The 72,089-nt window shown below is 45.9% G+C and overlaps 1 protein-coding gene across 13 annotated transcripts; it reads left to right on the top strand.

Annotated features, from left to right (window-relative positions):
• Positions 1-9,850: 9,850 nt before the first annotated feature.
• LOC125512342 lies at positions 9,851-17,641 on the top strand. Of its 13 annotated transcripts, none has more exons than XR_007285310.1 (6): positions 9,853-10,096; positions 10,880-11,301; positions 11,516-11,767; positions 12,906-16,795; positions 16,972-17,136; positions 17,275-17,641. XR_007285310.1 is itself a non-coding variant. In XM_048677431.1 (4 exons), the coding sequence occupies exons 2-4, from the start codon at positions 10,903-10,905 to the stop codon at positions 12,951-12,953; spliced, it is 699 nt and encodes a 232-aa protein (XP_048533388.1). In that variant the 5' UTR covers positions 9,853-10,096; positions 10,880-10,902; the 3' UTR covers positions 12,954-17,641. The 13 variants fall into 13 exon arrangements, 2 of the variants coding, with proteins under 2 accessions (XP_048533387.1, XP_048533388.1); XR_007285308.1 differs by having other exon boundaries at positions 12,906-16,565; positions 16,637-16,795; positions 16,972-17,641; XR_007285311.1 differs by having other exon boundaries at positions 12,906-16,565; positions 16,637-16,735; positions 16,972-17,641.
• Positions 17,642-72,089: the final 54,448 nt, after the last annotated feature.

Consider the following 72,089-nt stretch of genomic DNA (forward strand, 5'->3'; position numbering starts at 1 on the left):
CCACGGGTGATTTATGGCCCATGGTGATAAACCGCCATGAGGGCGTGACTTGTATTGTAAGGTAGAAGTAACTAGTCACCGAGCCAGACACTGTTAATGAGCCGGCCGGGACTCTGTAAGCCGTAGGGCGTCGACCCGTGTATATAAGGGGACGACCCACTAGCGGCTTAGGGCAAGAGACAACAAATCGAGAACCGGACATAGCGTATCTCGCTCCCTGGTCATCGAAACATCAAGCAATTCCAACCCAACTAGACGTAGGCCTTCCTTCACCGTAAGGGGCTGAACTAGTATAAACCTCGCGTGTCCTTTGTCCCGATTAACCCCTTCAAGCTTCCTAGCTGCGATGGCTCCATGATTAAGTCCTTGCAAGAGGACAACTGCCGTGACAATTCCACGACAGGTATCGACAGCTATGTTCTCTTTGGTTCGAATACGACCTATGTTTGAACAGGAAGCCCCCAAATGACCTTGAGAGTTGTTTAACGACGCTGATTCGAATACGATCCACGTCGATTCCTAAAGGGGTTGAGCTATGATTCGGATACGATCAAGAAGCCCCCAAGTAGGTTCGGCAGTTTGCCAATCAAAAGGGTATCGACAGCTATGTTCTCTTTGGTTCGAATACGACCTATGTTTGAACAGGAAGCCCCCAAGTGACCATATAAATTTTGGCATTGCGCCGATCAAGAGGGTATTGATAGCTATGCTCGATGAGCAGGAAGCCCCCAAGTGATCATAATAAGATAAGCCGTAAGGCAGGATATCCAAGTTCGAACCGCGCATCATGGCAGCAAGTTCTTTTGGCAACCTTTAATTTTTCTGAGAACTCGAACTTGCGAGAGATTTAAATCTTTTTGAATTCAGAACTTTAAACCGGATTTGAGAGCTTCAAGCTTTGTGGGAAACAGGTTTACCTTGAACCGGATTTTGAACCGGAATCCTTTCTTTTAAGCCGGAAATTTCCTGACGGCCTTTAAATATTCGTCAAAAAGACAGTAGCCTCCGGGGCCGGGCTATTTTTTCTTCCAATGACCCGGAGTTCTTGAATCTGCTTTAAACTGGCAATCATTTACTGAGTCATGTCATCATAGCCCCCGAGTCTCGAGGCGACTTGAGGAGTTGGCTTGAGATTCTTCATAATTAACCGTAATATAGACCGGTTTGAATCCTGCATGGGACAACTTGCAAACCAGAGTATTTTCTCTTCCATAGAAAAAGCAATATATAATATAAAAATATATTGGATGGATTTCACCTGGTGCGTTAGGTCAGCAATTATGACCGCGGAGTTGATGATCACCATGGTGAAACTGGAATCAATTACGGTCGAGTCGGCCGCGGGTGCTGACAGATCTGTCGGTCGCGGCGTTTTAAACCGGTGTGGACGGGAGAGTCGACCGCGGCGTTGTAAACCAGTGCGGTCGTGAGAGACAGCCACGACGTTGTAAGCCGGTGCGGCCGTGGGAGACGACCACGATGTTGTAAGCCGGTGCGGGAGTCCGTTGAGTAACGACGACCACCTGTGCCAAAAAATGTTGGCGTGCCTCCATCTCCGCGGTATAATATCACTTTTTGTCATAAGTAATTGCCCTGCATAAACAATATTGCAGACCAAGGCAAAGATAAACTTGTTCTTTGACAAAACAATATGTGCTAATAAATCAAACTTGGCTGGATAGCACCTGATTTGTTTGGACGATGGATAATCCGTTTATCGCGACAGAGGTGGCTCAGGCAGATCAGCGACTCATTATAGTTCCGATGGCTCAGGCAAACCGGTGACTTAATATAACCCCAGCGGCTCAAAGTGGCAAGGGCGGCTCAACGTGGCTCCGGCGAGTTGACGCGGCAGCGAGACGGAGGCATCACCAGGGCGGCGGCTCATAAACTGCAGTGGCAGCGCGGTTGAGGCGGTGGAGGCGGCAACTTTGAATCGCTTGAAACGGCCGCGAGTCGACCCGAGGGCAGGCGGCGGTTCAACGTGTGACGTTTTAACGCGGGACGGCTCAACGAAACTTCTTCAGTTCCGGTGACACGGGTCGCAGGGTCCCGGCGACTCAAAGAGGCTATACAGGTCATGGCAGAGGCAGCTCACACCGCAACGGCGGGTTGATGTAGGTTAAGCTGCACGGGCGGCGACTTGCGCACACCTGTTCCATCAGTAAGCGGGCGCAGACGCCGGTGCGTGATGGCGCTGACATACACTTCATAGGCACAACATGGCACCACCTTTGCTACACATAAAAATATACAGACCAAAGCAATTGTTCTTTGATGAAAACAATATGTTTAATAAAATAAACTTAGATGAATATCACCTAATTCGCCCGAACAACAGATGAGTCGGTCGTGGTGTTTTAAACCAGTGAGGATGAGAGAGTCGGCGGCGGTACTTGTAAGCCGGTGCGGACTAGCAAGTTGCCCTCCTCGCTTGTAAGCCGGCGCGGACGCGAGAGACGGCCACGGCGTCGTAAACCGGTGTGAGCCTTATTTCCATGGCATGACGTCACTTTTGTAGTGGACTATATCCTAAAATTTTCCTCGGGCGTCTCAACCAGTGAAAAATTACTATAAGAAAAAACCGGACGTGGCATTATAAACCGGCGCGGTCGGGCGAGTCAACCGCGGTGTTATAAGCCGGCGCAGACGGGCGACTCAGCCGCGGCGTTTGTACGCCGGTGTAAACGGGTGAATCGACTGCAGCGTTTTGCTTGGGCAGCGTGCCTTGGACGAACGCTAGTGTAGGATCATGCTGGCGAGCTCCGTATCCGAGTTTTGACGCCACTTTTGTAATGAATAATTACCCTACACAAAAAATATTACCTACTGGAGTAACCTAAAGTATATTAAAAATAACTAAGAAGGGTAGCACCTGGTATTTTTGTCAGACGAACGCCGATACTAATGTTGGACGTAGTAAGACAAAAAAGATAGCAGATGCTTGGTTGATCTGATTATGTGCGCTCCCTTCCGTCCTTTTTCATTCTGGGGACTTGATCTTTTTTTTTATTTTCTTTCCTCTCGTGAATTTGGTCATGTAGTTGCTTGCACAGACAGTAGTAAGGAATAGTAGAAGTACGTGCTGCTGCGTGAAACGGATGGTTGACCCGGCCTGAGAAGGCAGCTCCGGTTCCGCTGGGGCAGCAACTCGTAGGCACGGCCGCCGTAGGGGCGTACGAGCAGACTATAGGAAAAGGAAAAGGGCGGCTCAAGGCTTGAAGACTCGGAAGCGGAGGCGAGGCTGCTGAAGTCGTAACCGGCTCGGAGACGAGGCTGCGCAAGCAACAGCAGAATCCAGGTTGTGGCCATTTCTGTTTCTTGGTCGTCCATCTTTTCCCCTATCATTATTTTTTCCTTTGGCCTCGAGAACCGGGCACTCATCATTAGCTCATGTCAGATGGTAGTACATCACCATATAGCTTTTGGACTCGTACTACTAGTTGAGAAATCTTTCACGTGAAATAACTTGGGAATCCATCAGGCTTTGGGTTTTGAGTCGATCGGCAGATACTTGATTCATGTAGATTGATCTGACGAACTCGTGGCCGCAAGCAGCTATCCTAATCGCCGCTTGTACTAGCAGATGACACATATGACGCCTGTTGACGGAACATGCCAGCTTTAACAGCCCACATGACGCGGCAATTTATCTCGGCGAGACCGATTTCCTGCCTGTCTCGGCGGCTTGAGGGCGTGGCACAGCTAAAAATATCTCCCGCTGGCTTTCGGCAACCCTAAATTTTCTCGATCTTATACACACTGCGGGAAACTTCTTCAATCTTGACCGATGAACTCGCAGTTGTTGTAGATCCTTCTAAATCGGTTCTTCTTCATCCGGAAAATTACGAACTTCTCAATCCCTAAAAGATATCCCTCCAAGAACTCAACACCACCGTGCACGAGCCCCACGGTGGGCGCCAACTGTCGTGGAACTGTCACGGCAGATGTCCTAGTGTAAGGACTTAGTCGCGAGGCCAACGCATCTATGTGGTAGCTTGAAGGGGTTGAGCGGAATCGAGAGACGCAACGCACAAGACGAAGATTTAGACAGTTGTTTGTGGCTAGGTCTCATTATGATTATGAGGAAGTCGTCCTAAGCCGGCTCTCCTCTTGGTGTCTAGCCCTAGATCTTGTTTCTTGTTACTTCTTCCTCTTTGGGGAGCTCTGCCCCTCCTTATATAAGTTAAAGGGGCGGGTTACATGTGGAGTCTTAGTAGGACTAGGATTAGTCTACCTTCTCTTACAAGTTGATTACAAGTCCGGGTCTTGCTTCCTCGTAAAGGAGATATTCCTCACGCCTTTCCTCTTAAGCCAGCCTACCATAACGTAGCCGGCCTTCTGGGCCTTGAGCCTCTTGGGCGCCCGGGTCTTGTCGCTCCTTTGATCCGCTTGCCAGGTCACCCATAAGTCGCCAGGCTCGGGCGGGTCACTTAGTGAGTCGTCCAGTCAGGGCGGGTCATTAGTGAGTCGTCAAGTCCGGTCGGGTTATACATCTGGCCGAGTCATACCGCGGGGTATATCCCCGACAACTACAGTTTGGATATTTGATCCGAGGGGCCTCTGGCCTGATAGCACTAACCATCATGTGGGCATAGTATGGGCGGTCTGCGTCATATACATCAGCCGAAACTTAATAGACGTCAGCCACTGAGCGACGCGCGCCGGGTTGGACTGCGTAAGCTCCTGCCTTGTTGAAGGAGGTAGCTAGGTCTGCTCACCGGCCGCGTACGCAACGTGCAGGAGTTCCCGGGGAGATGGCCCATGACCCCTGGGGGCATAGGTTTAGTCCGGCGTGCTGGCCTCTCTATTAAGCCTAGGTCGGGTTGCAGCGTATTGTTTGGTCGAGGCCGGGCATGACCTAGGAAAGTGTGTCCGGCCGGAGTTAATTGAGCGTGATGGGTAAGTTGGTGCACCCCTGCAGGGAAGAAAACATTTATCGATAGCCTGTCCTATGGTAACAGACACTTGGAGTTGTATCCCGATCGATACAACTAGAACTGGATACTTGTGATGAGAATTGGATTGTGATGAGAAATGGATAGTATGGCTCTGGGATTGCTTTCTCGCAGGGAGTCGAGAAAGGATCTCTGGCCGAGGTTGATAACACTACTGCTTTACATTATGTTGATCTGTACTCTTCTATATGCTGCAAGATGCTTGAAGATGCTAGTCTTCGGTAGGCTAGGCTTTCCCCTTCTCTTTTGGCATTCTACAGTTTAGTCCACAGGTACAGCCCTTTCCTTTGATACAGATGCATACTTAGTTTAGATCTGATGTAAGTCTTGCGAGTATTTTGGATGAGTACTCACGGTTGCTTTGCTACCTCTTTTTCCCCCGTACCCGATTGTTGCGACCAGATGAAGGATCCTAGGAGCCAGACAACACCACTGAAGACTACTGCTACCCCGAGGGTGCCTACTACTATGTGACGGCCGCTGATGACTTGGAGTAGTTAGGAGGCTCCCAGGCAGGAGGCCTTGCCTTTTCGATCGATGTTGTTTTTTGTTCTAGCCTTCTTAAGGCAAACAAGTCTAACTTATGTCTGTACTCAGATATTGTTGCTTCCGTTGACTCTTGTGTATTCGAGCTTATGTATTCGAGCCCTCGAGGCCCCTGACTTGTAATATAAAGCTTGTATTATTTTAATTTGTGTCTAGAGTTGTGTTGTGATATCTTCCTGTGAGTCCTTGATCTTGATCGTACACATTTGCGTGTATGATTAGTGTACGGTCAAACCGAGGGCATCACAGCATGCTTGGTTTGGTTAACTGTCTGATCTTCTATTAGGAGTATGTTATATTGTTCAATTGATGTTTAGTTAACTGCTTGGTTCATTTGTTATGGCTCGGTTCACTTGTTATGGTGTTTAGTTAACTTCTTGGTTCAATTCTGCAATACAATGTTCAATTGTTGTGGCTGCATTCTGTTATTGTATACCATGTGAGGAATAAATCAAATTTGGTTGTACTAAATACATGAGAAACAAATACAATTGCTATATTTCCAAGTTGTTAAGCATGCTTGGTTTGGTTAACTGTCTGATCTTCTATTAGGAGTATGTTATATTGTGCAATGTGGTGCTCAGTTAACGTTTGGTTCATTTGTTGTGGTGTTTAGTTAACTACTTGGTTCAATTCTGCAATGCGATGTTCAATTGTTGTGCCTGTATTCTGTTATTGTATACCATGTGAGGAATAAATCGAATTTGGCTGCACTTAATACATGAGAAACATATACAAGTGCTATATTTCCTAATTCTTAATCATGCTTGGTTTGGATAAATAGGTTTTCCATGTGGCTTGAATTAATCTGATGAATCTGCAATGTACTTATTTATCATCAACATATTTTACTGATAGCATGCGAACCCTTACTTAACTTGATGACTAACTACCTTATATGTGTTGCAGGGAAACAATGAGAAGCACTAAGATTTACAAGATGGTAATAACTATTACACCTTGCCTTTTTGTATTCCTTTGCCCCATTTCCAATATAGAGAAGATATTTATGCACATCCTTGTTTTCAGGCTTCACTAATGATTACCTCTCAAACCACCTCTATGGTCAGGAGGCGAGGAAAGTTTTCATACAACAACCACGGTTCAATATTGAAGTGTTCTTGAAGAGGTCGAAGGATGGACGTCAATCATCCACAGGCACTGACCTAAAGTTGCAAAGACCTTCAACATGAATGAAGGATCTTCCGCTTCAGCAGTTTTCCAGATGAGATGCATCTCTCTATGTACCGTCTATGATGCTAATTTCGAAAGGTTCTAGATATTGCATGTGAAATTTGCTGCTGGTGTAGTTGTGTAATGGGGTAGCTGAGTGCTGAAGCTATATTATGTTGTACTCTGATGTATTTCAATTATAAAATCCTGCTTCCTTAATATGGAAATGGAATATATTATGTGCTTAATATGAATGTCAATTAGATTAGTAAATAGACTATTAATAATAGGGCAATTAGCCCGCTAATTGGCCAATTAGCTTGCTAATTGGGGTTTTCCTATTGCAAACGGTTAATGAGAAATCACTGTGTGCGATGGCCTCAAGCAACGCACACAGTTTCTAGGAATAAACCGTGTTGGATCAATGAACAATCACACACGACATTCTCTTCAAAACTGTTTGCGTTACGTCACCTTGCGCAAATGTTTTCCTTGTAGTGACTGTGTGGGATGTATATACAAATGAAACGTTTAGTGGTGACTTACTGTGTGGGATGTACTTACGACCGGAAATGATTTTGCCTGTATAATTGTATTTTTTTGAGCACTACTGTATGTATTTCTGTATTTGAGTGCTCGCCGGTCGCACACGACCTTATTTTGCCGAGCGTGTGTGCCAGGAGGGCATATCCCCAATGGTTTCTGGGTCGTGTGGGAAGGACCCCCCTATCACCCACACTCACTTGGCGACGGTTCCGATTGCCATCGTGGAAAGGGGTTAAAAACCGTTTGTTTAGGACCGACGCGCACCAGTGTACGTAGAGTCGTATCAGTGGTAGATAGGACTTGAAAGAATATTAATCTTACCTTTTAGCTCCTTGTGGGTTCGACACTCCATACTTATCACTTTCATCTTTGAAAATTTCTACGATGATTCCTTGCACTTGGGGATTATCAACGAACTTGAGAGAAACCCAAGTGGGGAAAAACTCAATCACCCAAAGCCAAAGTGATTGAGCATCACTGAAGAGATTGTCATGTGTGATCTGATGCTTATTACTTTTGAAGACTGTCATTCTTCCAGACGGTTAGGCGTCATATTTTGAGCACCCAAGAAGAATTTGTGGAGTGCCATAGAACGAGCCCGTGAAGGTTTCGGAAGTCTTCCTTGAAGACTTGCCACGAGTGATTAGTCAGGTTTAAGTGACCTTAGCACAAGAGGAATAAGGTGAGGACTAAGTGTCCTCTAAGTTCAATCTAGCCTCCCTAACCAGATGTATAATTGGTACAACAACTGGAATTGGTCAAAAAAATCACTGTGTCATCACCGAGCCATCCTGGTTTCAAATTCCTCAATCCTTTACTTTCAGTACTTCTGCATTTTGAAGAATCTGTGTCTTGCATATTGAAGACGTTGAATTGAAGACATTCATCACTATGTGTTTCATTCCTTCAGTTCTTCATGTTTACATTTATGTGTATGTATGATTGCATGTTCTTCATCTGTATCTATTATGTGTGCCCATCTTGCTTCACTGTGTTGATTTAGTTTCCCTTCTGTTACTATTTCATGACTCTGATATTTGTCAAAATCTTTCAAATTTGTAAAAATCTCCCATTCATCCCCGAGAGATATCCCGCGCTTTCATAACTGTGCATGGATGTAACAAAAACTTCGTCGGTCGTAGCAAAACCCAAAGATAGTTGCAACAAAAATGTCATCGCCGCCAGTGTGTGTGGAAGCACCGCCATGAATGGATGTAGCAAAATTCAACGATGGTTGCAGGCAAAACGTCGTCGCCACCAACGCACGTCGCAGCTAAGCCATGAAGTATGTAGCAAAGAACGACGCCAGTCGTAGCAAACCTGACAACGGTTGTAGCAAGCATTGTCACCATCGTCATGTCTCGTAGCTAATCCATGCATACTTGTAGCAAAAAAGTCTCCGGTGGTAGCTTTCGCCATAGCCGGTTGCAACAAAAAACATCGTCGCCGTCGTAGGGGTTGCATCAACATCGTGAATGATGTAGCAAATGCCGATGCCGGTGGTAGCAAAAGCAGACAATGATAGTAGAAAAAACTGATGCGGGTTGCAACAAAAACTTTGTCACCGCCTTTGTGGGTCATGTCCTCGCCGTAATTGGTTCTAGCTAATTCCGCTGTGGGTCGCAGCTCCTCTGTTGCCTATTTCCAACATCTCGCATCAACGGCCATAACATCCCCCACGACGCTAGTTGTAGCAACTCTCGTGCTAGCCGCACACTGGTGACCCCCGAGCTCACTGTTTATAGCGATGGTGGTTGTGGCCAGCTGTTTCCCTGAGCAGCACCGGAAACGATGGTGGCGCAGGGTGTAGGTGGCTTGGGGAGAGGCGGCGTTGGTAAGGCAGCCTAGGGGCTAGGGGTGGGCGAAGCTGGGGCCGACAAGGGCCATGTCGGAAGAGCATGTGTTGCTCTGCTCGAGGGCAGCACGAGGTAGAAGAAGCCATGGTAGGGAGGGCCAGAGAAAGAAGGAGATAAAGAATAGGAAAAGGGCGAACGAATCTGTATGTGTGGACCAGAAGTAGTTAAATTGAGGCGTTGGATCTAGTGTGAGCCTGCGGCGCGCAAGCGACTGCCGGCCAAGGGAAACCTATCCCTACTGAAAACATAAAAAAGATAACCATAAATCACACACAATTATTAAGTATAACTATCTGTTACCCGAAATTTACAAACAGTTTTCACTTCATCCCATATTCTAGCTCTGGCAGCAGCTATCATGGGGCCAGCATTTTCCCCGTCCAAACTTTGACATGCATCTGATCCATATGTTTACATATCCTTGACAAAAACCGCGCACGATCCAAAATATGTTTGTGCATTTCAAACGTTGTTCTTCTTCTTCGACGCCACATGGCGGCCAGCCACGCACACCATACGCACCGTAACGGACAGCCCAAGAAAGGGTTGATAATTTTCATCTTATCTTAAATAAAAATAAGTAAAAGAAAGGGTTGGTAATTTACCACGGAAGGGCGCGACCCATCCGAGCCGCCCGATCCGCATCGGACGGAAAGGCCCGGGCGCCGAGGCTGTGGACCGAGAGCACAGTGGATGGCAGTTCCAATCCGACGGCCGAGATGCGGCTTCAGTTGTCGCCTTGCTCTGGAAAGCGCCACCACGCAACGCAACCTCCCCCCCTCCTCGATACACACGTATAAAATCCGCAACCCTCCCAGGTTAATTAATTAAAGAAAATTAATTTCCGGATTCCCTTTTTTCTTCCGCTTCACGATTTCTCTCCGGTTTTCTCCTTCGTCTAATCTCTCCTCTCGCGGGGCGGAGAATCAGGGCGGAGTTCTGGGCGCGCGGCGGAGCCTTTCCTCGGATTTTCTCTCCGTGCTTCTTCCCGGCCGCGGCCGCAGTCGGCATCGCAAGGTTTGCGCCCCCTTCCTCCTGTTCCGTCTTTGAATTTTTTGTCGTTCTTTCTAGAGTCTGGGGCGGGCGTTGTTCTTGATGCGGGGATGGAGGCGGCGGCGAGAGTAATCGCATTGATTGATTAGCTGGTTGACTAAGCGCCATAGTTTCCTGGTCCCCAGTTCGAAGGTGCTTGTTCGGGAACTCACTAGAATAGACAGATCGTTCTGCTGCGCGGATTTACTAGTTTATTCGATCTGTTTCTCGTCGATGTACGAGCCCGTAATTCCTCTAGGAGTATTTCTGGCCTGGTAATCCAGATTGCGAGTCTGCTTGAACTGTCCGCCATGGATTATTGTTGATCTGGTGGGCGATACGTCGGGTAATCTCTTCCTTGATTACTTGCTGCAGAGGATAGTTGTGCCCGTAGCAATTTCTCATGCCAAGTATTCTCGTCCGACTATTCTAGTCTAGTAATTAAACCAGTCAGTTCGTCTATCTGTTGTCCTATGGATTGGTGATTCGATGCATCCGATTGCACTGAATCTGCACGTGCAACCGTTGCAGTTTACTGTAAGGTTCTGATGTGCAAGATAACATAAAAAATTGGTTGCAGCACAATACACTTCAGAAATCCCATTCTGATCTATGATGAATTTGTCTTTCAATGTGATAGTATCATCCGTGTTATGTTTATTAGTTTATCTTGTTCGATTCAATACTCCTTGACAAGTTTAGATCTTTTATCCTGTTTTTAAGAACACATTGGCTCAAATACTAAAATTTGTGATCTATCTGCAACAGTGCTTGGCAAATAGCAAGACGCTATGAAATTCCGCAAAGGGGGCAAGGTGGAGGTACTGCAGAAGGCGGAGGCACCTTTCGGTTCCTGGAGGCCTGCCGAGATCCTTTCTGGCAATGGGCACACCTATCTCGTAAGCTATGATCCATGTCTGCTTGACGGTAGTCTGGCCATTGAAAGGGTTCCAAGAAAGGTGATAAGGCCTTCTCCCCCGTCCCCAGATGGTCTGGTGTGCTGGGTCCCAGGCGACATCCTTGAAGTCTTCGACAGCTATTCATGGAAGGTTGTGGAAGTCGTGAGATTGCTTGGTCATGAGTACTATCTTGTCAGGCTCCTCGGATCCTCCCTAGAATTGAGGGTAGATGCATCCAACCTTAGGACAAGGCAGCTTTGGCAAGATGGCAAATGGGTTGCTCTTCCAAAGGTACAGTTCACCCCTTCAAATTATCCAATACTTATTATTGTTGCACAAGCTTCTATGTTATGCCTGTTATGGAAATTATGGACAACTTATGGCAAACAGTTGACACAGCCTTATTTATTTCCATTTTAAATAGTATATACTGTAGTGCTTGAAGAGAGTCTTCAGTGTCTGGTAAATAGTAATAACTCGCTAACGCCATGGTTATTACTTTCAGGATTCTGCAAGATGTGCTGCTGGTTCACACAGGAGTCGGACAAAAGGTGGAAATTCAGGGGGCAGTCATCTTCTATTAAAGAACAAGAATGTGTTTGAAGACAATATGTCTCGAGGCATGAAGAGGAAAACCTCTGCTGCATCAGCTTTCCCTATGCAGCGCAGTGAAGTTACTAAGAGATTTCAGACTTCTTGCAGAGATGGAAGACGCCAACATCTTGGTCCTGGAGATTCTCTTCATTTGATGGATAAGGTAGATGCTGTTGATTCCCCATGCTTAATGCTGGGTGAAAAATGCATGCATGATTCCTTAAATAACAGAGCAAATGGCTTTCCTAAAACAAACCTTGCAGTGGTTAATGCTAATGTTGATTATCAGTATCCCTCTGTAACAACTCAAGATAGTGATACTGATAGTGCCGCATCCTCTGTTGGTAGTTGCAATCCCTACGGTAGCCCCTATAGACAAGCACATCCTCAGGAGTACGACAGTGGAGATATTTGTAGTAGGACTGATGATGATGATGAAGCTTCTGTATCTGGAACTGAATCACCTCTTCCAATTAAAGGTGGTCTGGGGGAAGAAACCCATCTGCTTGAGTTGCATGCTTATCGTGCAACAATGATGGCACTATATGCTTATGGATCAATTAGCTGGGAGCAAGAGGCTTTGATGACTAATCTGAGGCTTACACTGAACATCTCTACTGATGAACATTTATCAGAGTTAAGGAATTTGGCTAACTCTGCAGTTTGTTCTAGATAGCCATTAAAAGTTATGAATGAAGAGGCTTAGAATTTGTTTGTTATGTTGTCATATCGCTTACTTTAGAATAGTGGATTTATGGTTAGTGTGGACTCTGAAGATACCAGTCACTTGTTGGTGTACTTGACGCTCTGTATTAACCGTGTAGAAAGGGGAATTTTTTGTATGATAGATTTATTAAACTTTTCAGTACAACTTTTGCCCCCACTGAGTCAAAGGTCTCTTTCTATAATGGAACCAGCTGTCTTCTTAATTCTTACTATCTTGTGTTGTTTTTTTGCTGCTGTGACAAAGCCATTGATATGTGGTAATTGAATCCCCCCAGTCTGCTACGTGGTTGTAATTGAGTGACTTAAGATGGCAATGAAATTTCTGTTCTATTATTCTGCATGCTCAGCAAACAAGTTTCCATGTATTCAGTATGTTACTTGAACTGTCCATTTTGAATATGCTGGTGTATTTTCAACTTCTCCTACATCTTATAGATGTGTAACCTGACAGTTGACCAACATCCTAGCTTGTTAAACACCTTTGCTCATAGCATTAGAAGCCATCACCGATGGTGTGCAATTGTAACAGAAATAATAGGAAAAGATGTCATCTGATGCTTCTCATGCATTTTCAGGGCCGAAGTTGGAGGCTTGTAAAGCATCCTTCGGTAGGTCTGTGTTGATGGAGGAGTTTGTCACATGGTTTACTTGGTGACCAATGTGGCAATTTCCATCAAACTTTGGTTCGTATCCAATTTTTTCTGTTTGTTTCATATCTTCCTTTTTTAGCTTCTTTTAGGGCTCTACTAGCTTTTGCAAGGATACTGGACAGGAATTTGGCTTGGCATTAATGAACAAATAAGTTAATGGTAATATTCAACATGCAGCATGTTTGCAAAAAAGAATGCTTATGTCAGTACAGAGAACTACTACAGCATTTATTGGATATTCTGACCATGTCCTTTCCTGAACAAGGAAAACAAAGGAGCAGTTAAGTGTGCAATAATCTGGATATGTTGCTCTGTTGGTAAAGGAAGGAATTGGATATCATAATTGCACATTGCGATCTATGTGATTAATCGCTAAATTAATATAAAAATTGTGTTGTTTAAGTTGAAAAGCTCAATAAATATAGGTATGGATTATATGACGATAAAAGTAGATAGTAGTCATAGCACATGTGAATTGTTAAAGTAGTTTTCAGAGATTTATCTTGGCGACAGTACTCTTCAAATGCTAGGTCTCGGAAGCTCATCTATTGAAGTTAATAGCTGGTTTTTGCTTTGCAAGAATTCATGTCAGCTAAATGATTATTTGGCGCATTCTGGGGAATGAGGGAGACTATCCCTAGGTAGACTTATTGGTTTTTGGCATGTACAGTGAGCTACACCTGCAACTTACTTGATGTGGATATTGAGAGGTAAGTTAGTAGGTTAGTAGGCATATTGTTTATCCTCAGGCTCAGCAGTTCTACGGTAGGTTTGTTAATTCTCATACATGATAGATATTGCAAGTGTAAAGTATTTCTCTGAAAAGTGCTGACTCAGATGTGTTACTACATGATCTTCTTGATATCCTTATAAGGAGTTATGGAGACTACCTTTGTATTTCATAAATGTAAAAGTACTTACCTGAAAAGTAATGCTTATTTTGGCCTTCTTACTGATATGTGGATGAGGTTGGGTCTACAGATTTACCTACATGTCCCTTGTAGTTTCTCAGTATAAAATCCTAGTCTGTGTCCTACTGTGCCACTTTTGTATTAAAAAACATTGGGATGTTCTTATGACTTGTATGTGTAATGGCAACACTTGTTAATCCTCCTACAGTCATGTTGTCCATACTACAGATATTCTTTTTTCATCGCTCTATGTAATTATATTTGTGCGTGGTGTTGTGACACTACTGGTTCAGTCTATGATATGAAGCACACCATTCAGTGTACCTGCCCCAGAGCAACCGGCACAGTTGTTTATGTTTCACACTTGTCTGAACATTTAATGAGTTGAATGAATTTTTGTGAAATAAATCTGTAATTTGTAGTATGCTTGGCCAGTAACAATTCAAAATATTTAATGAACATTTAATGAGTTGGATGTGTTTTTGTGAAATGAATCTGTAATTTGCAGTATGCTTGGCTAGAATAATGCAAAATATTCAACAGAAACATGTATATATATTCCAACCATCACGATACGAAGCTTTTTAGATATTAAGGTTGTTACATATTGGAAATGCAGTATGCTGAGAAGGCTATGTGCGAAAACTTTTCCACTCATATTTACAAACTCTCATTTATACGGCGCAAAACATTTCTTGATGTATAACTTCTGTATGAAGCAGCATGCAGATAGCACCTTGTTGTTAGCCAGGATTTTTTTCCCTGACAGCTATATTTGATTATAACAAAAAAAACCTTTGAAGTTTGGGTCGTGGAGACTATTTCTGACTGTTTTTTGTATGAAAAAAGTTGATGTACTAGCCAACTAGGCCTGACATGATTCACTACAGCAATTCTTTTTCAGATTGGTAAGACCTCAGTTTTTGTACGAAAAGAGAAGCTGCAGTATCTTTATTTTGTAATTGATGACAATGAGTTCAGAAAACATACTGCAGAAAGGAAAACTGGAGAGTGCTTGCTTCTGGTCTGTTGGCTAAACCAATCTAAACTAACCAAGACTGACCTTTTTCATTTTAAGAACTTTCTAGTTTTTATTTGCTCGCCTTGATTATAAGCCATTTGGTATGGAACATTAGCTTAGAGGCACAGACCAGATGATCTCAATCTGATGCCAAAACGCTACTTGGCTGTTCTCATTTACTGACTTGTAGTTTTCACCTAGGCGACATCGTAAGTTAGGAGGCAATAGAATATTTATTTAATACATTTCATTTTCGTAGTGAAAGATTTATTTATTCTGTCTACAAGACATACTAAGGTCATAATGGTATAAGACAAGGTCTGGGCAAATTTATGTACTCTTATCTGTAACAAAAAAATGTTAGGACTAAAAAAATTCTGATGTTCTTTATAATATGATAGTAACTTCTCTTTTTGAATAATGGTATCCTTGTTGCTTTCCGTTACAACTTAATTATGCACACGATGTTCACTGAGAAAACAAAACTAACAGATGATTGAGGTGCTGTGGTTCCCTTACAATTGTGCCAGCTAGAACTATTTGGGGATCATCTATAGATAAAAGTGCTCTTGGATGCAATGCCATAGTTGATCTCAGGAGATCTTATCAGGATATTGACGTGCAAAGAAAATGGGCACTTTCTGTATGTTTTCAGCCGACATGTGGATATAACAGGCTTGATGCTGATCCATTGCAGCTTTATTTTTACGGCACACTCTGCTGTGTTTTGGTAACCCATTCACAGGCTTTCTAGCAAAGGTATGTACTATTGTTCAGGTGGTCTTTTATTCTGATGGCTCAACTGATTGAGTCACAGCTCCGCTTTCTCAGGTCAGCCCAAAGGCTTGGAGTGAGCTATTCAGTATTTTGTTTTTTTACTTAATCTTCGATGGTGTTTATAGTATTCTATGAATAGCTTCTGGAATTGAGGTTTGATATTTTAAAATGTATGTATTGGTAATGTTTGAGTAATAATAGTAATAATAGGAATCTTTGTCATTGGTCTGAGTACCCTGAGTAAGAAAGAAAGCTTTTCCTGTCTAATCCGTGATCTGTCCCTTTTGGTGTGGAGCATATTCCTCCACTTGTTTCATGAATTGGAATCCTGGTACATAGCATTGATTATTTCTTTCCTAGAAACGAGTTGAAATGAAATGAGTAGTTAGAATCACTATTTCAGATGATCCATCTCTGCTTTTCCTGGGGATGCGTGTTTTGTATCCTTGCGGCTGGATCTATTATTCTGATGCATTAGCACAGCACCTGGAGCGGTGCTGTTCATCATGCAACGCTTCTTTTTCAGTGGCTCAGCCATCGGGGATGTCAATGACACAGAAAAAGCAGCTGCATACAGATCCAAGGAGACCCGCCATGTGGCTGGGGAGCACTATGATCTGAATTTTGTGAAGTCAGCCATCAGGCATCTATCAGTGTACGGTGAGGTTGTTTCTACCACGGTGCTTATCCATCTGATGGTTCTCATACTTGGATGCTATAGTATCCAAGTCGTCCACAAGTTGAGATATGGCTGTTGAGGTTCATGACTGAACGCACATCCACACTTGCCCCTAAGCTTAAGCTGTAATGTTGGACATGGAGGAACATTTCAGATTTGGGTATGACCCAATTTGCCTGGTTGATATGATGATATACGTGAGTACATGACTTGCATTTGTGCCCATAAATTTGTAATCATGGATGATGGCAAATCTTTTTCTCTTTAGAAAAGCTGGCATTGACACGGAGGGCTAGCCCTGGATAACTTCATAAAGGAGGCTAAAGCATAATATAACAAAAGAAGGAAGGAATGATCGACACTGAGGGTTAGTACTAAATTCATGATGAGGGCTTGCATGTGTCAGGAAATCTGTGAAGATACTTTGGTAATAAAAGCATCCTGATGTTTTTACCTGTCTTATGCTTGTACGTAAATTGACATCATGACCCGTACATGCAACAAGATCTCTGATACAGTAGTAATTAATTCTAACCCCTGTCAAAATATACTGCTTTTAGCTTGAAGGTGCACTCATTTTTTAATACATTAATGCTTTTTCAGGTGATCAGCATTATGTAGTGTTATATGTATGTATCCATACCCAATGAAGAAAAGGGGAGATCAGACACAGTATGGTTTCTCTGGATGCAGTGCAAAAGTCTTCTACTTATCACAAAATTGATGATTCTTATTTGCTATTATGGGGTTTCTGCAGCCTGCCTGCGGGTAAGATGTGGAATTGTTAAGTAAGATCACTGGCATACTTGTCTTTTCTATTGATTTGACATCTGTCCTTTTTTCACGCATTTCACGTGATTAAATTCAAGCCTGTCCATGAGATTCTGATTTCAGATTGGCTCATAGATAGGAACAGGAAAAAAAAACTCATGGAAAGAAGATAGATGCTCTGGATTGATCCTTGTTCTATTCATTTACTGCTGAGGCCCAAGGAGTAACTATAAGACCCCTTTGAAATTCAGGATTCTGAAACGTAGGAACAGAAAACCTTGTATCCTAAACGAAAGCACACAACTTTGTACAAATAGATCTTTAGATGTTCGACTGAAATTATACAAGATTTTACCCCTCTTAGAATTCCTCCAAAGTTCTATGGACTTGGTGCTCCCTAGATTAACCACAAGCTAATTCTTTTTGAAGGGCCACACTCAGACTGAAAGGTGGACTAAATGTAATTACAATAGGTGTTTATAACTTGGTGATGCTTATTTAATCAGTAAGTGCATCTTCAACCGAACTGGGCAGCCGGTCGCCCCCATTTGTCCGTTCGTGCAACCATTCCCCTTATTCCCTTATTGACGAACCCTTAAAACCATACAAAAGCCTGCAACGTAAAATGAGAAGATTTCATACATCCATGCGTAGATAAAAATGAGATGCAACTACATTTGAAAATAAAATTGTAAACTACTCCCTCTGTTTCTAAATATAAGTCCTTTTAGACATTTCAAATGGATTACAACATAAGGATGCATGTAGACATATTTTAGAATGCGGATTCACTCGTTTTACTTCGTATGTAGTCACTTGTTGGAATCTCTATAAAGACTTATATTTGAGAACGGAGGGAGTACATACTAAAGTCTATACTTCCTAAGGAGTCGCTAGCCGGAGCCGTCGGCCTCATGATCATGGTCGTCCTTGTCCGCAAAGATCTCTTCTCGCTCTCGGTTGTGGATGAAGAGCTTGTGGCTATTTGCCATCACTGCCTCGAGGATGGTGTGTTTTCCACAACGAAGGCTTGGTTGGCGTAGAGCTCGGTAGGGGCGACAATGTCCGCGTGCTCCGCCTCGAGGTGCACCTCCGCCATGAGGTGCTCTGCCTCCATGGTGAGGCGGAACTGCCCCCCTATCCATCGAGGGGTCAGGATACTGTCGCCCTTGTCGACGGCGATGTCCGCCATCTCCAACCCGGAGTCAGCAGTGTCAATCGCCAGGACCACCTCCTCTGAGCACGGGGTTTCCCCCCTCGTTCAAGGTCGAAGGAAGGCCGGCCACAACGCGGGCAATGCATCTAGCCTCCACGGCCAGAACTGGCGGTTGGCGCGCCAGTCAAGGGACTGACTCCAAATCAGATCTATGATAATGCTCGGTGACGCGTCGGGCCAGAGCTTTACTTTCTGCTCTCACCTTCATTGTGAATGAGGCAGGACGACTCCACATCGACGCGCCGCCTGCCCCCGAACCATTTTCATTTGCTCGCATTCGTCGTCGACCACTATGGCGACCTCTGACTTTGCGTTCCACCGCTTCCCCAAGCTGCAACTAGATCACGATCATGTGATCGGGACACGACATCGACACCATGCTAACCCACCAGCCCACCCATGTATTCCATCTGGTCGCCATGATATGCACCAACTGTGCACTCATCGACGACCACAAGCCAAAGGATTGCAATGTTGCGCTGACTTTATCACCCCCGGTCATCACTACTATGACCGTCGATCCTTTTGCACCCCTAGCTTCCACATCATTCAACCGAAGCCCTCCCGGCTTCTCAGCCCCGGCCACCAGACACCCGGGTTTCATGACCCCTGGGGCTGGTCCCTCGGTCTTCGCCACACAAAAAATGACCCCATTGATCGTTTGACGAAGCACTGTGGCTACTCAGCACGTCGTTGCCAGCGGATGACCCCACCATAAGGGCCATGGAGGCCATCAGGTTGGCTACTGTAGCTGCCCCTGCCCACATACAACTGTAGAAGGACAAAGAGGAGGCCGCCGCGCATCAGGCTCGGTGGCGAGAAATCATGGCCAATGAGCAGCGACATCGACCTCGACACCAAACGTGTTCAACCACCATAACCCTTGCAGATCACGAGCGAGAGACTGGTAACGACATCAACAATATCGAGGAGCCCGAGTTCATCCGAACTGCGGCTAGAAACCTCCAGACAACTGTAGTACTTGCCTATTGGCTTTAAGATACCCCGAGCGTCCCGGTCGCAAACATCATCAACCAGCTCTGGATCGTGTCGTGGAGCGTTGTTGAGCTATAGGAAAATGCGAGCAATCAAGGCTTTGCCTTGATGGCACCGACGACATCCTCTTCGTGGTAGGTCATCCACGACAACATAATCGCTAGGGCTCCCAACCCAGGGTGATGGCACCATTGGAGGAGCCGGGGAACCTACGCCTACCGGTCTCAGCCATCACAGGGCGACACTCGTCCACCCCGTCATGACCTCCCCCTACGCACGAACGCCTTGGTTATCATCCCGACCTTCGCAATCATATCGGGGTTTGAGAGAAGGAGCGGTACGGGTACAACTATGAGCCCCTGGCGCCATGTTCAGCATCCCTGACCGCCAGTATCGCCCCTCCATGCTTTGCCTACGGGGTGATAACCCACCCCTTCCCAAAGCCGTTTATCATACGCGGCATCGACAAAAACTCGGGAGACTCGAAGCCGGACCACTGACTCGGCGTTTGCCTTACGATGTAGGACATGGTGGGAGGCGACATCGACAACGTTCTCAGGTACGTGGCCCTCTACCTCACAGGGTCGGTACACACATGGCTGAATGAGCTTCCACCAAGCTCCATTCACAACTGGAGCGACTTTGAGAGTGCCTTCACCAATAATATTGAAGGAACGTACCAGTGCCACGTCGATGCATATGACCTCCATAAGTGCATCCAGGGTGACAGAGCTAGTAGGCAACTTCATCTTCTGATGGCTTAAGGAGCGCAATACGTTGACAACAATCTTTGACGAGTAGGCCATACACGCCTTCATCAACAGAGCCTAGGACCTGCTCCTACATCACAAGGTCGGCAAGAAACAAGTAGACGGTAAAGCTCATTACAGTGGCCCCCAAGTAGTGAACAAGTCTTGGTCGAGTCAGAGAGAAGAGACCTAGCTCCCTCCCCGCCCCGCGCCGCTGGCCACTCCGGCCGCGGCGGCCACCCCCCAACCCTCGCTGCGCCGCTGGCCACTCCGGCCGCGGCGGCCACAGCTCAACGCTAGCGCCTAGCGGCATGGGCGCGCCGCGCTCCCCGCGCTCTGGATCCAGCTGTGGATCGATGTGCAGAGGAGGGGATCGGGCTTCCCCCGACGGTCCGTCCGCTGCACCGCTGCCCCCTCCAGATCCGCCTTCCCCGCCGCGGCTGCTGCACCGCGGTGAATGCTCGAGGGCTGGGGAGGCATTTAGTGCGCCGGATCTGGGGGCGCCTCCTCCCCATAGGCTTCAGTCCATCATCGTAGGTCCTGCGCCCGGCTCAGCGGTCTCTCCCCCGCCCCCTCCACATCGCCTGCAGTCCATTATCGTCGCTCCGCACATCACGGATCCCATTTCCTCATCCGGCATGGACGGTGGGTGGACGGAGGTCTCCTCCAAGAAGAACCGCGGGCGCCTTTCCGACCCGTCGATCCGTAGCGGGTTCCCCCCGCCTCCTCGTCGGGATCGCCGGCCTGCGTTCAAGAGAGTTGAGCCAGCTCAAGGCACTAAGCCAGGCCTGAAAATCAAAAGGCCAGCAGGCAGGCAGCCCATGTCAAAAGCAAGAGCCTCAACTGAGAAGCCCACTCCTCAAGAGCCAGTTGCTGCAGAAGGCAAGAAAAGAAAGGAAAGGGTGAAGAAGACTGTGGCTAGAGTGCTTGGCAAAGCTTCCATCATGGAAGAAGAAGAGGAAGAAGAGGTAGCTGCACCAGCACCCAAGGCACCCAAGCTAATGGGAGATGCCATAAAATCAGGGGGAGCTGCTTCCAAGGCCAAGTCAGCTCCAAAGCCAAAGCCTAAGAGAAATACAAGGAGCATTCCTGCAGCTGAAAAGAACAAGGCCCCAATGCCTGAGACTGTTGCTGAAGAAGAGGAAGAAAATGTCCTAAGGAAGCTAAAGCCCAAGATCCCAGACCACAACGATGCTCATCCTGTGGCCGAGGACATGAAGCTCAGGAGAGATTCAGGGCTGAGAAAGTGGAGAGAAGCAGACCCATATGCTTCAAGGAGAAGGACTGCCGTGGACTACAGGTTTCACACCAAGGAGCAGCAGGATTTTTATGAGACAGTGCTTCTAGATAAGAAGCCCATTGTCTGTGATATGCGATGGGTTGATTGGACATACATCAAGGACAATGAGGAGCACTATCCTGGAGTGCAAGACAGCTTCATAGCTTGTGGAGTAGCTGACTTTGTTGGGCAGAAGCTCACAAAGTGGAACGAGGAACTCATCATGCAGTTCTACTCCACAGCTCACTTTTATCCAGATGGGAGGATCACATGGATGTCTGAGGGTACAAGGTACCAATCCACAGTTGCTGAGTGGGCACAGATCATTAATGCCCCAGAGGAGCAAGATGATGACTTGGATATCTATGCCAAGAAGAAGATGGACCACAACTCAATGTCAAATATGTACAAGGAGATCCCAAATGAAGCACTTGATACCTTCAAGTTTGGCTCAGTACATTACCTTCTGTCAGGGCTCCCGACGATCAATTGGATACTAAGGCACACCTTACTGCCCAAGTCTGGAGATCACAAAATGATCAGAGGCCATGCTATCAACTTGCTACATGTGTTTGATGTGCCTCAAAAGTTCAAGGTGATGAGCCTCATAGTGGAAACAATCAAGAGGACTGCAGCAGACCAAAAGAGGAGCTGCGGATATGCCCCTCAGATTCAGGAGCTCATCAACTCCAAGATGGGCACGGGCATATATTTATTGGACAAGAAACATTTGCCCATCCGTCCAGATTTTGAGAACAATGAAGTTGTGATGACTGAGAACGAGCCATCGTCTGCACAAGCATATGCAAAGAAGGAGAAGGCGAGGAAGGAGAAAGCTGCCAAGATGCCTACTCAAGAGGAGGCATCTGAATACTTCTTGAAGACCAAACAAGAGCAGCTTGGTTACTTGATTGCATCCACGCTGAGGATTGAGCAAAGTCTGGCCACCCTCACTCAGAATCAGCAGAGCCTAGAGAGAATCATGGAACATAAGTTCTATGACTTGGATGTCAAAGTAACGGAAGTTCAGTCTGCAGTGGAGCAGCTCCAGGAGGACATGCAGGAGAGGAGAGGCAGGACTACTACTCATGCCTTTGCCAGAGTGCCAAGAGGTCCGAGGTCGTCTGCCGTGCCAGTTGCTGACACAAGAGCCACCACCTCAGCACCAGCCACAGCCTCAGTTCCACCAGCTCCAGCATCTACTTCAGCTCCAACTCCAGCGTCTACTTCAGCATCTACCGAAGCCTTCGTCCTTGGAGTGATCCGGACTCCACCACCACCTGAAGATCAAGCCTGAGCGTCGATCTAGTGCTATGCATTTTCTAGGAACTTTTTGGTAACTTGTTGCCAAAGGGGGAGAAGATGTATAGATCATAGGCTTCGAGAGAGAGAGTGTTGCTTTTCTCTCTTGCTTTATTTGGTGGTTTTTCGAACTTGTTTGCTTTTGAGTGCTTGAGATACTATGTCATTATTTGTGAGACATTGATGATCATGTGATTGATCATAAGCTACACTTAATGCTTGCTTAATGCTATTATCTTATCTATCTTATGTGATCATTCATTATTTTTGGTGATGAGTGCATGTTTTCATTCTTATCATTTTAAGCGTTCCACCAAGATGTATGTGACATGGAAGAGTAACCTATGACTCTAACTCTTTGTGCATTTGCAGTCCAAAGCAAATTTTAAATATGCACAAATTCAGGGGGAGCTCTTACTTATCACATACTTCTCAAAGCGACGATATATTTCATGATTATTATCTTTTGTCGAAGCTTTGATCTATATGTTGTCATCAATTACCAAAAGGGGGAGATTGAAAGTGCAACTATCCCTAGGTGGTTTTGGTAATTCATAACAACATATAGCTCATTGAGCTAATGCTATTCCAAGATGATTATTTCAGGAAACCTCAATGATTGGCATGGCATGGATGTGAAAGTGGAACCCTCAAAATGCTAAGGACAAAGGATTGGCTCAAGCTCAAAAGCTCAAGACTCTTCATTTTATATTTTAGTGATCCAAGATCACATTGAGTCTTTAGGAAAAACCAATACTATTAAGGAGGGATGAGGTGTTGCTTAATGAGCCTCTTGCTTCATGTGCTTAGTGATATGCTCCAAAACCCTCAATTACTCTCCCATATCCACATATGACCTAAACCCTAAGCCAAACTCGGTCCTACCAATTCTTCCTATCCGGCGCCACCGAGTTTCACTTGTCATTAGCCACTGCCAAACCCTAGCAATTCGGTTCTACCGATAAGGATCTCGGTCTCACCGAGATGGGGTTGCAAACTCTCTGTTTCCCTTTCGTAACTTTTCGGTCTTATCGAAAGAGCGAATCGGTCCCACCGAGATTGCAATGTAAACTCAGTGTTTCCCGTTTGTAACTTTTCGGTCTCACCGAGTTCCACTCGGTCTCACCGAAAGAGCAAATCGGTCCCACCGAGTTTGCCTGACCAACTCTCTGGTTAGCTAATTACCAAAATCGGTCTCATCGAGTTTGTGTAATCGGTCTCACCGAGATTACGTTATGCCCAAACCCTAACCATATCGGTCCTACCGAGTTGCATGTCAGTCCCACCGAAAATCACTAACGGTCACTAGGTTTACATTTTCGGTTCGACCGAGCTTATTGATTCGGTCCCACCGAGATTGGAAAACTGTGTAACGGTTGGATTTTGTGTGGAGGCTATATATACCCCTCCACCTCCTTCTCATTCCGTGTGAGAGCCATCAGAATACACACACCATTCCAACTCATATGTTCTGAGAGAGAACCACCTACTCATGTGTTGAGACCAAGACATTCCATTCCTACCATATGAATCTTGATCTCTAGCCTTCCCAAGTTGCTTTCCACTCAAACCTTCTTTCCACCAAATCCAAATCCTATGAGAGAGAGTTGAGTGTTGGGGAGACTATCATTTGAAGCACAAGAGCAAGGAGTTCATTACCTACACACCATTTGTTACTTCTTGGAGAGTGGTGTCTCCTAGATTGGCTAGGTGTCACTTGGGAGCCTCCGACAAGATTGTGGAGTTGAACCAAGGAGTTTGTAAGGGCAAGGAGATCGCCTACTTCGTGAAGACCTACCGCTAATGAGGCAAGTCCTGTGTGGGCGATGGCCATGGTGGGATAGACAAGGTTGCTTCTTCGTGGACCCTTTGTGGGTGGTTGCTTCTTCGTGGACCCTTCGTGGGTGGAGCCCTGTGTGGACTCGCGCAACCGTTACCCTTGGGTGAAGCCCTGTGTGGACTCGTGCAACCGTTACCCTTCGTGGGTTGAAGTCTCCATCAACGTGGATGTAGGATATCACCACCTGTCTGAACCACGGGAAAAACATCCGTGTCTCCAATTGCGTTTGAATTCTCCAAACCCTTCCCTTTACATTCTTGCAAGTTGCATGCTTTACTTTCCGTTGCCTATATACTCTTTGCATGCTTGCTTAAATTATGTGATGATTGCTTGACTTGTCCTAAAATAGCTAAAATCTGCCAAGAACTAAAATTGGGAAAAGGTTAAGTTTTTATTTGGTCAAGTAGTCTAATCACCCCCCCTCTAGACATACTTTCGATCCTACAGGCGCACGGCGATCTTCGCCAGCAGGTGCTGCGCCTCGCTCACTCGGCGGGCCATGAGGGAGTGCAGAAGACGCTCCATCGTCTCCGCGCCGACTTCTACATTCCTGGTGATCGTGCCCTGGTCCGTGACTGGGTACGGTCGTGTGTGACGTGCCAGCAACAAGACGGAGACTCTACGGCCAGCTGGTATGCTTCAGCCCTTGGAGGTCCCTCTTAGGTTTGGGCGGACATCTCCATGGACTTCATCGAGGGACTCCCCAAGGTGGGTGGCAAGTCCGTCATTCTCACGGTGGTCGACCGCTTCTCCAAGTATGCTCATTTCATCGCGCTTGGCCATCCATATTCAACGGCATCTGTCGCATGGGCCTTCTTCGATGGCATTGTCCGTCTCCACGGGTTCCCTTTTTTCGATCGTCAGTGATCGGGACCCCGTGTTCACGGGACACGTGTGGCGTGACCTTTTCCGGCTGGCGGGCGTGAAGCTACGCCTGAGCACCGCCTTCCACCCTCAGACGGACGACCAGTCTGAGATCGTTAACAAGGTGATTGCCATGTATTTGCGTTGTGTTACAGATCGCCCTCGCGCATGGGTGGACTGGCTTTCGTGGGCGGAGTACTGCTATGCTACAACACCTCTTATCACTCCGCCCTCCGTGCTATGCCCTTTGAGGTGGTGTATGGCCGGCCACCCCCGCTGATCCTTCCGGTTGATCCGGCCTCGGCACGGACCAAGGTAGCCGGGGCTCTTCTGAGGAGCCGTGATGAGATGCTCGCGGAGGTCCAGCAACGACTCCTGCAGGCCCAGCAGTTGGCCAAACGTTACTATGATGGCCACCATCGCGAGGCGGAGTACGCGGTGGGTGATTGGGTCTGGCTGCGTCTACTTCACCGCTCTACGCAGTCCTTGGACCCACGCGCGAGGAAGAAGCTCGGTCCTCGCTATGCCGGTCCCTTTGCGATCCTGGAACGCATTGGGAAAGTGGCTTACCGTCTGCAGCTTCCGACAGGCGCGTGGATCCATGATGTCTTCCATGTCGGGCTGCTCAAGCCATTCCGCGGCGAGTCACCCGCGGCATAGCCGGCCCTTCTACCGATCACGGACGGGCGTCTCCTTCCTGAGCCAGAGAAGGCGTTGAAGGCTCAGCTGCGCCAAGGCTCCTGGTACGTGTTGATCCGGTGGACTGGACTACCAGAGGAGGACGCTACTTGGGAGCAGCGCGAGGAGTTCCGCCAGCACTACCCCAACTTTCAGCTCGAGGACGAGCTATTTGCGCAGGCGGGGAGAGATGTTATGACCAGCCAGGTCTATGGCCGCAGGAGGCCCAATAGGCAGGCTTAGGCCCGCAAGTTATCTTAGTTTTATTTTCAGATTATGGTTATATATACGAGCTGTAAGACTATTTTGAGAATTAAGAAATAAGACTATTTCTATTGCCCGGCTCCCAGAGGAGCCGGAAACCCTAAACCCTAGCCGCCTCCTCTCGCCGCCGCTGCACCGCGCCAGGACGGCGCCTCGCCGCCGGCCGCCGCGCTCAAGCCCCCGCCTTTCCCCCTCCTTTCCCTACTGTCTCCGGCCAAGACCGGGCAGAACCCTAGCCGCTAACAGTTTACGACACCCATCCCTAACGCACTTTCACGACATTGTGCCAACAAAAAAGGCGGAGCTCCTCGTTGAAATTCACCAACAGAAGTCATCTTTGGCCCTAACAGTAACTTCTGGTCCGAAACCTTGTGCTTCAAGGTGGCCCCCTTCAATGGGGGTTACCATGCTCTCCTTGGTCGCCCCACGTTCTTCAAGTTCATGCGTGCATACTAAGTTTCATCCATATCCCCGAGAACTAAGGATTTTACTCGTACATACGACGACAAACATCATACGAACGACAATGGTAAACATGGTTTGATCAATCCATGAAAGGTTTGATATTACCCCCTCCATCTCTAAATATAAGTCTTTTTAGAGTTTTCAATACGAATTACATACGAAAGTATATAGACCTATTTTAGAATATAGATTCACACATTTTACTCAGTATGTAGTCCATATTAAAATCTCTAAAAGACTTATATTTAGGAATGGAAGGAGTACAACAAGATAGATGGTCGATGATGTCGCCTCCTTGCACGAGGTGGTGAAGATAGCAATCTCCTCCTTGCCGATTCCACTTTCAGATGCCTTTCGGAGGCTAGGGTTCTGTGTTCTGGACGAGTTTTTGGCGTCTATGCGCCTCTGTAATCTTATCCAATTCGTCGGGGGTGAAAATAGTCGATGAAGAGGAGGCTGCGGTGGTTGGTAGGAGCGTTGTTACAAGCGCGTGCGCTCGTAGATGTCGTCTTGCTCTGGACATCCTGCGCAACTTCCGGCTTTCTCCTATTTTCCTCATTCTTGTATAAAAATTGTTAATCACATTACTTAACGTGATTTTTTCATCTCTTCATGGAGTTCTTTCCATAGTGCTCCGATTGCTTCCAAAAATGCATCCCGAGGGAATCAACAAAAAGCACTGTGCGAACATGGTAAAATTACATAAAGCTTACCGTGTAGGCATAAAGCTTATCGGAGGTAAACGGGACGAAACGAACCGCTCCGCTCCGCCTAGCCTAGCCTCCGCTCCGCTCTCCCGCCGGAGGCCACTCCGGCCCCGGCGGCCACCAAGCCCTCCATGCCGGTGGTCACTCCGACCCCGGTGGCCACTTCCTGCCGATGATCGCTCCGATCCCGTCGGCCACTTATCAGAATGGCCCTTTCTGATCTCAACTTCTCCCTTCAGAAAGCTTTTGAAGAATATATCAAGAAGCAGTGCAATGCAGTCGTCAATGCCCAAGACGCGCCTAGATCTCCAAAGTTCTTCCTCGTGGTGGAATTCACGCATTCAATGATCAAGCTAAATCCAGAATCGGTGGGCCTCATCATTCAAGCGTGCTTTGGCGGCTCTGCCAAGTTTTTTAAGGTATCTCATCTGCGCAATTGGTCATACAAGTTCTGGGTTTCTTCTCCGGAAGTGGGTTTCGAAATCATTAGAGGTGGCAACTTGTCTTCCGATCTTTTTTCCATGAATTTTCTTCTATGGGGAGAGGGGGTGATGAACTCAAGGATCTTTACCTGCGTTATCATGATGCGGCTAGCAAAAATTGGACCATTGTGTCCAACGCTAAATCTCGTCGATCATATGCTCAAGCTGTTCAGAAGCCTCAATTCTTTTCTTCGCAAACATCACTCAATTCCCATGATCGAGCCATGCAGCAGTTAAGGAGCCCATTTAATTCCGTTTTAACTTCGCCCAATAATACTGCGTTGGGTGGGGCGGGATCTACGCGTTTTGAATCTATGGGCCCTTCGGCCCATAATGCATCTGGCCTTTTCTGTGTTCGTTGCCTCATGTCAGGTCACTTGAGGCCCAAATGCCAGAACAAAATTCGTTGTAAGGCCTGCAAGTGATGGGGGCATATTGCAGTCAACTGTAGATTCCAGGCCGAGATTGCCGTTCCACATTCCTCATCTGACATGGCAAATCCCCCCAATCTAGTGAATAATCGGGAATCTGGTAACAGTGGTCGGAGGGACCCGTTGGTCAGTGGCTCTATCGGTCCGTCTTCCCGTAATGCTGGCCCTGCAGAAAATTTACTGCCCTCTGCTCGGGACTCTGCCAATGCTCATTTCCCAACTCTTTCTCTCCGCCCTCTCCAGTCTCATCAATCAAATCCTCCAAGCAAGGTTTCTTCCTTGCTCCATCCCTCCAGCTCCGCTCCGGCGAGATCGTCAACCATGGTAAATTTTCCCTTTGATCCTACGCCATTCCTTCTCCCTGGCACTCAAGCTATCGAGGTGGAAGGGAGGCCAGCACGCGCTCGGGTCATCCATGGAGACATGCAGCTGTCCAATGAAAATCTCACCATTGCCACTCTGGTACCAATGCCCCAAGGTGAAGTCGCCTTTGTCAATGTCCGAGAGGTTCTCAGTGATTTCTTGGTTTCGCAAAGGGTAGTGTTTTCGTCTATCTCCAAATGCCCTTTTGGTCAAGCATTTTTCAGATGCAACAGTAAAGCAGACAGAGATTCCTTGGTCAATAGGAGCTCACATCCTTTTGATGATATTCACATCGTTTTCCAAAAGCATGATCAGGGCCTGAACTGGAGGAAGTTCAATCTGGCCAGAGATTGTTGGCTGTTGTTGGTTGGTTTCCCAGCAGATCTTCGTTGCATGTCTGAGCTCAACAATGTTGTCTCTAGTTTTGGAAAGTTGCTTTCTTGGGACCGAGTGAAAACCACTAATACCGCTGTAGCAGTTAAAGTGAGAATCGATGCTCTTTCAGATGTTTCAGTTAGTTTGGCAGTCACAGGGGACATGCACTTCGAAGGAGAATCATGGACTTGCCCAGTCATCATCTTTCAGGATGAGTTGTTGGGAGCCCCCCCTAGATGAGGATCCCATTCCTTGGGATGGCAACCCGCACCCAAGACCACCAGAGCAGCAGCATCATCCTAATCAACACAATCTTTTCTTTGGACCCATCCCACAACATGAAAACAATGAACAGACTGACAATGTTCAAGATGGTCAGAATGGAGAGGCAGAAAATGCAGATGATCTAGGCTGGGACCACTGGGCAATGCCCCCAATCAATGATAATATGCTGGTACAGGATCACCACATTGTTGCACCGCAAGCTATTGAGATGGATCACAATGGCCTGACGCTCTCTCTTGGTATTGACTCCAACAGTGTTGAAACTGCAAATTCAGTTCAGGGTGCTGCCGATCTTCAGTTGTTTGGGAATTTGATTGCTCCTCATGACCCGCCAGTCTTGTTTCATGAGATGCAACTTCCAGATCTTAACATGCCCCTTGAGGATGGGATGCAGCAACCTGAGCTCCCTCTAGCTCTGCAGCCTGTTGACCTACCAGCTGTGGTTGTGCAGCAAGAACCAATTCACCTTCCAGATGCTGCAGTTTTCGTGCAACAGGCTCTACAGGCTGATGCTGCAAGTGTTTTGCAGATGCCACTGGATCAGCCACCTCAAGAGTTGCCAGACTTGCAGAACCCGGTTGATCAACTGCCTGATAACACCCTGCTTGAGGATCAAGTGTTGCTGGCTCCTTTGGTTGCTCAAGTTGACAACATTCTTCAACAACAGGCAGTTGGTGCTGCTGCTGAACTTCAGGGAGTGGCTCTGGATAATCTTCAGGGAGCTGATATTTCTGCTACAGTCAGCCATGCTGAAAATAATATAACTTCAGACCTGCCTAGTCCAGATTCAGGTAGTTCTAACCCTCCACCTGGATTTCCTATCCCCATTTATAAAGACACTATTCATGTGGGAGCTTGTCAATTATTGCCTGATGCTGCAGATCCAGTTATGCAGAAGATGTTTCTGTCTCAAACCCATGAAGAGCTGCACAATGCCGCACTGGTTCTGAGGAAGCAGAGCTCTGGACGAAGCACTTTGCTCCAGTAGGGCAACCTAGAGAAGTGATTCAGGTACCTAATGAGTGGGCTAATTTTATTGCACTTGCTCTGCTTTCACCAGATAAATTTGAGTGGGCCAAACAGTTGCTTTCTTCTCAGTTATGGAAGATCATTTCTGAACAATCTGATAGCTCAAATCTAAAACCTTTTGTGTTACCTGAAAAATGTGAATCTGTCCTGCAGCCCCTCTGCCAGCATCAGAATGTCAAGGAGGTGCCTTCCCCAGCTGTTGTTTCCACCCCACCTTCCAAGACTTCATCAGTTGGGATGTCCTCTAGCACTTCTGCCATCCAATTGTATAAAACGAGGAAGGATAAAGCTCCACTCATTGAATCTCAGGTGAGAAGAAGCTATAGAATTCAACAATTGAATCATGGTTACAGAAAGAAAACCTGCATGGATAGAAACTGTTTGCCTTGCAATATTAATCATCCATCTTTACCCAGCAAAGTGGTTAAAAATCTGTCAATTGCATTTTGCAAGGTTCCTGAGAAGGACTGCCTAGATGATGCTCTCCACCAAGCTAAGAAGAAAAAAGGAGGCAAGGACAAAGAGGAGAAGGAGAAGAGCAAGAAGGGTCCAAAGAAGGGGGGAGCGTCCAGCCCTGCATGAAGATTTATTAGGGGCCCTCTCTAGTTTCCTTTTGAGCTATGATTGTAATGGTTATGTCCTACCAAGTGACTTTATGTAAGCCCATGTTCTGGGGAGATGTTGATCTGGCACTTTTAGTTCTGTTGCAGACTGAGATCTTTAAGTTATGCAAGATTGTTCAGATCTATCATTCTAAGTTATCAGTGCATTTCTCTCATGAATAAGCAGTGGAAAATTTTGAACTAGAATATTAGAGGCATCAATGATAAAGATACGTGGTTAGCTATCGGAAATAAAATTGATGAGACAGACTGTGACTTGCTTTGCATCCAAGAAACAAAGAGGGAAACATTTGACAGCAGATATCTTAAGCAGTTTTGCCCAAAACGTCTGAATAAGTTTGATTACCAACCATCTGTAGGTGCTTCAGGAGGGCTGCTAGTGGTCTGGAATGATTCCCTTTTCTCAGGAGAAACTATATCCAAAAATTCCTTCTCCATTTCCGTTAGATTCACTTCTAAACTATCCTCAGATACCTGGACCTTATCAAACATCTATGGCCCTTGTTTTTCTGCTGACAGGGTTATTTTCATGGACTGGTTTTCTAATATTCAGATACCTGATGACTGTAACTGGTTGATGCTTGGGCACTTCAATTATATTCGATATCCTTCAAACAGAAATAGAAAAGGGGGTAATATCAATGATATGCTCTTATTTAATGAATCAATCAGCAATTTGGGCCTTCTAGAAATTCCCTTGAAGGGTAGAGCTTTTACTTGGAGCAACATGCAGGCAGCCCCTTTACTTGAAAAACTTGATTGGGTTTTCTCTTCAGAAGCTTGGACTTCCAATTTCCCAAACACTATGGTGTTGCCTTTATCAAAGCCTATTTCTGACCATGTCCCATGCATCATTAAGATTGGCACCATGGTTCCAAAATCAAAAAAATTCAGGTTTGAAAACTACTGGATGCAGATTGATAGTTTCAAGGATACTGTGAAAAACATTTGGCAACAAGAAGTCAAAGAAACCGATAGTGCAAAGAGAATCACTGCAAAGCTAAAAAGATTGAGGAAGGGATTGAAGATTTGGGCCAAAGAACTGTCTCAACTGTCAAAACTTATTCAAGCCTGTAATGAGCTCATTCTGCTTTATGATACTATTGAAGATTTTAGATCTTTATCCACTATTGGATGGAATGTCAGAGAAATTATTAAGCAACATCTTCTAAACTTGTTGGAAATGCAAATAGCTTACAGGAAACAAAGAGCAACAATTAGATGGATTTTGCAAGGGGAAGAAGTAAATACAAAATATCTGAAAGTAAAGGCTACCATCAACTACAGGAGAAACTATATTGCTAGTTTACAGGATGAAGCTGGCAACATGCAAGATGATCATCAGGCTAAAGCTACAATTCTATCGAGAGCTTTGAAATAGAGACTCAATACTTCTGTGCCTACTTTTAACCTTCTCAGCTTGGACTCTCTTATTATAAAGGTGGCTGAGCTAATTGAGCTTGACAAGCCTTTTACCAAAGAGGAAATTGATGCAGTAGTCAAAGATCTCCCTTCTGACAAGGCACCAGGGCCAGATGGCTTCAACATTGATTTCATTAAGCATTGTTGGGATATCATTGCTCTAGATTTCTACAAGCTGATTGAAGTTTTTTATAATGGCAAATTAAACTTGCAAAGTATCAACTCCTCTTTTATTATTCTGTTGCCAAAAAGGAAGGTCATGTGCATGCTAATGATTTCAGACCAATCTCTTTGCTCAACTGCTTCATCAAAATCATCACAAAACTTCTGGCTAACAGATTGCAGGCTGTCATCCTAAAGTTGGTTCATCAGAATCAATATGGGTTTCTTAAGAAGAGATCAATTCAGGATTGTTTGGCCTGGTCATATGAATTCATTCACCAATGCCATCAGTCAGGACATGAATTAATTATTCTCAAATTGGGCTTTGAGAAAGCTTTTGATATGATGAGCATGAAGCCATCAGGAACATTCTCATTGCTAGAGGTTTTGGACCTAGGTGGATTATGTGGATGGATATGATTCTCTCTTCTGGATTATCTTCAGTGCTGCTAAATGGTGTACCTGGTAAACAGTTTCTCTGTAAAAGAGGGGTCAGGCAAGGTGATCCCCTTTCACCTTTACTGTTTGTCATAGTTGATGATCTGCTCCAATCAATTCTAAATGAAGCAATGAAGAATGGGCTGATCTATGCTCCCCTGCATGCTAATATTGATCAGGATTTCCCTATAATTCAGTATGCAGATGATACAATCCTTGTCATGCAAGCTAATGCTGCTCAATTGCACCAGCTCAAAAACTTGCTCATGTACTTCAGTACCTTCACTGGCCTGAGGGTCAATTATGAAAAATCAGTGATTGTTCCCATAAACACCGCAAATGATAAAATGCTGGAATTGGCTAACATTATGGGCTGCAAAGTTGGATCTTTACCCTTCACATATTTGGGTTTACCTCTCTGTCTCTCCAAGCCTAAGATTAAGGATTTTATGCCCATTATGCAAAGAATTGAAAGAAGGCTTGATGGTTGTTCCTCTCTCTTATCATATGGAGACAAACTGGTCCTGGTCAAGTCGGTGTTTTACAGCCTGCCGATTTTCTTCATGTGTACACTAGCACTACCTTCTGGTGTCATGGAGCAGATTAAAAAATATCTCAAGCATTTCTTTTGGAGGAAATATGGAATGGAAGATAGAGGTACTGCCTTGATTGCTTGGGACAAAGTTTGCCAGCCTAAAGAAAAAGGAGGTCTTGGAGTTTTGGATATTGCCAGTCACAACAAATGTTTACTTATGAAGCATGTCCACAAATTCTTAAATCAACAGGACATTCTTTGGGTCAAATTGATTTGGGAAACTTATTATCCAGACATAATGCTTACCACAAATCCACAAGGATCTTTTTGGTGGAAAAGTATTCTAAAGTTAGTGCCTGAGTTTAGACAGGCAGTTGTCCCCAAACTAGGCTCTGGTAACACTGTTAGATTTTGGATTGACAACTGGAATCAGGGCATATTGAAAGACAGATTTCCACAACTGTTCTCTTTCAGCAGGCAAGAACAAATTTCAGTCCAGAAAATCAAAGACTTGGAGGATGTATCTAAACATTTCTTTACTCCACTATCCATTCAAGCACACCAGCAATTCCAAGAACTCTCTGCTCTCATGTAAGCTACCCACCTGAATAATTCACTAGACAAATGGTGTTTCCCATGGAACAAACATAATGATGGATTTTCTGCTAGCCAAATGTATGGCCATCTGCAAGGAAAAGAGGTAGCCTCTCCACTGTTTAAGAGTATTTGGAAAAGTGCTGCTATGTTAAGATATAAGATTTTTCTGTGGCTGCTACTGCATGACAGAGTAAATGTCAGAAATCTTCTCTCTAGAAAACACTTTCATTTTCCCAAGTACAATTGTGAGCTTTGTAACTGTTCTTGTGAGGAAACCAGCCTTCATCTTCTCTGAGACTGCCCATTTGCTCTGCAATGCTGGGATTCAATTGTTCCTTTCAAAGTCAGAGGCATCAATACTTTTGATGAGATAAATCTGTTGCTAATCCATTTACCCAAACAGTTTGCAATGAGCATCATCACCATGGGTTGCTGGCACATTTGGATGCAGAGAAACTCCAAAATTTTCAAAGCTCAAAACCCATCAGTTCAAGCATGGAGAAATTTTCTCAGAGATGACCTAAAATTGATTCTTTTGAGAATCAAAGAGAAGCACAGAGAGGCTTTCAGAGGATGGATTACAGATAATCTAACTTAATCTTTCATGGATTTTCCTAGAGCTGGTATTGGTTAGAGGGCATGACTCTGTATTTTCTTTTCTTTGTTGTACATAACATTGTTTAAATTTTGAATGAAAATTACCGTAGAACGATTGTTCTACGGTCTTTGGTTCAAAAAAGGGCACAAAATAGAGATAAAAAACTTAACATAATTTGGACTCATCAGATGACCGGTACCCTCATATCTGGGGAGGATATAGGGTCGCCCGAATGCGTTCGCCACATCAAACCGGGCCACGCTGCTCCCACATATACCCCACTCCGGACGAATCCTAGACCCTGGTAAAAGGATGCCCGAATCGGAGGTGCAAACCGCACGCTGCGAGAGATGAGTTCCTTCCGCAGGCCGTGCGTGCCCACGCTCGCATCGATAATTCCGCGAGGCGCCTTCGCCGCAAAACACGAAGGTGCCCGGGCTCGGCATTGAGGAGTCTAAGCGTGTGTCGGCGGAGAGGGTGGCGGATGACACGAAAGCGGCCAGGCTTGCGAAGGATGAGACCCATGCCGCTCGTCGTCTCGTGGGCTTCATCTCGACCTTCTCTGACAGCGGCCTAGCGAGCACCAACAACGAGATGCCTGGCCAGCCGCCAACACCTATGTGGAGGATTACTATCGCCGATCCAGTGACTGCAAGGGGAAGGAACCAGCGAGAAAATGGTGAAGTCCGGCGCATCCCCCATCCGCATAGTTAATGTTTATATAGTTTCGTTTGTTCGAAGTCCGGTTGATAAACATTTTGTGTCCGGTGTTTTGATGTGTCCGGGTGTAGAAGATGCAAAGAATGGTGGACAGTGGCAGTCGAAATGGTGAATAGTGAGGATTGGAGGAGAGCGGCGTTTCGGTGCCCGGGTGCATCTGCACCCGGTTAAAAAAAATTCATAAATTTTTTAGAAAAATTCAAAAAATTCCAAAAAAAATTAGGGTGGTAGACAATTTGATGCGTGAGGTACGCTCCAATTTTCAAAACATTTGGACTTCTATGCAGCTCTCAGCAAAAAAGACAAATCAGACCAGAACAGTATATGAACAGTACACATTTTTACAGACCTTCAATTTGTCTTTTTTGCTGAGAGCTACACAGAAGTCCAAATGTTTTGAAAATTGGAGCGTATCTCACGCATCAAATTGTCTACCACCCTAATTTTTTTTGAATTTTTTTAAATTTTTATAATATTTATTTGGATTTTTTTCGTGAGCGCAGGTGCAGATGAGCTCGGGCTCAGATTCGAATTTTCGGGATTGGAGTCGGAACTCCCTGCGGCCTCCCTTGTGTTATTATACTGTAGATAGAAGATGAAAATAGGCTGTCTCATTTTTGTGAGTATGCACGGAAATGGGAGGGGTGCGCGGAGCCGACTAACAGGCGGACAAGGACGCGACCAAGCTGGGGACCCATCCATCCATCACCTTCCCCTTCATCCGCCAGCGCTGCCACTGCCACTGCCATGCATGTCAGCGTAACGAACCTCATCACTCATCATGGCACTGCACTGCACTGCGCGCCGCTCCTGCCATCACATCGCATCGCATCACATCGCCTCGCGTCGCGTCGCGTCGTGTCGTGTCGCGTCGCGTCGCATTGTATTGTGTGCCAGCCATTGGTGGCTGACTCTCTCTGCCTCTGCCGCTGCCTCTGCGTATGTATGCATGTATGGGCTTCCGTCGCTCTGCTGCTGCTGCTGCTGATGGTGATGTCGTTCCTGGTGGAGCTCTGCCTGATGAAACATAAAGCGATGGAGATGGAGATAAATGAGCTGCTGCTGCTGCCGCCGCTGGTGGCTGCCTACGTACGTACGTACAGTACGTACCCTGCCTACGCCCACATGAATCTTCTGCTCGTCTCCACCGCTACTGCGCCGCAGGGGCATATCACACATGCTTTGCAGTTTGCGCAGGCCTAGCTTTTTTTTTTTTCTCATCATCTGCCCCAATGTGATCGCATGCAGTGGACGCGAATGGCCTTCGCTTCACCCTCTATGTATGTGTATGAGTGTATCTGTCCTTGTGCCATGGCGATGGAGAAAAGCTGGCTGGCTGGCTGGCTGGCTGGCTGGCTGCGCCACCATGTATGCATGCACCTACGTACTACGTACCTTGCTCTGGCCTGGCCGTCCATCGCATTCATGGCCACTCTTGATGCATGTGGTTGCTGCACTAGTGCATCGTGGGTATTAGCAACATTCGACTTTCATCCACTGCATCTGCATGCAATGGGCATAGCAGGATGCAAGAGAGGCCCTCATGCATGCCACCTTGATTCGTAACTCACTGATGGCCTGTTTGAAATGCGGCAGCTTCCTTCCCAAGAGGAGAGGCCACCACAAACTCGGATGCTTCTTCCTTCTCATCATCATCATCATCATCTTCTTCTTTCTCATGTGTGTATCCTTAGGCCTTAGCACAAGACGGGGAATACTTGTGGTGACGGATATGATTGTCGTGTAGAGGATCTCAATCTGCTGCGGCATACGGTTATGCATGCCACAGACGTTGCATCCCGGCCGGCCGGTGCTGGTGCAGCGTCTCATGTGCTGGGCATGTGATAGATGATGCCTGCCTCGTACATTCATCATAGCCTGTGCCCTCTGGCCTGCTACTGCTAGCTAGCCATCCTACTATCGAGGCCGCTAAGCTTGTCATCCTACCATGAGGCTAGCTGCTAAGGGCGATCATTCCATTAACGATTTGCCTCACTTCAATTCATTATTCACTATTCCCTTCCTAAAGAAATATAAAAGCATTTAGATCTTTTATATTTTATTACGGAGCGTACGTGTTTGCCACCCTGTAACCAAACCAGCAGTGAGTGTTGAATCATAACAGGTGGTGAAAAGTTTAGTACCACCTTGCTAGTTGAGAAGTGTTAAGACCCCTTTATAAGGGTTGCTCTACCATTTGCCATTGAGAGCTTGGGAAGAGGAGTGATACATGCACGCTCCTCCTCCCCCTCCTCCGCCTAGCCATGACGCACGCGCATGTGCCGCTGCTTGTGGGAATGAGCCAAAGCTTATTTTTACCGGTCAGGAACGAATTAATTAATTCGGGAGAACTGCAATAAGGTTTTTGAAGAGCGTCTTGACGCGACTGCTCCCAATCCGTCCCCATCTCCGTCTGCCTCTGCTTTCATTACTCCCCTGCATCGACACCATGGTCGACGCCGCCGCCGCCAAGAAGAAGGCCACGGACGACGCCGAGGCTGCCGCCGCCGCCGCCGCGTTGGCCTGGCCAACCGAAGGGTATGATCTGTTCATCTCTCGTTTACTCGTACTTGTGCTAGTCGTATATGTGCTGCTCATAGATGGTTTGCTTCTATGTTCCATGCGTACTAGTATGCTTAGGTATCGCTATGAGATGCTATGCTTACCGTTTATTTGTGGATTAGTTTAATCAGAAAAGTGCTAATATTTCCAACAGTGAGTAATGGCAGTAGCAGGGCTTATAGCAGCTTAACCACCAGTATGAAGCACCAGCTTAGTCATGTGTAGTGTAGTGTAGTAGTGTAAAGCAGCGGTGTGGCTGCTGCTCAAGATGAAGAGGGAGGCAGGCAAACACACTGGCCTACCTGCCTCTCCTTTATTGTTCTTGGGATCTTACTCTCTGCCACCTTGCCACCACCATACACAGGCTTGGTGTTTCGGCAGCTGCAACCTTGCCTTTTTCGTAGTGCCCACCAGATTTCCACCAGATGTGCTGTCCTTTCTCCTTTCCCCTCACTCACTCTCTCTCTCTCTCTCTCTCTCTCTCTCTCTCTGACTGGTGTGCAGCCAGTACGTACAACACTCACTCACTCTCGTAGCTAGCTGATGAACCTGCATGCAGCCAGTGCTGCTGCTAGGTGCTTCAGGTAAGATTCTCATGTCATCACTGAGCCAATATGGATTCAAGGGCAGCTAGCTTGCTACTCATCAGCGAGTGTGCATAAGCTACAAGTAATTAAGAGTCACCAACTATAGTAGGAGTGCACCACCACCGGTGTTACAGCACTGACCTCTAATTAGTTCTTTAACTGATTAACCCAGTGTAGGTAGACATGTATAGATATCACCCTCTGCCGGCCTCCGGTGGCAACAATTCCGTTCATTGGAAACCTGAAACACAGAAACCTAGTCAAGCAAGATATGTTTGCTTTCCATGTTACTTTCTCATACCCTCTCTCACAAGCTGCGCGCGGATCGACCTGGATATATACAAATATATATGAAAAATATCTCCTCGCGCCGCGCTTTTGGGGCTAACCCGGTGATTGTATTTGCTGTCAATCCGCTCTCCGATGAACCTCTGGCCAAGTAAACAACAGGCTCTTCCTCTAAAGGAGAGCAAGTGTGCTGGATGTCGTGACACAAAACCAGATGCTATCTATCTCAAATATATGTATATAGTATGGTATGGATGCTTCTCATTCCATAGGATTGCAGCTGAGGTTTCTGTTAAAATCATGGGGGAACAGACCATTTGCCGCGCTTTTCGGGGCAGATCGGCACGAATCGAGGGTGGCTCAATGCAGCAGCAGGGGGCATTTCAAAGAGAAACGTAAAGTAAGTTATAGCAGCACAGATGGCCGAGGGAGCCATGCCTGAAATCCAGTAAACAAAGCAGCAAAAAGAAAAAAAAAACGGAGCTAGCTAAGCTAGCCCTGTGATGGATGAGAGGTAGCTTGAGCTGCAAACGTGGAATTATAGGATTCACTTGGGAGATTGCGCCATCAGTACACTAGTGGGGGGATCATAATCAAGTGGTTAGTTGCTCATGTGGCCTATTAATTGGATCTTGGATGTCTCTCACGTCGAGCTGGAAACCATGAGGGCGGGGTGCAAGTTTGTGTCATGCTCGCTTGGCGCCATGTGCCAAGGGCCACTTTCTTAATCATTCCGTTCCGCGCGCAACGGAACGGGGACGCCGTAATGGAGGTAGATTGAATCATTGAAAGGAACTTGAATTTAGAAGGAAAGATTTCATGGTCGCATTGCATGCATGATCATGTGCTTCGAATCTTACTGGTTGCTAATAGGGGGCATGGCCTATGTGTTTGGCTAGCTCAGTCCTGGCAAAAATAAGTGTATCATACTGCCGATTGTACAATTATTAGCTCGCCGAGATCGCGAGGGCCGATCTGGGAGAAGCTAGCCACGGATGTATGTTGTTCTGGGGATGTATGCGAGCTTCTTTTCGGGATCTTGATTTCCTCAAGCGCGGTAGTGCAAATTGTAGATGTTGATGGAACGCGATATGGTCGTGCTGCTCGCTCAATACTTTTTTCGATTATATATCGCACAGTGGCACTTGCAGTTCCTTCCAGGAAGCAATGGAAAAGGGCAGTGGATCTCGTTCCTGATGCTGCACCAGGAAGCTTCTTAGCTGCCATCTCGTGGCGTTCTCTCATGAACAAGCAAAGAACGTCTGAGACAGCTGTTTGATCTCGAGATTTGATCAGGATGGAGAGAAAGATATAGCGGCAACTTGGATGCTCGATTCTCGAGGCATGGGTAATTCTAAATCATTCCGAAAGTACGGTGCAGGCTGACACAGAGATTATACTTGATCAAGAACACGCAGAGCTAATGTAATGGAGATAGTAAAACAAGCTGTCAGAAAATGTCGTGGTAAGTACAGCTGCGGTACTCATCTCTAAGACTCTGATGTTGGTTACCAGCTTGGTGATCTCAGATTTTTAAATAATGGTTGACTTCTCTGTTCTTCAGTTGAGCTTGAGAACATAATCTGCATTTCCTTTCTTCATGTTTTACAGATGAGCACTGGATTAAGTTTTATGCTAATGCGAGGCTCCAAACCAGTAAGTCAATGTGCAGAGAGAGGTTTACATTCATTTTATAAAGCTGACCTCTCTTGGTGTTTATCTCGTGCGAGCACAGCATTGAGATTTAAGGTGATCGGCGTCAGGAGGTACCGCAGGATTGAGGTGATTCGTGTCTACCTTGAGTTTTATGGAAAGTGGGTTCAGCCCGGCTTTTGCCCACCATAGCTAGCACGGCCGAAAAATATCTGTCATTCTCTGCTGCATTTCCAGCTCCACGTAGCAATAATCTTATTCTTAAGCAGTGAATTAATTATAGGAGCTTCATAAGTGCAGAATCAAAGTTGAAGCTGTGGGCTCAACCTCCGATACCTGTCGGTTAAGCGCCCATTTAATACGGCGATCGCTGTTAGAGTGCTAATCATTCCCAGAGTTGACCTTGGGAAGATCCCGGTTCCCGATGATGCCATGGGCTGGTTTTTGAGTGATCCAGAATCCTTCTCCCGCGGCCTGATCATGCATTTGCCAGTTCATTGTCTGGCCCTGGTGTGCTGACTAAGCATGCATATCAATCCTCTCTGCAGCATTCTGGTGCCTCTATCTCATGTTGCTTGCAAGTGAATCATTTTCTTCTTCTTCAGGCGCCACCTGGTTGGTGTGCTGTGCTATGTGTCTGCATCCTTGGTTCTGCATCTGCAACAGCGGGACCTTTCTTCTCTCTGCAGATGATTGCAGTGCAAGTTAGGGCTGAAATATACTATATAACTAAGACATCAATCTCCTTAATTGCACATGTTGCCATCCCACCCCCCCTATTGTCAGTACTAAAATCTTGTCGAGTCAAACTCTGCCTCCTTCCCTCCAGCGCCATGCCATGATCTGAGACTGAGACTGCAGAAGGAAACTGAGACCGCAAAAAAGAAGAAACTGAGACCGCAGAAATGCGGCTCCTCTCCTCTTTTTAATCTGCGCATAAATTCAGTTCATCCTGGATATATCATAGTAGTAAACTCTGCCGATTATAGATAGGTGTCATCCCGTTTTCTGAATTCTGCACAGGCCTAGTCAGTCGATGCAGCGTGACTCGTTCACTCGCCAGAGTTTGTCTGACGATGTTATTTTACTTGTGGCATCATTCATTCATTGATTAATGCCTGTTTGTACATGTCATGTCTTTGGCCGACGCAGCACAATGCACTGCATGGCAGCTGTGTGTGTGAGCATCAGCAAGCAATTTATAACTGGGATACCGGTGAGCTGCCTCATGGACGGAATATCAGCACCATCTTCTTCCGTGTCTGTGTTGTGCGCCCTGATCTGCCGTGGTTGAACTAGGGGAAGGCCATGATGCTCATGGAATATAGAATTGCAGGGGGGTTGCGATGGTGTTGGGTCTTCAAGGAGCATCAGGATCAGAGGGGCGGATAAAACTAATGGCCCTCTGGAGTAGGACAAAATGGTGGTGCCTGCCTGCTCGCGAGGCGCCAAGGCGAGCCCCTGCCTCCTACCAGCCATCCCTTGCCTGCCATCAAGGGGCTAGCCGATCAGATGAGCTGCTGCCATCTCCTTGCATCTGAAAGCACCATTCCATCCATCCATCCGTCTCCTCTGCTTGCTTACTGTGAACAATAATGCAGGCCGTGCCTTTGCCTTGTTGTTTCATCTCGCAGCCTCATCTTCCCTTAGAAAAATCTCACTGGGACGCGAGCAATGATGCGGCTTATCATGCCTCTGTCATTGGTAGGAGGGGGCTGTCCCCTAAAGCAAGGGACTAGGGCTATGCATGCATGCTAGAGAACTAATTGTACCCTTTCAGATTACTGTTGCCCAGTAGTAGAACAGAAAGTTGATACATCCGAAATCCGCACAGGCCTAAACTGCTCTTTTTCTCGCATCTTTTAAGGCCATGGTTGCGAGCAAAGCGCGTGATTAGGCGGCCGATAATGGTCGTCGGCCGTACCACGCAGCATGTGTTGTTTATCCGGTCGAGGGCGTGGTCATTGTGCATTGGCTCGTGAAACCATTTGTAGTATTTTGTTGCATGGGAGGGAGGGAGAATATACACCCAGGGAGAAGCGGCTGCAGTAACTTTTGCATCAAGGTAACAACACGAGAAAGAATCTCTCTCCGTCTCCCACATGCCCTTCCAGGGGACCAGAATTTACACACATGACAAACAGGGAGCGCACCCCATGATCCATCGTCTCACAGCGCAGGATGCGAATTATTGGAGACGCCCCAAAAAGCAAAGATGCGGCACCACTCCCTTCCCTTCCCTCGGAAGGATTTGCGCAGCGAGCATTAACTGAACGAGTCGGCTTTTGCGTTGCACAATTCTGCGTCTGGATCCACAGGCCCAGGATCATCGCCTGCTTGCTGAAGCCGGTGAGAAGCGAGCGGCCAATGCCATCATCGCCATTGCGGCGGGCTTGTGGTGCTGGGGTGGTGGCAGTGTGCGCAGCGAGGCCTCTGCGCCCTGCTTATTATCTTCAATGATTGATGGATGGGTGCTTCCATTGGACCAGTGGTTTGGAATGCCAGGGAAGAAGACGGCGTTTCCTTTGGCGCACCATGTGTAAGATGATGATGATGATGATGGACTTGGGCCTGGGGCTGCTGGCAAATATGGGCAGGCACCCCTCCTACCCTTGGGACCGTCCGTCCGTCTTTCTGGCAGCCTATCCCGAGGGGAACATCGCAATCCAGACTAGTCTACGCATGTCGCCACCCCCGTACAGCTTAGGGCACGTACAATGGTTCTATCTTAAGACTGCCACGTAGGATAAATAATGAGGTGGAGGAGACAGAAATCATAAAAAAAGGCTTGTCTTATCTTATTTAAGAGAAGACAAGAGATGATCTCTTAGCACAATTTGTCTCATCATGTTTTTAGGAACAACTAATTATTGAAGATAAGGCTAAGAGATGACCCATTGTAGACATGTTTTTTTGTCATCTCTAATTACATGCAAAATTTAAAATAAGATTATCTTATCAACCATTGTACATGCCCTTAGTTTGCTCATCATCATGCAATGGCATATATCACATTTGGATTTACTTACCGACCATTCCAACGGTAATTTGAAAGAGAACATTACCGCGTTGATTTACTTCTGATTCTTTTTTGCGGGGCAATTTACTACTGATTTTACGCGCACGGATAGACCATAGTAGTACTCCAAAAAGTAGCTCAAAAGACTATTTACATGCAATGCGAAGGGACATCTAACATTTTAATTATGAACTTAAAATGGATATTAGTTAGGAGGTGTTTGATTACCGAGATTGTAACGTAATCTGATTACAGCAGGATCAGTTAACGCCAAATCGTGTTTGTTTCACCATGGCTGTAATTAGATACAGTGTAATCAGGTCTCATCGCTATACAAAACTGATCACACCCCAAATCGGGTGTATCGGGACCCGTCTTCTGTTCCCGCAGCCGCACAAGCCGCTCAAAGGGTGCTAGAGAAAAACAACAGCGGCATGCTTCGCCGGCGTCCGTCGTTGCGCGAGATCCAAGCAGCTAGCGGCACGCATGCTTTGGGTCAGACGGCGATCGGCGGCGCGCGAGATCCGGCGGTCGGCTGCGCGCGAGATCCAGCGGGTGGCGGCCGGCTGCGTGCGAGATCCGGCGGCCGGCGACGTGCTAGATTAACTGAGCAGACGGCGAGGTCGCAGCAGCTAGCGGCACGGGAGGAGCAAGCGGCTGAAACAGAGGAGGATAGCTGGCGAGCAACAGCGGCAGTCTTGAGTCGGGGAGAGAGACACGCTGGGGAAGAACCGAAGAAGAGGATGAGCGACGTTATCCAGTTACGTTACCTAGGCAAACCAAACAAATTGAGAAATAAATCGTTATACCTCCTAAAACGCTGCGATTTGATTACGTTGCCATTTACGTTACCATTTTTGTTGTCAAACACCTCCTTAGTTCCACCTTCGCCCCATCCTACCGGCAATATTGTACTACTGTAATGTGACGACCCAAACCCTAGGAAAGGGGATCGGCCGCACAGGAGGAAGGAATGGGATGAGGAGAGGAGCAAGAGGGGAGAGGTAGACGAAGCAGGTGAGAATGAATTCAGAGATATCTCATTTTTTTCTCCTCTCTGTTCAGCCCGACAGGGTTAAGTACACCACGCTAGTTCCAGGCCACATGCGGTCCAACACAACCCAGGCCTACGGCCCACTTGCTCTCTCCTACTACTTGTCCACCGATACCTCTGTATCAGGTGTGACAATTTTTCCCCCTTGAGCGGCAGCGTCTTCTTCCTCCCAGCATGGCGCCATGGGGTAGCGATGGCGAAGAACGTTGTAATCTTCCCAGGTGGCAGACTCTGGAGATAGCGAGGACCATTGGACGCGGACTTGGACGACGGTGTTGCTGCCTTTCTTGACCATGCGGCGGTCGAGGGTGACGATCGGCTGGAGCAGAGCGCCGGTGAGGTCTGGCACGCGAGGAAGGTCGGAGAACACCAGCGAGTAGTCAGGTGTATAAGGCTTGAGCTGGGAGACGTGGAAGACCGGATGAATGCGATTGTCCTCTGGCAGCTTGAGCTTGTATGCCGTGGCACCAATCCGCTGCACAATGTCGAACGGGCCGAAGAACTTGTACGCGAGCTTGGGGCAGGGGCGGTTGGCCACCGCCGACTGCACATATGGCTGAAGCTTCAGTAGGACCTGCTCGCCCACCATAAATGTGCGCTCTGTTCTGTTATTATCAGCCTTTTGCTTGAACCTGTTTTGTGCACGAGCGAGTTGAGCGCGCAGTGTTGTTGTGGGTTGCCCAATCCAGATCATCACCCCCTTCTGCTGGTAGCTTGGCTGTAATAGAGGGCAGTCCTCCCAGATTTGGTTCGTGGGCATAGAGGGCGTGGAACGGAGATGTGCCCAACGAAGAGTGATGAGTGGTGTTATACCAGAATTCCGCCGTCGGTAGCCACTTGCGCCTTTCATTGGGTGTGTCGTGGACTGCACATCTCAAGTACATCTCCAAGCATTGGTTGACACGCTCGCTTTGACCATTCGTTTGTGGGTGGTACGCCGTTGAGTAGCTGAGCTTGGTGCCGGCTGCATCCAAAAGTGCACGCCACATGCTGCTGGTGAAGATGGGATCACGATCAGAAACGATCCAGTGAGGCACGCCGTGCAGCTTGATCACGTTGTCCCAGAAGGCGCGGGCGACGGTGGCCGCCGTGAAGGGGTGGCGAAGCGACACGAAGTGCGCATACTTGGTGAAGCGGGCGACGACGACCATGAAGACTTGGTAGCCCTCCGACGCCGGCAGGCCTTCCACGAAATCCATCGTGAGATCGTGCCAGGGCTCCTTGGGCACAGGTAGCGGCTGCAGCAAGCCATGGGTCTTCAGGTGCTCGTGCTTCGCATGCTGACACACGTCGCACTGGTGGACGAAGTCGTCCACGGCTTGTTTGAGGCCGCGCCAGCCAAAGTGCTTCTTCACTCTTTGGTAGGTGGCGGTGACTCCAGAATGGCCACCCACAGCACTAGCGTGGAGTGCACTGATCAGCTTGGTTTGGAGGGCGGTGTTTGCTCCAATCCATAGCTTGTCGTGGAAGCGAATGACTCCTTGACGAAGCTCATAGCCCTGCTCATCAGGACTGCAGATGGCGAGCCGTTGAAGTAGGTCTTGAGCATCGGCGTCGGTCTCGTAGGAATTGGCTACCTCCTGTAGCCATTGTGGTTGGTAGGTCGACAAAGCATCGAGGGAGAGCAAGTGCCCAACGCGAGAGAGCACGTCCGCTGCACCATTGTCGATGCCGCGGGGGTACTTGAATGAGAATTGCAGTCCCACCAACTTGGACATGGCCTTGCGCTGAAGCTCGATGTCCAGTGGCTGTTCGCCGAGACTGCACAAGCTCTTGTGGCCTGTGACGATGACGAAGGGAACACGTTGAAGGTAGGCGCGCCACTTGTCGATTGCCATGATCACGGTGAGGAACTCCTTCTTGTAGATGGAGAGCCGCTGATTGCGAACCCTCGACGTCTTGCTAAGGTACGCGACCGGATGGCCATCTTGAACCAGTACTGCGCCAACTCCTGTGTCGCACGCATCCGTCTCGATGGTGAAGGTGCGTGAGCAATCTGGCAGGGCCAGCACCGGCGTGTTCGCCATGGCTTCCTTGAGCAGGTTGAAGGCTGCTTGAACTTGCATGGACCAAACGAAACCCTTCTTGGTGAGGAGCTGGGTGAGGGGCTTGGCGATGATGCTGTAGCGAGGGACGAATTTCCGGTAATACCCGGTGAGTCTGAGAAAGCCACGCAGCTCGGTGGCGTTGGTAGGAGTTGGCCAGTCGTGCATTGCACTGGTTTTGCTGTCATCCATCACCACACCTTCCTTGGAAATAACATGGCCCAAATACTCGATGCGAGGTTGGGCGAAGGAACACTTGGACTCCTTGGCGTACAGTTGATTCTTGCGCAGAATGCCGAACACCGTGCGGAGATGGTCGACGTGTTCCTGCAACGACTCACTGAAGACCAAGATGTCATCCATAAACGAAATGACGAACTTACGATTTTCATCCTTGAAGATATAGTTCATCACGCATTGGAACGTTGGTGGTCCGTTGGTGACTCCAAAAGACATGACACGGAACTGGAAATGCCCATGGTGGGTTTTGAAAACCGTTTTCTCCTCGTCACCTTCACGCATACGAATCTGATGGTAACCGGCACGGAGATCGATCTTGGAGAAGAATGCTGTTCCGGCAAGTTCATCGAGTAGTTCGTCAATGACTGGAAGGGGAAATTTGTTCTTGATGGTGACTGTGTTCAAACGTCTGTAATTGACGCAGAATCGCCATGTTCCGTCCTTCTTCTTCACGAGCAGGACAGGGGCTGCAAATGGGCTCATGCTGTGGGTGATCAACCCAGTGCGCAACATCTCCGCAAATTGGCGCTCAATTTCGTCTTTCTGTAACGGAGAGTAGCGGTAAGGGCGACAATTGACCGGTGCTGTTCCTGGCTCGAGTGTGATTGTGTGATCATACTGCCGGTGTGGGGGTAGCTCTGTAGGCTGAGCAAATACATCACGAAAATCTGTCAGCATGCATTGAATGACAGGAGGAATTGGTTCTTCTGTCAGGTGTGGCGATTGTGTCTGAATTTCCAGCAGTGCAGCGCCCCAAATCTCATTTGCTTCTTCCATCTGCCAGAGGGATGCGGCGTCCAGTGCAGCGATTCTTGGATGTTCGTCCGAACGGACACCTGTCAAGTGTACCGCGACGCCCTCCCGGTTGAATTGCATCGTCTTCTTCTGCCAATCACACTGCATTGGGTTGTGTTGGGCGAGCCAATCCACTCCCAGTACAGCGTCATACACCCCAAGTCGAGTACACGCATATCTGTGCGGAATTCCTGTTCTTGTGTCTTCCATTGCACTTCCGGCACAAGTTTGGTGCAGTGTAGTCGCTGTCCATTAGAGACATGAACTGTCAATGGTTGAATATCAGTGGTGATAGCCCCCATGCGAGCCGCGAACGAAGAGTTGACGAAGCTACTGGTGCTTCCCGAGTCCACCAAGAGTAACATGGTCAGATTGCCTACTGTAGCGCGCACGCGGATTGTCTCGGCTGCTTCTGTTCCTTCCACGGCATGGGCTGACAGAATACAGCATGCTGGATCTTCAGTCATAGGTGAATCCAATAGCTCTAGTGCTCGGACTGCATCGTCGGAGAGCACTTCCCCATAATCCCCAACCTCGATGGTGAGGAGCTGGGCAGAGCGCCTGCACTGATGCTCGCGGGAGTACTTCTCCCCACAATGAAAACAGAGCCCGTGCTGACGCCTGTAATCGCGTAACTGACGCTCTCTGCCGAAATCATCGGTGGTCGGCTTGGGTGCGGCATTTGGGCGCGGTGCGGGCGCTGCAGGCAGTGGAGGTGGAGGCAGTGGTGGTCGACCGGGCTGCGGTGCTGTATAAGGCAGAGGAGCTGGCTTGCTTGGGGGTACATGCCGCGGACGAGCACGTTGATGTTCCAGTTCCTCTTCCTGAATTCGGGCAAAAAACAGTTGCTCTGGTGATACTTGTCGGTGCTTGGATGCACACGGCTGCACGCAGTTCATCCTTGAGGCCCAACAAAAATTGTGTGATAAAGAACTTGGGACTGAGTGTTGCATCCAAGGCGAGTAAATTGTACATATAAACCTCAAATTGCTGTCGGTACTCCACCACACTGCCCGTCTGTCGCAACTGCAGAAGGTTGTGCATCATGGACTCAAATTCCACTGGTCCGAACTCCTCCTCGAGTGCTCTTCTGAACATCTCCCAATTGAGAACCGGATTCTGTTGGCGGAACGCGCGGAGCCACAGCGCGGCGTGTCCTTCCACATAGAGTGCTGCCGTGGCTACCCAACTGTTTTGTGGCACTCGGTACAGCTTGAAATACGCCAGACAACGATCGAGCCAGACACGCGGACACTCACCGTCGAAGCGTTGGAAATTGTGTTTCGGCGGCTTGGTGAAGGAATCCTCTCGAGGTTGTTGCTGGTGATAGCGGCCAGTTTGCCACTGGTGCTGGTCGGGGCAGTTGAGGAGCGGTGGCCCGTCGTTCGCCAGCCGCGCGAACTGTTGATTGCCAGCAAACGGTTGTGGAATAGGCAGTGCGCTTAGGGAAGGTGCGGTATGCGGGGCTGGTGGAGGGAGCACGTGCTGCTGGGGCCCTTCCTTGGTCGCCGGCGCGTGGAGCACTGTAGCAGACGGGTTGTGGTCGGCCGAACTTGGGGAAGGAGATGTCGAGGCCGAGGGAGAGGTAACCTTGTGGATGTCGTCCACATCGGCCTGGGTGAGGCCGATCTGCTTCGAGAGACTCTTTGATTCCTGAGAGACTTGGCTGTTGAAGGCGGCCTGCACCTCGGTGCGCTTCCCCGCCTCCGCCTTCTCCTCGTCAAAGCGCTTGAGCAGCTTCTCCATGAGGGCCGTGAGGTTGGACGTCTGGTTCTCCATGGCGGCCATGAGGTGCCGCGTCCGCGCAGAAGCCTTGGACGGCGCTGTTGCTCCTGCTCCGAGCAAATCGAACCCTGCACAGAATTTTGTGCGAATTCACTGAAGCGAATCCGCACCTGATGCAGTGGATGTTACCGATTTACCAAGAGGATATGGGGCGGCGGCGCAGGAAAAAAATTAGTGGCCTCTGATACCAATTGTGACGACCCAAACCCTAGGAAAGGGGATCGGCCGCACAGGAGGAAGGAACGGGATGAGGAGAGGAGCAAGAGGGGAGAGGTAGACGAAGCAGGTGAGAATGAATTCAGAGATATCTCATTTTTCTCCTATTTGTTCAGCCCGACAGGGTTAAGTACACCACGCTAGTTCCAGGTCACATGCGGCCCAACACAACCCAGGCCTACGGCCCACTTGCTCTCTCCTATTACTTGTCCACCGATACCTCTGTATCAGGTGTGACATGTAAACTAAATAAAATCATCTATTTTTGTTACCTTCTCTCGTGGACCACGTTAGTAAATAACGATGCACATTTCACTTTCATCAGGGTGCCTTTTGGCTCATATCAAGTGCAATATCTGTAAAAAAGACATCAGTATATGTTTTCAAGATGGAAGGAAAGATTTGATTCCATATAGTATCACCACTATGTTGGAAAATTGATAAATAGGACAAAAAAGTTATGGAAAATGACACTACAACCATTAGATGTATTACCAGATGTCAGTCATTATGGGAAAATGACACTACAAATTTTTTTCCGTCATTATGGTTATCTCAACTCAAGCACGACAAAATAATAAGGGAAATGTATTTCGTAAGGACCCAATTTCCCCTTCTATCTATATTAAATAAAAGGGCAAGACACAACTCTTGATTACCTAGGACATCTACCTTGACCATGCAACCAGTCAACAACATCCCGACGTTTCCCCGCAAAAAAACATCAATGGAACGTTGGACTACAACGACTCGACACCATGTCTCCACCTCTTGTTTAGCACAGTGAAGCCTTAGACATGCTCTATTTAGCAAAGCCGATGGAGGCACTACAATTGATTGAGGATGGGAACAAAATAAGGAAGGGTGTAAGTGCGCGGTGGAGGAGGCAGTATTGCTGAAATCCTAATGTTGATGGGGCCAACTATAGGAAAAATTGAAAATAAATCTACTGTACGGGCGGGCCCTGGCCCTAGCTAACCACCCCTACCGCCGCCCTATAAGTGTGTTTGCTGCCCCTTTGTGTTTTGGAGTACTAACAACAAAAGTGGTTAAGGTGCTAATGTATTTGCGAGTATACAAAAGTGAAAGTCTTTGAAGTTTTGGTTTAACCAATTATAGTGACGCCTAAAGATGATTTTTACCTGAACCCTCCCTAAAGATGTTAAGGAAACATGAATACATTGGTGCAAGGCGAATAATTGGAGCGTGAAGACTTAGTTCTTTACTAGTTCTTTTTATGTTTTTTCGTTCTTAGGGCGTCCAGGTGGTACAAAGGCAGTATTTTTTTGAAGTGTGCTCCATACTGTTAAGGGGTGTTGATGACCCATAAGTATATGAGGTCAACCGTAGTCCTTTCGGTAAGTAAGACTGTCAAACCCAACGAGGAGCAGAAGAAAATGACAATCGGTTTTCAGCAAGGTATTCTCTGCAAGCACTGAAATTATCGGTAACAGATAGTTTGGTAACAAAGTAATTCGTAACAAGTGTAACAAAGGTGCTGCAAGGTGGAGAAGTGCATGAATGAACCCGGGTACATATGAATCCACTTTGGAAAACACATTTTGCAATGTCAAAAAATTCTGAAAAAAGGAGCGCACGGACATCTCCATATTCTATGTGTGTGTAGAAAGTTTCACAGGAAAACAACTTTTTTTGTAGCCTATGCAAAAAAGACAAAATTTTGTGCCGTGAAATGCTATTTAGAAGCAGTAAAATTTGTCCTTTTTACTGAGACAAAACAAAAATACTTTTTACACAAAACTTTGTGCCGTGGACATACCTTTTCCAACATGGATGCATATTTTTTTTAAGAATTTTTGAACATTACAAAATGCGTAAAAAGTACATTTTTAAAAAGCGGGTGCAGATGCCCCCATGTGCATATCGCCCACTCTCCTGCAAGGTGGCCCTATCTTTTTTATAGCAAAGGACAAGCCTGGATGAACTCTTATATATAGCAAAACGCTTTCGAGGACACATGAGAATTATCATCAAGTTAGTTTTCATCATGCTCATATGATTCGCGTTTGCTACTTTGATAATTTGGTATGTGGGTGGACCGGTGCTTGGGTGCTGTCCTTACTTGGACAAGCCTCCCACTTATGATTAACCCCTCTTGCAAGCATCCACAACTACGAAAGAAGAATTAAGATAAATCTAACCATATCATTAAACATGTGGATCCAAATGAGCCCCTTACGAAGCAACACATAAACTAGAGTTTAACCTTCTGTCACTCTAGCAACCCATCATCTACTTGCTACTTCCCAATGCCTTCCACTAGGCCCAAATCATGGTGAAGTGTCATCTAATTGACGTTCACATAACACCACTAGAGGAAATACAACATACATCTCATCAAAATATCGAACGAATACCAAATTCACACGATTACTTATAACAAGACTTCTCCCATGTCCTCAGGAACAAAAGTACCTACTCACAAAGCATGTTCACGTTCATGATCAGAGGGGTATTGAATATCATTCTGAACATATGATTTTCCACCGAATAAACCAACTAGCATCAACTACAAGGTGTAATCAACACTACTAGCAACCCATAGGTATCAATTAGAGGTTTTGAGGCAAAGATTGAATACAATAGATGAACTAGGGTTTGAGATGAGATGGTGCTGGTGAAGATGTTGATGAAGATTGTTTCTCCTATGATGAGAGGATCATTGCTGATGATGATGGCTCCGATTTCCCCCTCCCGGAGGAAGTTTCCCCAGCGGAGTCGCTCCGCCCGAGACCTAGATTGCTTTTGCTCAGGTTCCACCTCGAGAAGGCGGCGCTTTGCCTCGAAAGCCTTCTTATTATTTTTTATAGGTCAAAACCTTTCATATAGCAGAAGATGAGCACCGAAGGCTGGCCAGGGGGCCCACAAGCTCCGGTGGTGCGCCCTGGGGGTAGGACGCATCCCCCAGGCTTGTGGCAACCTGGTGGGTCCCCTCCTGGTATTTCTTTGCCCAATATTTTTTATATATTCCAAAACAATTCTCTGTAAAGTTTTAGGACATTTAAAGTTGTGCAGAATAGGGATCTTAGATTTGCTCATTTTCAGTCCAGAATTCTAGCTGCCGGCATTCTCCCTCTTCATGTGAATCTTGCAAAATAAGAGATAAAAGGCATAAGAATTGTATCATAAAGTGTAATAACAGTCCATAATGCAATAAATATCAACATAAAAACATGATGCAAATGGACGTGTCAACTCCCCCAAGTTTAGACCTCGCTTGTCCTCAAGCAAAAGACGAAATCAATAATCATGACCACATGTTTAAAGATAGAGGTGTTGATAAAACAAAATACAGACATGAGGGCATCATGATCATCTTTAGAACAACAATATATTATCATATAACTTCTCATGCTAAAGTGATAATTCGTTCACAAGGTAAAGTATGAACCATAAACTTCATTGAAAACTAACAAACTATGATCTCATTCATTGATGCAATTGCAATTTATCATAATATCAGGAAGATTCCATGTAAGAGCTTTTATTTAGCAAATTTGCAAACTCAACCATCATTTAGTTTTTCACAATTGCTAACAATCACACGATACTTATGAGATCAAAGCTTCAGTCAGACACACAGAAATATGGGGGCTTATAATTTTGCCTCCCAACATCAGAAGCCCTCTTGGATGGTGCACCATCGATGGTTGAGGGACTTCCACTCACGTTTGCGGATCAACGCGTCAGAGTAGGATGCGAAATGATTGTGCTCATGGAACCATATGTGAATGTTCCTCCAAAAGGTTATGCCCTTTGCCTTGGACATATCGAGGCTAGTGGCCAATCATCCATCACACAACAGCTCATCCTCCCGCACGTTGAAGCTTTCTCCTCTACCCTTCTTGTTGGGGATATAGCTACTGAGTTAGCCCGCCCAGGAGGGGCCGGGTTAACTCATGGAGACTCACAAGACAAAGCCAGTGAAGGAGTCGAAGATGGCGGTTCATGAGGATGGCTTATGGAGAGCCCAAGGCCCAAGGGCAACTTAAGGCCAGTAGGTGTAAACCGCCATATGAGCATAACTTATGTTGTAAGGCATATATAGTTAGTCACCGAGACGGACACGTTCTTGATGAGCCGGCAGGGACTCTGTAAGCCACCGGGTGTCAACCTGTGTATATAAAGGGACGACCCGGCGGCGACTTAGGGCAAGAAATAAGAGATCGAAAGCTAGGTCAAGCGTATTCGCTCCCTGGTAATCGAGACATAAACAATACCACCCCAAACTGGATTAGACTTTGACCTTCACCGCAAGGGGCCGAACCAGTATAAACTCCCTGTGTCCTTTGTCCCGCTTAACCCCTTTAAGTTAACCTACTTGTGATGGCTCCATGACTAAGTCCTCACACCAGGACATCTACCGTGACAATCCCACGACAGTTGGCGCCCACCGTGGGGCCAGCGCACGGTGGTTTCGAGTTCTTAAAGGGAAACTTTGAAGGGATCAAGGGATACGCTATGAGCCGGATGACAAAGAGTCGTCGCGGCAAGCTCTACATCGACGACGCAGGCTGGGGCCCCGAGGCCGGCTCAATCGAGTACGGGTACCGGGTCCCCTTCGGCGGAATCCACGTCTTCATTGGCAAGATCGGCGAGCCGGGCCCTGAGCCAGACATCTGCACCGACATCATCGAGACGGCTTAGCGTGCGAGACCCGCCCGAGTTCAGCCCCTGTGAAGCGTGCCTTTGTGGGATTCATCCATGGAGCAGAACCTGAGGATAGATCTGTGTCTGGTGGTGAGATGGTCGTTTACTCGAATGGTTAGTCATCTGGGGAAATCGAATCACTCCACCAACTGCAAGATGGCCGGCTTGGGGGCTATTCTGATGGCGACAGTATTCCGGCCCCCTATGAGCCACCGAACAGAGCTGCGATCTTTATGGCTGGTACACAACCAGTGTCGAACTCCTCGACCGTGGCAGCAATAATCTCCGGGTCAGTAGCGGCAACGGCTGCCGGGGCAGTAGGCCCTGAGCGCTTGCCGGCTCAAATCATAACCGACCTGCTGGATAAACTAACAACATTGTTAATAGCGGTGGTTAACCCGGCAGATCAGGATCAGCATAATGCGGAAATTGCGTGACGAGATAGCGCAGGCCAAGGAGGAGCTGAATGCAGAGAATGCTAGGATGGCTATGGAGCGGGCCGCTTTAGATGCTCGGGCGCAGCTGATTCAGTCGGAGTCTTTCCGGCTCACGATGGATCAGAACGGTTCAAATGAAGTCATGAGGAGGAGGCATCAGACTCGTTTACCTTCGGTTTACGAGATGAGAAATCTTTTTAACATGCCTGGAGCAGGACCCAGCAACCCGCCAGAGGTAAACCGGGGTGAAGCACCTAGGACAGGAGCACCGGTTCGGACATGTACCACAGCGCCACCACGTCTGAATACAACTCCACCTCAGCACGTGCCAACGCCGCCAGGTCATTATTCTAACCATTTGGATAATATGATTGCTGCGGCGACACGACTGGCCACTGTACCAGTTGAGGGTGAGTCACCGGCGGCAATGGAGATACAACGGGCTAGAGAATTGCTTCAGACAGCTTTGACTCAGCAGGCAGCTTATTTAGTCATGAGAGGATCCATTCAACCCCTCGCCCAAGTCAGAGTTATAGCAGGCATATCGAGGAGCCAACTATATCAAGCAGTGGATGGTATCGCAACCCGCCCCGTGGACATAACCCGGCAGGCGGCGGGGCTAATGCCCAGAACGTAGTGGATCAAGGAAGAGCGCGTCGTGAGGTTGAGCTGGCGGCTCAGTATGCGGCTCATCAGCATTCCCCGGCTCGTCCGGCAACTTCGGTGGAGACAGGTGTGACTTTCAGGACTTTGGGTGTGCCGTGTTCGGTGCCGGCTCTACGTAATAAGCATTTGCCCAAGGACTTCAAAGGCCCTCACAAAGTACCTAATTATACGGCCGACTTACCCCCTGAGGCATGGGTCGAGAGCTATGAGATGGCCATGGAACTGCTGGATGTTAGCGATGCTGCGTGTGCTAAATATTTCACCATGGTGTTGGACGGAACGGCTCGCACCTGGTTGAAGGGGCTACCGGCTAACTCCATCGGGTCATGGGCCGAGTTAAAGGCTCGTTTTATTCAGAATTTTAAGGATACATGCAAGCAGCCTATGTCAATTGTGGATCTAGACGCCTGCGTCCAGGAAGAGGGCGAGTAAACAACCCGTTGGGTACGACGAGTCTCAACTATTTTGCATTCTTAGGATCAAATCAACGCCGGCTCAGCAGTCTTGATGTTGGAGAAGAATTGTCATTTTTTGCCCCTCAAACAGAAGTTGGGGTGGCTCAAGCGCCACTGCGGTAATATGGGGGAGCTGATGGCGGCTCTGGTTAAGTATGCTGACTCAGATGGTACCAAGGACTCCGAGTCTGACGATGAAAAACCAGGAAAGGGAAAGAAGAGCAGCAACACCAGAGGGCAGCAACATGATACGTCTCCAACGTATCTATAATTTTTGATTGCTCCATGCTATATTATCTATTGTTTTGGACTATATTGGGCTTTATTTTCCACTTTTATATTATTTTTGGGACTAACCTATTAACCGGAGGCCCAGCCCAGAATTGCTGTTTTTTTGCCTATTTCAGTGTTTCCGAGAAACAGAATATCAAACAGAGTCCAAACGGAATAAAATCTTCGGGAACGTGATTTTCTCACCGAACGTGATACAGGAGACTTGGACCCTACTCCAAGGAGTCAAAGAGGAGGTCACGAGGGTGGGGGGCGCGCCCCCTACCTCATGGGCCCCTCGGTGCTCCACCGACGTACTCCTTCCTCCTATATATACCTACATACCCCCAAACGATCAGAACAGGAGCCAAAAACCTAATTCCACCGCTGCAACTTTCTGTATCCACGAGATCCCATCTTGGGGCCTGTTCCGGAGCTCCACCGGAAGAGGGCCGTCATCACGGAGGGCTTCTACATCATCCTAGCCCCTCCGATAAACTGTGAGTAGTTTACCTCAGACCTTCGGGTCCATAGTTAGTAGCTAGATGGCTTATTCTCTCTTTTTGGATCTCAATACAAAGTTCTCCCCCTCTCTTGTGGAGATCTATTCGATGTAATCTTCTTTTTGCGGTGTGTTTGTTGAGACCGATGAATTGTGGGTTTATGATCAAGTCTATCTATGAATAATATTTGAATCTTCTCTGAATTCTTTTATGTATGATTGGTTATCTTTGCAAGTCTCTTCGAATTATCCGTTTGGTTTGGCCAACTAGATTGGTAGTTCTTGCCATGGGAGAAGTGCTTAGCTTTGGGTTCGATCTTGCGGTGTCCTTTCCCAGTGACAGAAGGGGCAGCAAGGCACGTATTGCATCGTTGCCATCGAGGATAACAAGATGGGGTTTATTTCATATTGCATGAATTTATCTCTCTACATCATGTCATCTTGCTTAAGGTGTTACTCTGTTTTTAACTTAATACTCTAGATGCATGCTGGATAGCGGTCGATGAGTGGAGTAATAGTAGTAGATGCAGAATCATTTCGGTCTACTTGTCACGGACGTGATGCCTATATACATTATTATGCCTAGATATTCTCATAACTATGCTCAATTCTGTCAATTGCTCAACAGTAATTTGTTCACCCATCGTAGAATACTTATGCTCTTGAGAGAAGCCACTAGTGAAGCCTATGGCCCCCGGGTCTATTCTCATCATATCAATCTCCATCACTTTAATCTTACTTTGCCTTTACTTTTTACTTTGCATCTTTATACCAAAAATACCAAAAATATTATATCTTTCAGATCTCACTCTCGTAAGTGACCGTGAAGGGATTGACAACCCCTAATCGCGTTGGTTGCGAGTAGCTATCGTTTTGTGCAGGTACGAGGGACTTGAGCGTGGCCTCCTACTGGATTGATACCTTGGTTCTCAAAAACTGAGGGAAATACTTACGCTACTCTGCTGCATCATCCCTTCCTCTTCGGGGAAAACCAACACAAGCTCAAGACGTAGCAAGAAGGATTTCTGGCGCCGTTGCCGGGGAGTCTGCGCAAAAAGTCAACATACCAAGTACCCATCACAATCCCTATCTCCCGCATTACATTATTTTCCATTTGCCTCTCGTTTTCCTCTCCCCCACTTCACCTTTGCCGTTTTATTCGCCCTCTCTCTCTCTCTATCCTCCCTCTCTATTTGCCACTTTTGCCTGCTTGCCTTTTTGTTTGCTCGTGTGTTAGATTGCTTGTTTGTCGTGATGGCTCAAGATACTACCAAATTGTGTGACTTCACCAATACCAATAATAATGATTTCCTCAGCACTCCGATTGCTCCTCTTGCTAATACGGAATCTTGTGAAATCAATGCTGCTTTGTTGAATCTTGTTATGAAAGATCAATTCGCCGGCCTTCCTAGTGAAGATGCTGCTACTCATCTGAATAGCTTCGTTGATTTATGTGATATGCAAAAGAAAAAGGATGTCGATAATGATGTCGTTAAATTGAAGCTATTTCCTTTTTTGCTTAGAGATCATGCTAAAGCTTGGTTTTCGTCTTTGCCTAAGAATAGTATTGATTCTTGGAACAAGTGCAAAGATGCTTTTATCTCTATGTATTTCCCTCCCGCTAAGATCATTTCTCTTAGAAACGATATTATGAATTTTAAGCAACTTGATCATGAACATGTTGCACGAGCTTGGGAGAGAATGAAATTAATGATACATAATTGCCCTACTCATGGTTTGAATTTGTGGATGATCATACAAAAATTTTATGCCGGATTGAATTTTGCTTCTAGAAATCTTTTAGATTCGGCCGTGGGAGGCACTTTTATGGAAATCACTTTAGGAGATGCTACTAAACTCCTAGATAATATTATGGTTAATTATTCTCAATGGCATACTGAAAGATCTTCTAATAAAAAAGTGCATGCGATAGAAGAAATCAATGTTTTGAGTGGAAAGATGGATGAACTTATGAAATTATTTGCTACTAAGAGTGTTTCTTCTGATCCTAATGATATGCCTTTGTCTACTTTGATTGAGAATAACAATGAATCTATTGATGTGAATTTTGTTGGTAGGAATAATTTTGGTAACAACGCTTATAGAGGGAATTTTAATCCTACGCCATATCCTAGTAATCCTTCTAATAATTATGGGAATTCCTACAACAACTCTTATGGAAATTATAATAAGATGCCCTCTGAATTTGAGAATAGTGTTAAAGAGTTTATGAATTCACAAAAGAATTTTAATGCTTTGCTTGAAGAGAAATTGCTTAAAGTTGATGGTTTGGCTAGGAACGTTGATAGAATTTCCCTTGAGGTTGATTCTTTAAAGCTTAGATCTATTCCTCCTAAGCATGATATCAATGAGTCTCTCAAAGCCATGAGAAATTCCATTGATGAGTGCAAGGAAAGAACCGCTAGGATGCGTGCTTCCAAAGATGCCTTTATTAAAGCGTGTTCTTCCAATTCCTATGAAAATCAAGATGAAGATCTAAAAGTTATTGATGTGTCCCCTATTAAATCTTTATTTTGCAATATGAATCTTAATGAAAATGAATATGATCTTCCTTTACCTAGAAGGCATTCTAAAAATTCGAAGTATTTAGATCTTTATGGTGAAATTGATGAAAGTGGGATTGAAAGAAATAAAAATCTAGATGTTGCTAAACCGACTATATTGGATTTCAAGGAATTTAATTATGAAAGTTGCTCTTTAATTGATTGTATTTCCTTGTTGCAATCCGTGCTAAATTCTCCACATGCTTATAGTCAAAATAAAGCCTTCACCGAACATATTGTTGATGCCTTGATGCAATCTTATGAAGAAAAACTTGAGTTGAAAGTTTCTATCCCTAGAAAACTCTATGATGAGTGGGAACCAACTATTAAAATTAAAATTAAAGATCATGAGTTTTATGCTTTGTGTGATTTGGGTGCTAGTGTCTCTACTATTCCCAAGACTTTGTGTGATTTACTAGATTTCCGTAATTTTGATGATTGCTCTCTAAACTTGCATCTTGCGTATTCCACTATTAAGAAACCTATGGGAAGGATTAATGATGTTCTTATTGTTGCAAATAGGAATTATGTGCCCGTATATTTCATTGTTCTTGATATAGATTGCAATCCTTCTTGCCCTATAATTCTTGGTAGACCTTTCCTTAGAATGGTTAGTGCGATTATTGATATGAAGGAGGGGAATATTAGATTTCAATTTCCATTAAAAAAGGGCATGGAACACTTTCCAAGAAAGAAAATAAAATTACCATATGAAACTATCATGAGAGCCACTTATGGATTGCCTACCAAAGATGGCAATACTTAGATCTATCCTCGCTTTTATGCCTACCTAGGGGCGTTAAACGATAGCGCTTGTTGGGAGGCAACCCAATTTTATTTTTATTCCTTGCTTTTTTCTCCTGCTTAGTAATAAATAAATTATTTAGCCTCTGTTTTGGTTGTGTTTTTTGTGTTTAATTAGTGTTTGTGCCAAGTAGAACCGTTGGGAAAACCTGGGGAAAGTCTTGTTGAACTTGCTGTAAAAAACAGAAACTTTAGCGTTCACGAGAACTGCTGTCATTTTTATTTGAAGAGTGATATTTAGTTAATTCTTTTTAAATATGATTAATAGATAAATTCCTCACGTCCAGCAATTTATTTTAGAATTTTTGGGGTTCCAGATCTTGCGCTAGCTACAGATTACTACAGACTGTTCTGTTTTTGACAGATTCTGTTTTTCGTGTGTTGTTTGCTTATTTTGATGAATCTATGGTTAGTAAAATAGTTTATAATCCATAGAGAAATTGGAATACAGTAGGTTTAACACCAATATAAATAAATAATGAGTTCATTACAGTACCTTGAAGTGGTCTTTTGTTTTCTTTCGCTAACGGAGCTCACGAGTTTTCTATTTTGAGTTTTGTGTTGTGAAGTTTTCAAGTTTTGGGTGAATTCTTTTGATGGATTATGGAACAAGGAGTGGCAAGAGCCGGGGATGCCCATGGCACCCCCAAGATAATCCAAGGACACCAAAAAGTCAAAGCTTGGGGATGCCCCGGAAGGCATCCCCTCTTTCGTCCACTTCCATCGGTAATTTACTTGGAGCTATATTTTTATTCACCACATGATATGTGTTTTGCTTGGAGCGTCTTGTATTATTTGTGTCTTTGTGTCTTAGTATGCCACAATCATCCTTGCTGTATACACATTTTGAGAGAGCCATACATGAATTAAAATTTGATAGAGTACTCTATGTGCTTCACTTATATCTTTTGAGCTAAGTAGTTTTGCTCTATGTGCTTCACTTATATCTTTTGAGCTATGTAGTTTTGCTCTATGTACTTCACTTATATCTTTTGAGTGTTATAATTTTGCTCTATGTGCTTCACTTAGATCTTTTAGAGCACGGTGGTGGATTTGTTTTAAAGAAACTATTGATCTCTCCTGCTTCACTTAAATTATTTTGAGAGTCTCTTAATAGCATGGTAATTTGCTTAATAATAATATGCTTGGTATTCAAGATTTGTGAAACTTTCTTTTGAGTGTGTTGAATACTAAGAAAAGATTGAAGCATGATAATTGTTTTGAGATATGGAGGTGATAATATTAAAGTCATGCTAGTTGAGTAGTTGTGAATTTAAAGAATACTTGTGTTAAAGTTTGTGATTCCCGTAGCATGCACGTATGGTGAACCGTTATGTGATGAAGTCGGAGCATGATTTATTTATTGATTGTCTTCCTTATGAGTGGCGGTCAGGGACGAGCGATGGTCTTTTCCTACCAATCTATCCCCCTAGGAGCATGCGCGTAATACTTTGCTTTGATAACGTCTAGATTTTTGCAATAAGTATATGAGTTCTTTATGACTAATGTTGAGTCCATGGATCATACGCACTCTCACCCTTCCACCTTTGCTAGCCTCTCTAATACCGCGCACCTTTCGTCGGTATCATACACCTACCATATACCTTCCTCAAAACAGCCACCATACCTACCTATTATGGCATTTCCATAGCCATTCCGAGATATATTGCCATGCAACTTTCCACCATCTAGTTCATCATGACACATTCATCATTGTCATATTGCTTAGCATGATCATGTAGTTGACATAGTGTTTGTGGCAAAGCCACCGTTCATAATTTCTTCATACTTGTCACTCTTGATTCATTGCATATCCCGGTACACCGCCGGAGGCATCCATATAGAGTCATACTTTGTTTTAGAATCGAGTTGTAATCATTGAGTTGTAAATAAATAAAAGTGTGATGATCATCATTTAATAGAGCATTGTCCCCAAAAAAGAGAAAGGCCAAAGAAAAAAAAGAAGGCCCAAAAAAAGAGAAAATAAATAAAAAGGGGCAATGCTACTATCCTTTTACCACACTTGTGCTTCAAAGTAGCACCATGATCTTCATAGTAGAGAGTCTCTCATGTTATCACTTTCATATACTAGTGGGAATTTTATATTATAGAACTTGGCTTGTATATTCCAATGATGGGCCTCCTCAAGTGCCCTAGGTCTTCGTGAGCAAGCGAGTTGGATGCAAACCCACTAGTTTGTTTTGTTGAGCTTTCATACATTTATAGCTCTAGTGCATCCGTTGCATGGCAATCCCTACTCACTCATATTGATATCTATTGATGGGCATCTCCATAGCCCGTTGATACGCCTAGTTGATGTGAGACTATCTTCCCCTCCTTTTTGTCTTCTCCACAACCACCATTCTATTCCACCTATAGTGTTATATCCATGGCTCACGCTCATGTATTGCGTGAAGATTGAAAAAGTTTTGAAAAAGTTAGAGTATGAAACAATTGCTTGGCTTGTCATCGGGGTTGTGCATGATTTAAATACTTTGTGTGGTGAAGATGGAGCATAGCCAGACTATATGATTTTGTAGGGATAGATTTCTTTGGCCATGTTATTTTGAGAAGACATAATTGCTTTGTTAGTATGCTTGAAGTATTATTATTTTTATGTCAATATAAACTTTTGTCTTGAATCTTTCAAATCTGAATATTCATATCACAATTAAGGAGATTTGCATTAAAATTATGCCAAGTAGCACTCCGCATCAAAAATTCTTTTTTATCATTTACCTACTCGAGGACGAGCAGGAATTAAGCTTGGGGATGCCTGATACGTCTCCAACGTATCTATAATTTTTGATTGCTCCATGCTATATTATCTATTGTTTTAGACTATATTGGGCTTTATTTTCCACTTTTATATTATTTTTGGGACTAACCTATTAACCGGAGGCCGAGCCCAGAATTGCTGTTTTTTTGCCTATTTCAGTGTTTCGGAGAAACAGAATATCAAACAGAGTCCAAACGGAATAAAATCTTCGGGAACGTGATTTTCTCACCGAACGTGATCCAGGAGACTTGGACCCTACTCCAAGGAGTCAAAGAGGAGGTCACGAGGGTGGGGGGCGCCCCCCTAGGGCGCGCCCCCTGCCTCATGGGCCCCTCGGTGCTCCACCGACGTACTCCTTCCTCCTATATATACCTACATACCCCCAAACAATCAGAACAGGAGCCAAAAACCTAATTCCACCGCTGCAACTTTCTGTATCCACGAGATCCCATCTTGGGGCCTGTTCCGGAGCTCCACCGGAAGAGGGCCGTCATCACGGAGGGCTTCTACATCATCCTAGCCCCTCCGATGAAGTGTGAGTAGTTTACCTCAGACCTTCGGGTCCATAGTTAGTAGCTAGATGGCTTATTCTCTCTTTTTGGATCTCAATACAAAGTTCTCCCCCTCTCTTGTGGAGATCTATTCGATGTAATCTTCTTTTTGCGGTGTGTTTGTTGAGACCGATGAATTGTGGGTTTATGATCAAGTCTATCTATGAATAATATTTGAATCTTCTCTGAATTCTTTTATGTATCATTGGTTATCTTTGAAAGTCTCTTCGAATTATTCCGTTTGGTTTGGCCAACTAGATTGGTAGTTCTTGCCATGGGAGAAGTGCTTAGCTTTGGGTTCGATCTTGCAGTGTCCTTTCCCAGTGACAGAAGGGGCAGCAAGGCACGTATTGCATCGTTGCCATCGAGGATAACAAGATGGGGTTTATTTCATATTGCATGAATTTATCTCTCTACATCATGTCATCTTGCTTAAAGCGTTACTCTGTTTTTAACTTAATACTCTAGATGCATGCTGGATAGCGGTCGATGAGTGGAGTAATAGTAGTAGATGCAGAATCGTTTCGGTCTACTTGTCACGGACGTGATGCCTATATACATGATCATGCCTAGATATTCTCATAACTATGCTCAATTCTGTCAATTGCTCAACAGTAATTTGTTCACCCACCGTAGAATACTTATGCTCTTGAGAGAAGCCACTAGTGAAACCTATGGCCCCCGGGTCTATTCTCATCATATCAATCTCCATCACTTTAATCTTGCTTTGCTTTTTTACTTTGCCTTTACTTTTTACTTTGCATCTTTATACCAAAAATATTATATCTATCAGATCTCACTCTCGTAAGTGACCGTGAAGGGATTTACAACCCCTAATCGCGTTGGTTGTGAGTAGCTATCGTTTTGTGCAGGTACGAGGGACTTGAGCGTGGCCTCCTACTGGATTGATACCTTGGTTCTCAAAAACTGAGGGAAATACTTATGCTACTCTACTGCATCATCCCTTCCTCTTCGGGGAAAACCAACACAAGCTCAAGACGTAGCGCATCATAATCCGGCAAACCAGGGAGGCAATGGTAAGCGTAAGGCTGATAATAGTTTGGACTTTGTGGCGAACACCAATGCACAGAATAATGGTCAGCTTCATAAGGGCAAACCGCCCCACGGCATGGGGGATCAGGCTTCAATCTTGAGCAAATGTTGAATCAACCCTGCCCGAGGCATGGTACACGCGAAAGGCTGTCCAATCACCTTTGGAAGGATTGCTTCATCATGAAGGAGTACAAAAATTCCAATCTCTTTCAACACAATCATGGGCCAGGTGGCGGCTCAAGATCCGGCTCTCATGGTCCGGGTTATGGTGGCAGTGGCTCTAACTATGGATTCCAAGGTAATCAAGGCAATCAAGGCGGTTTTCATCAACAGTCTGGCCAGGACAACCAGCAGCAGCATCATCCTGGTTATCAGAATAACCTGAAGAAGCTGAATATTGGGCAATACCACGTCTTCACCATGAGTTTATGCAAGCGGGATCAGAAGCTCTATAAAAGGGATGTGAATGCCGTTGAGCATGCGATTCCCCGTTACTTGCGATGGTCTGAGCAACCCATTGTGTGGAGTCGAGAGGATCACCTGCCCCGGGTTGATAATCCGGGTCATCTGGCTTTGGTTGTGGTGCCTCAGGTTGGAGGGTACAAGTTCACTAAGGTACTCATGGATGGGGGTAGCAGCATCAATATCCTTTATTATGATACTTTCTGTCGTATGGGGTTGACTGATAAAAATCTTAAGCCGTCCAATACTGTTTTCCATGGAGTGGTGCCTGGTAAGTCGGCATATCTGGTAGGCAAGATTGCTTTGGAGGTGGCCTTTGGGGATGAATATGATTCCCGGGCTGAGACATTAACCTTTGAGATGGTCAATATTCAAAGCCCTTATCATGCTCTGTTTGGGCGTCCGGCTTATGTCAAGTTCATGGCACGGCCTTGTTATGTTTATCTGCAGCTCAAGATGCCGGGTTACAAGGGAACTATCACAGTGCATGGAAGCCGAAAGATAGCTTTGGAATGTGAAGAAGGGGACGCGGCTTATGCGGAGTCAGTTTGTGCCACAGAGGAATTGAAGTTCTATAAGGACAATGTTGACCCGGCTGACATGACATCTCTGAAAAGCCCAACTACAGAGCATGACCCGGCGTTGAAGTTTAAATCGGCGGATGACACCAAGCTAGTTGACTTCGTTCCTGGTGATTCATCTAAGAAGTTCAGCATCAGTGCTAATCTGGATCCGAAATAGGAAAGCGCGCTCATCGAGTTCATCCGTGAGAACCGGGATATTTTTGCATGGAAGCCTTTTGACATGCCAGGTGTACCGAGGGAGCTCGCTGAGCACAGTCTTAATATTGATCCAAAGTTTAAGCCGGTGAAGCAGTTTCTCCGTCATTTTAATGAAGAAAGGCGAAAGACCATTGGTGAAGAAGTGGCCCGGCTCTTGGCGGTCGGGTTCATTGTTGAAGTTTTTCATCCTGAGTGGTTGGCTAACCCGGTGCTGGTACTTAAGAAGAACGACACTTGGCGTATGTGTGTGGATTACATGGATTTAAACAAGGCTTGTTCGGCTCCTTTTGCTCTCCTTCGTATTGATCAAATTATTGATGCTACGACGGGTTGTGAGCGTTTGAGTTTTTTGGATGCTTATTCTGGTTATCATCACATCAAGATAGCAGTTAAGGACCAGGAGAAGATAACTTTTATCACTCCATTTGGAGCCTTCTGTTATGTGTCTATGCCTTTTGGGCTCAAAAGTGCCCATGCGACTTACCAACGATGTGTGCAGAATTGTCTTCATAATCAGAATGGGCGCAATTTTCATGCTTATGTGGATGATATAGTGGTGAAATCCAGAAAGAAGGAAACATTGATAGACGATTTGAAGGAGACCTTTGATAACCTCCGGGTTTATAAGATGATGCTTAACACGACCAAATGTGTTTTTGGTGTGCCGGCAGGCAAGCTCTTGGGTTTTCTGGTTTCTAACAGAGGCATTGAAGCTAATCCGGAGAAGATCAAAGCCATTACTTCTTTGGCTAAGCCGGCGTGTATCAATGATGTTCAAGTCTGGCGGGTCGTATAGCGGCTTTAAGCCGGTTTATAAGCCGGTTGGGAGAGAAGGTTATCCCTCTGTATCAGATGATGAAAAAGACAGATAACTTTGTCTGGAGTGATGCCACTAATGCAACATTTGAGGACTTGAAGAAGCGGCTGACTAAGCCGCCCGTTCTTGTTGCCCCTATTGATAAGGAGCCGTTGTTATTATATGTGGCTGCTAATGCCCGAGCTGTCAGCGTAGCTGTTGTGGTGGAACGGAAGGAGGCAGGCAAGGAATACCCGGTTCAAAGGCTGGTTTACTACATCAATGAAGTACTTATTGAGTCCAAGCAGAGGTATCCGCACTGGCAAAAGCTTGTATATGGGGTGTTCATGGCCATCCAGAAGCTTAAGCAATATTTTTTGGGTCATCCCATCACTGTGGTTAGTTATGCTCCTTTAGGGGGTATTATTCAAAACAGAGAAGCCACAGGTCGGATAGCCAAATGGGCCATTGAGCTTGGACCTCATGGTTTGAAGTATATGCTTCGCACGACCATCAAGTCTCAAGCACTGGTGGATTTCATCAATGACTGGACAGAGCTGCAGATTCCTGAAGAAAAGCCGGATAACACATATTGGACTATTCACTTTGACGAGTCCAGGAAATTGGAGGGCTCGGGGGCTGGAGTTGTGTTGGCTTCCCCTCGAGGTGATAAATTGTGTTATGTTCTCCGGTTGATGTTCCCTTGCACTAACAATGCAGCTTAATATGAGGCCTTGCTCCACGATCTTCGAATGGCTAAGGAGATGAACTTAAGCCGGGTGAGGTGCTTTGGCGATTCAGATTTGGTAGCTCAACAAGTTTCTGGTACTTGGGATTCTAAGGATCCTCTCATGGCGGCTTATCGTCGAGAGGTTGATGCTATTGTGGGTCATTTCAAGGGGTTATCAGGTTGAGCATATTGATCGAAGGAAGAACGAGGCGACTGATGCTTTAAGCCGGCTAGGCTCTCAGCGTAAGCCGGTGCCACCTAATACTTTCTTAGATATTCTGCATAACCCTTCAGTCAAGTTGCCTACAAAGGAAGATCTTGCTATTCTTGACCCAGAAGCGCAATTGGTGGCAACTCTTCATGTAATTCCTGATTGGACGGTTTCATATTTGGCATATATGAGTCGGGGCGAGTTACCCGAGGATGAAACCTTGGCCAGGCAGATAGCCTAGTGGTCCAAATCAATGACCATTTTCAATGGAGAGCTACATCATTGCAGCGTCACATGGGCGTTTCAATGTTGTGTTTCACCTAAATAAGGTCGTGAGATTCTGCGAGAGATTCATGAACGAGATTGTGGTCATCATGCCGGCTCTAAATCTCTTGTGGCTAAGGCTTTTCATCATGGATTTTATTGGCTGACGGCTCATGCTGATGCCGAAGACCTGGTCAGTAGGTGTGATGGATGTCCAAAATTTTCACGACGAGCACATGTGTCGGCTCAAGAATTGAGGATGATTCCAATTACTTTTCCATTTGCAGACTTGGGGCTCGATATGGTTGGACCTTTCAAAAGGTCCAAGGATAAATAAACGCACCTTCTTGTAGTAGTTGAGAAATTTACAAAGTGGGTTGAGGCAGAGCCGGTCAGTAAATGTGACACGGCAACGACGGTTCAATTCATTAAAAGGGTGATTTTCCATTTTGGTTTTCCCCACAGTATCATAACTGATAATGGCACTAATCTATCCAAGGGTGCTATGAAAGAATTTTGTCAACGTGAGCATATCCGGCTTGACGTGTCATCAGTGGCTCACCCCCAATCTAATGGTCAAGTTGAGAGAGCCAATCAAGAAATTTTGAGAGGCATCAAGCCTCGGCTTATGGTTCCTTTGCAGAGAACACCGGGTTGTTGGGTGAAAGAGTTACCATAAGTCATATGGAGTATCAATACTACCCCCAACATATCTACGGGTTATACGCCTTTTGTCATGGCTTATGGAGCAGAAGCAGTTCTCCCCAGTGACATCCGTCACGACTCACCTCGCGTCGCGACTTATGTTGAAGTTGATAATGAAAAAGTACGTCATGATGCACTTGACCTGTTGGATGAGGTGTGTGACCTTGCGATCGCTCGTTCAGGGATTTACCAGCAAGATCTGCGCCGCTATCACAGCCGCCGGGTTAAAACCAGAACCTTTCAGGAAGGTGATTTTGTGCTCCGGCTTATCCAGGATCAAACTGATATGCACAAGCTATCCCCGCCTTGGGAAGGACCTTTTGTGGTCAGCAAGAATCTGAACAATGAGTCATACTACCTTATCGATGTTCGAGACAACAAAGACTCACTCACGTCTGAGGAGGAGACCCATCGACCGTGGAATATTGCTCATCTTCGGCCTTACTATACCTGAGCCATGGGCTCTTCTGATATACATATTTTGACAATGTATATATTTTGATAAAAAAATAAAGTCGACATCCCTGATAAAGCAGGGCCTCTGTCGTTTTATCTTTAATAATAATGAGTCTTATGGAAATTTCATATGGTCACATGGGGGCTTCCGGCTTATTGAGCGAAGCTATGATTACCCTTTGATCCGGCTTATATGCCATGTTTATAAAACACTTGGGAGCTTGCCACCTAGGGTAAAAGGCCCAAAGAGAGTCTGTTGCAAAGCACAACTCAAACATATGTGCCCATTGAGCACAGCTCAAAAATATTACTTGGGGGCTTTTTGTTCAGCGGACAAGAGTTTTTGTTACCCTTTTAATAGGCTTAAAAGCCAGGCTTGGAAGCCAGGTGTATTCACCTAAAAATCCGGGTTAACCAGCCTTTTTAAGTCCGCCACTCCGCCCAGGTAATCCTGGAATGACCCATTATACTTTTAACAGATCAATCTTATATAGACCCTGAACTTGTCAGAGTTAAAACGACGATTGGTTATGTGAGGTCCGACTTATAAGGTTTGTATGAAGGTATAACTCAGTGGCTATGCGGCCCTTGAAAGAACTTGATCTTTAGGCCTGGCAGCCTATGAACTGCCTTGTTTTCTTTTGTCTTCTATTGGAAGTTTTGTATTTGAGGATTATCTTTTAAGACATGTTAAAAACCAATGAAGTTTCTACTGTTACAAATATCCGGTGTTTATTAACTCGGCCTGGCTTTGTACTATAAGTCGCCAGTATACAATAAGAAAAATATCCGGTGTTTATTAACCCGGCCTGGCTTTGGACTATAAGTCGCCAATATACGATGATATTAAATTACTTGGAAGCTTTATGCTCTAAGGTTTGGGATATTACCCCTTCCGGCTTATGACATGATAAGCCGACAGTATATGACAATTGAGAAAGACCATTGTGTGTTCAATTTTTTGGGTTATCACCCTTACTGCATTGCTATGATAAGCCGACAGTATAATCAAATATCAAAGGTATGATATATTTGTTATGATTACATATGGTTATGGTTAAATTGGCCCTGGTTATGAACTGTTTTGGTCACTAGTGGTTTTATATTGGGCATTATATATGACCCGTCCAGTGGTAAACCGCCAGGGTACTTGCAATCTGTTTGTATGCAGGAACATATTCAAATTGCTAATATCATAAGCACAAAGTGGCTGATTTTAATTTGGCAGATCCATAGTATCATGCAAAGCAAAATATGCATGATGGCATAGCAGATCAAGAGTTTAAGCTAGCCTATTACAAGGCATCTGATGGCCCAAAGCGTTCATCAAAGTTATCAGTACAGTAAAATATTCTGATAAGTACACTGGCTTATGATTGTTGGCGGGTTGAAGCTTCAGGATCTTCTTGCACCTCTTCTTCGTCCTCAACTCCTTGCTTATCCATTGGCTGGAAGTGAGGCGTAGCCTAGTTGATACCGGTCAACGCTCTAAACACAGCATCATCATCAATAAGATTGGATGGATCAATGTCAGGGAATAAGATCCGTTGGCTCATGAACCGGCGCGCCAATCTTCTTGTTGTCGGCATCATAAGCCGCCTGATACGTGGATAAGCTAGTTTCATCAGCTAGTTTGCTTGCTAATGGACACATAGCTCTCGCGATTTCTGTGAAGTCATCAACACTGAAGTCTGATCCATCCTCTTTCACACTGGGGCAGCCACTGGACAAATCCTCCGGGTCAAGATCGTCCTACCATGCTTTGGCCTGACTTAAAGCAGTTAACGCACCAGCTCTAGCAGCTCCCCGTTTTAAGTCCTCAATTCTTCTGGGTAGCACTAGCAATTGATTCAGAGTGTCTTGGATAAGTGTTGAAGGAGTCTTCTTATGCATTGTTGCAGCAATGATTCGTTGGGCACCAGTATATAGTTGTTCTACAAGAGTGTAGACAGCCTTAAGCCGGATGCGCATATCTGAGCCCAACTTAGCGCTCCGAGAACCTGTATCAATAAAGTTATGGGTAAGCCAGAAGACGTTTCTAATATGATTCATACAACACAAGAGGGATATGTTCTTACCAAAGATGGTTGATGACATAATATTGATCTGCTGCTTTAAACCGGATAACTCACCAGTCACCGGTTTAAGCGCGGTTTCAGCTTCTTCTGCTCTCTTCAATAGAGTTGCCTTATCAGTTTCCTAGACATTTTTCTCTGAGTTGAAGTTCTGGTTTAGCTGCTCAATAGTCTCCAAAGCAAATTTCGGTTCTGACTTGGCCTTGGATGTTTCTGATTGCTGAGTTTTGATGTTGGCTTTAAGATCATTAAGCTGTGAGTCTTTTTCAGCCAATTCAGCCTGTGACATCAGCACACACAGACAAAGTTATGATCATGATTACTCTTTAAAGTCCCAAGCACAATACAAGTATTACTCTTGGCACTTGGGGGCTAATGCATGTTGCTCTTTTTAAGACAAAATTTTGAAAGTCCCAAGCACAATGCAAGTATTATCCTTGGCACTTGGGGGCTAATGCATATTGCTTTGTTCTCAGCCATATTTATGACCTGGACAAGTAATGTCAGCCAGCTTATAAAGCCTACAGATTGGGTTCTTGCTTTTCAACAAGCGATAAGTATCGACTTAACATAATTGTTAAGCCGACCCTTGGAGGCTACGGATGCAATGTTTATCTCTACTATTCAGAAGTCCCGGCTCAACATAATTGTTAAGCCGACCCTTGGGGGCTACATATGCAGAGTTGAAGTATTATTATCATCAATCTAGCTATTGAGTTTTATCTATACAACTATTGAAGTTTACCACACATTCTGTTCCGTCATGTCCAATAAACTTGGCGGCTAAGGGAAATATACTTATATGAAAGGAATTGTAATATTTACCTCATAGTGTTCCTTCATCAAGTTCACTAAGCCGGCTTCGAAGTCACAACTGGTATATAGGCGATTCAAATAGCCAGAATGGAGGTCTTGGGCACTGAAATGAGTATAGCTCTCCAGGTTTACTTTCCACTTGCCCTTATCTTTAGCAGAAAGTTCTTCTTTGGCGTCGTGCCTGGATAAGGTAGTAGGACGACCCGAAGTTGTGAAACCATGGCCAGTAATGGTGAC

The sequence above is a fragment of the Triticum urartu genome, chromosome 6 (genome assembly GCF_003073215.2).
Source record: "Triticum urartu cultivar G1812 chromosome 6, Tu2.1, whole genome shotgun sequence".
In the NCBI taxonomy this organism is placed as follows: domain Eukaryota; kingdom Viridiplantae; phylum Streptophyta; class Magnoliopsida; order Poales; family Poaceae; genus Triticum; species Triticum urartu.

Excerpts from the sequence above, each read along its gene's own strand:
- LOC125512342 (XM_048677430.1), top strand. The coding sequence starts at position 10,903 with ATGAAATTCCGCAAAGGGGGCAAGGTGGAGGTACTGCAGAAGGCGGAG. Across the intron at positions 11,302-11,515 it reads AATGGGTTGCTCTTCCAAAG|GATTCTGCAAGATGTGCTGC; the intron begins GTACAGTTCACC and ends TATTACTTTCAG.